The 70,497-nt window shown below is 34.3% G+C and overlaps 6 protein-coding genes, 4 long non-coding RNA genes, 1 other non-coding gene and 5 pseudogenes across 15 annotated transcripts in view; 6 read left to right on the top strand and 10 right to left on the bottom strand.

Annotated features, from left to right (window-relative positions):
* Positions 1-569, top strand: part of LOC104724142 (uncharacterized) — a 783-nt gene extending 214 nt beyond the window's left edge. Inside the window, exons 1-2 of the long non-coding RNA XR_757535.3 lie at positions 1-117; positions 294-569. The exon at positions 1-117 is cut by the window's left edge and continues 214 nt beyond it. This is a non-coding gene — a long non-coding RNA (uncharacterized LOC104724142). The remainder of the gene's footprint in view (positions 118-293) is intronic.
* Positions 570-2,869: 2,300 nt separating this feature from the next.
* LOC104724141 (uncharacterized) lies at positions 2,870-4,640 on the bottom strand. 3 transcript variants are annotated; one of them, XR_757533.3, is made up of 7 exons: positions 4,464-4,597; positions 4,101-4,120; positions 3,919-3,979; positions 3,646-3,811; positions 3,512-3,536; positions 3,317-3,391; positions 2,870-3,143 (listed from the first exon to the last, which is right to left on the bottom strand). It is a non-coding gene; the product is annotated as an uncharacterized LOC104724141 (long non-coding RNA). The 3 variants fall into 3 exon arrangements; XR_757531.3 differs by having other exon boundaries at positions 4,101-4,384; positions 4,464-4,589; XR_757534.3 differs by lacking the exon at positions 4,101-4,120 and having other exon boundaries at positions 4,464-4,640.
* Positions 4,641-5,306: 666 nt separating this feature from the next.
* Positions 5,307-8,508, top strand: LOC104724140 (pto-interacting protein 1). The gene is made up of 6 exons (XM_010442587.2): positions 5,307-6,547; positions 6,754-7,011; positions 7,111-7,289; positions 7,383-7,462; positions 7,557-7,704; positions 7,840-8,508. Exons 1-6 carry the CDS (start codon positions 5,923-5,925, stop codon positions 8,191-8,193), a joined length of 1,644 nt encoding a protein of 547 aa, XP_010440889.1. The 5' UTR covers positions 5,307-5,922; the 3' UTR covers positions 8,194-8,508.
* Positions 8,509-18,864: 10,356 nt separating this feature from the next.
* LOC147934424 (zinc finger BED domain-containing protein RICESLEEPER 4-like) lies at positions 18,865-19,827 on the bottom strand. Its single transcript, XM_087472624.1, has 4 exons — positions 19,570-19,827; positions 19,083-19,355; positions 19,025-19,036; positions 18,865-18,927 (listed from the first exon to the last, which is right to left on the bottom strand). Exons 1-4 carry the CDS (start codon positions 19,825-19,827, stop codon positions 18,865-18,867), a joined length of 606 nt encoding a protein of 201 aa, XP_087328750.1.
* Positions 19,828-27,829: 8,002 nt separating this feature from the next.
* On the bottom strand, positions 27,830-29,433 carry LOC104724139 (uncharacterized). Of its 2 annotated transcripts, none has more exons than XR_757529.3 (5): positions 29,284-29,433; positions 29,127-29,179; positions 28,976-29,044; positions 28,813-28,895; positions 27,830-28,407 (listed from the first exon to the last, which is right to left on the bottom strand). It is a non-coding gene; the product is annotated as an uncharacterized LOC104724139 (long non-coding RNA). The 2 variants fall into 2 exon arrangements; XR_015570416.1 differs by having other exon boundaries at positions 29,127-29,203; positions 29,284-29,395.
* Positions 29,434-31,144: 1,711 nt separating this feature from the next.
* On the top strand, positions 31,145-32,641 carry LOC147934423 (uncharacterized). Its single transcript, XM_087472623.1, has 5 exons — positions 31,145-31,227; positions 31,409-31,537; positions 31,625-31,919; positions 31,998-32,219; positions 32,309-32,641. The coding sequence occupies exons 1-5, from the start codon at positions 31,157-31,159 to the stop codon at positions 32,639-32,641; spliced, it is 1,050 nt and encodes a 349-aa protein (XP_087328749.1). The 5' UTR covers positions 31,145-31,156.
* A 7,476-nt stretch (positions 32,642-40,117) lies between these two features.
* LOC104724138 (calmodulin-1) lies at positions 40,118-41,818 on the top strand. The gene is made up of 2 exons (XM_010442585.3): positions 40,118-40,357; positions 41,265-41,818. Exons 1-2 carry the CDS (start codon positions 40,282-40,284, stop codon positions 41,636-41,638), a joined length of 450 nt encoding a protein of 149 aa, XP_010440887.1. The 5' UTR covers positions 40,118-40,281; the 3' UTR covers positions 41,639-41,818.
* A 4,847-nt stretch (positions 41,819-46,665) lies between these two features.
* LOC147934422 (5S ribosomal RNA) lies at positions 46,666-46,784 on the bottom strand (annotated as a pseudogene).
* A 1,142-nt stretch (positions 46,785-47,926) lies between these two features.
* On the bottom strand, positions 47,927-48,045 carry LOC147934421 (5S ribosomal RNA). Its single transcript, XR_015573263.1, has one exon. It is a non-coding gene; the product is annotated as a 5S ribosomal RNA (ribosomal RNA).
* Positions 48,046-48,434: 389 nt separating this feature from the next.
* LOC147934420 (5S ribosomal RNA) lies at positions 48,435-48,553 on the bottom strand (annotated as a pseudogene).
* A 4,856-nt stretch (positions 48,554-53,409) lies between these two features.
* On the top strand, positions 53,410-54,298 carry LOC104724137 (putative calcium-binding protein CML23 pseudogene; annotated as a pseudogene). Its single transcript, XR_015571216.1, has one exon. The product of XR_015571216.1 is annotated as a putative calcium-binding protein CML23 pseudogene (transcript).
* A 609-nt stretch (positions 54,299-54,907) lies between these two features.
* On the bottom strand, positions 54,908-56,156 carry LOC109127179 (uncharacterized). Its single transcript, XM_087476000.1, has 2 exons — positions 55,745-56,156; positions 54,908-55,613 (listed from the first exon to the last, which is right to left on the bottom strand). The coding sequence occupies exons 1-2, from the start codon at positions 56,136-56,138 to the stop codon at positions 55,036-55,038; spliced, it is 972 nt and encodes a 323-aa protein (XP_087332126.1). The 5' UTR covers positions 56,139-56,156; the 3' UTR covers positions 54,908-55,035.
* A 540-nt stretch (positions 56,157-56,696) lies between these two features.
* LOC104724136 (uncharacterized) lies at positions 56,697-57,841 on the bottom strand (annotated as a pseudogene).
* Positions 57,842-63,362: 5,521 nt separating this feature from the next.
* On the bottom strand, positions 63,363-64,070 carry LOC104728266 (uncharacterized; annotated as a pseudogene).
* Positions 64,071-65,317: 1,247 nt separating this feature from the next.
* Positions 65,318-66,914, top strand: LOC104774249 (uncharacterized). Its single transcript, XR_765281.3, has 2 exons — positions 65,318-66,359; positions 66,508-66,914. It is a non-coding gene; the product is annotated as an uncharacterized LOC104774249 (long non-coding RNA).
* Positions 66,915-67,181: 267 nt separating this feature from the next.
* On the bottom strand, positions 67,182-69,026 carry LOC104732660 (protein C2-DOMAIN ABA-RELATED 1). The gene is made up of 4 exons (XM_087472043.1): positions 68,939-69,026; positions 68,642-68,844; positions 67,734-67,829; positions 67,182-67,646 (listed from the first exon to the last, which is right to left on the bottom strand). The coding sequence occupies exons 1-4, from the start codon at positions 69,015-69,017 to the stop codon at positions 67,347-67,349; spliced, it is 678 nt and encodes a 225-aa protein (XP_087328169.1). The 5' UTR covers positions 69,018-69,026; the 3' UTR covers positions 67,182-67,346.
* Between the last annotated feature and the right edge of the window lie 1,471 nt (positions 69,027-70,497).

Here is a 70,497-nt window from a genome sequence, read left to right as displayed (position 1 = left end):
TTACAAAAAACTCAGATGATACTAAAGTCTTCATGGGCAGAGCCAAACGCTGCCTCTAGCCGATTACCATATAAAGTACGGCAACTGCGTCGGTGAAGATGGTGAAAACAGAAACAAGTTTGTCTCTTTCTCTCCCAATATCCTTTTCAATCTACTTATATGTATGTGTATTTGCTTGAGATTAGAGCTTGTAATGGTTTTGCTATTCAGATCTAGTTTCCCAATACATTTTTACTGAGATACATCTAGGGAATTCCTATGTGTTTTAATTATCTCTTTGGTTTGTATTTTAGATTTCATCGGTAGATCTGAAGAATCAGTATCAAGAACGACGACATAGGTGATACTGGAAATGGAGGACAACCGTTACATCTCAAATTCTCCAGCGTCGCATCACCGACACTCTAGTCGTCGTATCTACGTCTCCGGCCACTACCAGCCACTACCACCGTTTTGTTCTCCATCGCTCCGGTCGTTGATGCTAATATATAGATATAGTCAGATAAATATATGCATTGTATTTTCGGTTTGTAATGATAATTACAAATAAAATTATTTTTGATTTTCTTTTCTTTTATATATAAAAATCATTTTTTTTTGTTTTTTCTTCTGTGGTTCGTCGCAAAAACGTCACTAATATGCAACTTTAAATACCGTCAAAACTTAGTCTCTATTTTGAATCACAAAAAACTCACTACAGATATACGTCACTAATTAGTGATAAACATCACTAATTAGTCTCTAATATATGACTACATTTTAGAGTCTTAACATAGTCGCAAATTTAGGACTCTAAAATGAGGTCACATAGTAGTCGATATTTTGCGACTATTTTGGGACCAAGAAAAGTTACGACCAATTTTTAACGATCATCTCAAATAGTCGCAAAGTAGTCATATATAACATATTTGCAGCTATTCTGGGACGATATTTGGAGTCACAAATGACATGATTTCTTGTAGTGAAACACATCATTATCACATGATAATTTGTAAACACACTCGCCACAAACACAAAGACTTACGTTAAACATATTATGCACAAAATATATCGTTCTCTCAAGATGTACCTTTGGTGTGTCCCTGGAATATCTGATTGTGCTATATAGTATATAACTTACGCTACATGGAATCGTCAGAGATGTGTTGATTCCCGCTCCAAAATCAGAAACGGGAGTGGAATCGTCCGGAATCGCGATTCCTAACAAAAGCTTTTTAGAATCGTTTTGGAATCGTAAGATTCCGAGTGGAAGCGTGCAGAGAGTAGTTAGGAAGCGTTGTTGGACTTAGTAATGAACTAATGATCGGGAAAAAACTTGGAAAAAATGCAGAGAACGGCGCTTAGGGCTAGGGGAGGAAGAAGACTCTTCGATGAAATTACAAATTTACCTCTTGTATTTAAGAAAAAGTTAGTTTCATGTCTTGTAGGATTTGAACCGCGGACCTCACACTACTTCAAATTGTTACTTGCCACTATACTATAATAATCTTTTCTATATTATTCGACTACTATGTTCTATAAAGTCTAAATAGTAGATTTTAATATTTATTTTTTTCATGATTGTAATATAATCTTTTATAGTAATGATGTTATGTTTGGTATTTTATGATATATATATATATATATATATTTGACATGTATATGTTTCCAACTCGTATCTGCTTCCTAAATTTAAAAAAAAAAACTCGCTCCCACACTTCCAAACTCTCCCGCTCCTGCTTCTACATATCCGCTCCCGATTTCATGCAGCTTTGTATATAACATATGCTTCGGTCTCTTAGTCTATTTAATCTCTTTAATCTTTTTTAAAACATAAAATATTGATGTAAAAAAGTTTAAATCTTATTTTTTCAGAATAAATTTTACGTTTTATACAAAAAGAATATATATATATATATATATATATATATATATATATATATATTTGACATATGCTTCAAAACTGCGATAATGATGACTATCTCTTGAACGCTATTTCTTTTATCAAAGAAAAATGGACACAATGTGATAGCGATATGAGATGTGACATTTTCATTGAATACGTTGTGGTGGACCTACGTACGTACCTGCCACTATTCAACATAGTGACAAATTCTAAAATCTTTATAAGTTTCACCTATGAATAAGAATGAAAACATTTTATTGTAATTCACATTTCTTAAAACATTTGAATATCCCAGCCAAGGAATGTTTTGCAAGTACTCTTAGTTATTATTGCATTAGTATATTATATAACACGTCATTAGCACAATATAACTCTTAGTATGTTTTGGTTAACTAAACAACAAAATGGTACGTACATTGGAAAAAAAGAAAAATATCAGTGTGGCTAGATCTCCAATGATGAGTGTTGCAAGATTAAGCTTTGTTATATAATGAACAGTTTATGGTAGAACCAATTGTCACTATGTTACAGATAATTATATAAAATTGTCCATACACTAGAAGAATAGTTGTGTATAGTTACAATTTTATTTGTAGGTATAACCCATTTTTCGGTAGCAAAAAAATATTTGTTACTAATTTACCACAAAATAATTTAGTAATTATTTGGTCTGTAGCATATTTTCTATCTCTCACTAATTGTAGTAATTTGCTACCAATTTGATACAAGATAATTAGTAGCAAATCGCGACTGGTTGTGACAAAAATCTATCGCAATTTGCTACACATTGAGTTAGAAAAATTCGTAACAATTAGCTACAAAAAAATAACAAACAAAGATGTAACAAATAGATATAACATGCATGCTACTAGCTCTCTCTAACAAATTCATGACTATTGTTGAATTGTATTTATATAAATATTTTTATTTTTATTAATTATTTATAAATTATGAATAATGTTTTACTTTTGAAATGAAATGATATTAAAATAAAACTACTATATTTATTATTATGAAACCATCATTTTTAAAAACTGTATTACAAAATAAAATTAAAAACATAATTGAAAAAATAAGAATACTCTTAAAAACTGTAGTGATACTCCTAAAAAAACATAATAATAAAAAAAAGTAGATGAACACGCTATCCTTCCCTGCAGCAGTCTTGAATCTCAGCTAGATTTGTGCTTTTGAAACATAGTTGTGGAAAGCAGACAGGTAAACCTCTCCTGATGGCCTTGGGTGGTTTTAGTTGCGCCTATATGAAACATAGTGAACACAAAACATTAATGGAAGTTGACACTTGTTCATTTTTCTACTCTAAAAGCACAATTTACAAATGATATGATACATGCTGGAAAAAAAAGAAACAGAGTAAGAGGAAAAATGGAGTCATCATCATCAATCTTCAATCATACAAAATGGATTTACCTTGGTGCTCATATAAAGCAACTGCTCTCTCCTTTAATTTCTCCAAGAAACCACTTGTCCTCCATATAGAAGCACCTGAAACCATTTACAGCCCAAAAACATTAAACTTAAATAGAGAGTCCATCAAGCTAAACCGCCATTGTAAGGTAGAGAAGACAAAGAAAATGTTTTAAGTCATTGTACAGGTGAGCATACCTTAGTCGTCAGAAGTGGAAAATTCCTGCGTAAGTTGAATTTCATATGTGGATCCAAAGACATGGAGATTAATTACCCTTAAGAAGCAAACCAGGATAAGACATTTAGATACATATTAAGAGGTAGTAAGTCACCTCAGAGCCGAATTTAGATAATGTGCCAGTCCCTGTCCTATCGTTTTTTAAGACACCAAGGTTGATATGCAGAAGTGTCAACAAGGGGAATAAATGTATCACAATCAACACTTGTATCAATCTCAATTAAGTGGATGGCTTTACAGCGCGGTCTATTCAATGATTCCTACAATACAACAACTGTTAAGACAATCAAAGAAAAAGGAAACCACTAAAAAAATGAAAATCCTGAGTAAAGAACACCGGAGACACTGTGGAGATGCAGCTAATAACCTGAACCAACTGCAGCACCGGAGACACTCATACTGGAGGAGAAGCAATGCCGTGAACGGCACTAGGCAATTAAAAAGAAATAAAATAGCACAATAAGAAGGCAAGGGATTAACATTGTAAGACAGACACATACATCTGATGAACTCTCAAAGCCGAGAAAAAAAGTAGAATGACACACTTACCTCTAAGAGTAATCTCATATCTGGATCCAGAAACAAGAAAAACAACCAATTATCCATTGATATATGAACTAACTACATAGAGAGAAGCACATGGACTTTAACGGCAAAGAAAATAATCTGATTCTTTCATAAAACTTTCCACAAGACATTGATTAGTGAGAAAATTAGCTAGCCATCAAACAACAATCGAAAGTGTAACCATAAAGATTTTCCTATTTCTGATGATTTAAGCTTCATCAAACTGGAATATATACCCAACTCACCGAAACCAACACAAATTCAACCTAATTAGGAAACCAAACAACATTGATAAGTGAGACATTCAAATTGAATCTGAGAATGAGAACGAAGAAGAGAACTTACAGTGATAGTTCGGCGAGAGAGAGGACACTGGAAGGGCGAAGAGAGGAACAGATCCAGTCGGGGATAGTTCCGGGGCGAGTTGGAAATGAATGGTGATGGCTCTATTAAACGATAAGACAGTCCATTACAATTTCAATTTTTTAAAGAATATTAAACTACAATTGTTTATGATTAGTCAAGTGCTACAAAATATTTTGTCTCCTAGTTTGTAGTAAATTAGCTTAAAATCTAAGCTGTATCTGTTTGTAATTATTTTCGGACAGAAACTCACAAATTTACCACAAAATAAATTATCTACTAATTTGTGACTAATTTGTAACTACGTGTAGCCAATATTTGTTATAAATGGCTTTGTATCAATTTCTCGTAACTATATGACAGATTTTTACTAGTGATATAAACGAGCAAAAAACAAAAAAAAAGTTGTAAATCTCACTCTTCTTCACAGCATGAAATATCACTTACCATAACTTTTTTTTTTGTCTTCTTCATTCTCTTTGAATTTCTTACATATCTAGTAAATTCAATTAGCATAGTTTAGTGTTATATATACCAAAAAATGATTTTTTTCCTCACCATGTATAAATTCTTTCTTAATATATATAGTTTCATAGTTGTTGAACAAGAAGGTTCATATTTTATTTTAGTGTATTTAAATGACCCCAAAAAAAAACATAATCATGAACACCATGTAAAAACATATATCCCGGGCCACCGAACACCATGTAAAAGTTTTTACCTACATATGTCTACATTTCGCCACATGTACGAATTAAAACACAAGAGAATAAAAACTAAATGTAGTAACATTTGTGAATTTTTAAAAAATTTTATTTCGATAGTAACACTTGTGAAATTTTTAAATATTCTCTCTTTCTCTCTCACTCCTCCATTATTTCCGAGAACCATAACCTCGTGGGCTCTGTTCTTGTCCCCTTTGAAGATGAGCTAAACAGCCTTTACCCATATGACCCTAAAAAAAACATATTTTAAATCATTTATATTTTTCTACGTAAAAACACTTGTTTGATTGGTTTTGTAACGCTCTCAATTATTTTTACATTTTTTTTGTAACGCTCTCAATTATTTTAAAACTCTCAATTATTACTATTTTAAAAAAATCATTAATCATACCTAATTATTTTCCCCCTCTCTCTCCTGTTTTTTCTTGCTCAAGATCGCAACAACAACTTAACGGTAATACAAAATTAAAATTTGCTTCCACCTTCCACCACTAATCATATATTAATTAACTTAATTAATCTTCTTCTTCTTCATTTTCCCATTTATATACCTAAAAATAAAATATATATTCTCTCTTTCTCTTCCATCAAGCAAAGCTCTTCAAAAAGAATCATTTTTTTCAAAAGAGAGAATCAAAATTTTGCTTTTTTCTTGGTAATTGTGTTTTTTTTTTCTTTCTCTAGATCTGTTCACTGAGAGAGAGAGAGAGATAAAAATGGGTTTTTATGAGGGAGCCTCAGTTCATCCGAAAACCCCAGAAACTACAAGCTCAGTGAACATACCAATTCTCACTTCTTCTTCATCATCATCAGATCTTGATGGAGACAACAATGACAAGAAAGGAATCAAAACCCGTTTGAAAAATATGATCTTTGATCTGGGTTTAGCTTGTTTCCTTCCTCCTGTAACTGGATCAACCTCAACCGAAAACTCCGGCAGCAACAACAAAAATGGAGGCGGAGGAGGAGGAGGAGGAGAGAACAACAAGGCTTGGCTTTTAGCGGAAACAGCCCCGGAGAATATGAATCCTGATCCACACTCAGTTCACTCGTCGTTTAGGTTCAGTCTTTGTTCACAGATTGAGCTAGAGAAGCTGAAAGGTGAAGCGCCGTCTCTGTCTGCTTCGTCTTCTTGTCGGAATCTGTCTGTTTCCGGTGGTTCCACGACGGTTCTGATGGTGAATTTGGAGAATGGTGTTACGGAGACTACTGGTAATGCTACTGATGATTTGAGGTGGACGAGAGCTAGGTCGCTTGAGAAGAGTATCTCTCCGGTCGCTAATACTTTGGTTCGGTTTAGCTACGGTGAAATCGTTGCAGCTACTCGTAATTTCTCTAAAGGTAAAAAAAAAGACCCTAAAATTAGTAATTAAAGGTTAAATTTTCAAACCTCTTTGTTTGGTACATGTAATTTGGGTACAAATTTGAGAAATTTTTGGTAGGTTTTAGCTATTTGTTTGGTAAATACCGGGTTTGGGTCGGATCGGGTCAACCGTCCCAAAATGGAAAATAGTTTAACATTTTTGATTCAATGGTTTGTTTTATAGGGAGAGTGTTGGGAAGAGGAGCTTGTAGCTATGTGTTTAGAGGCAAAATCGGAATTTGGGGAACGGCTTTAGCAATCAAGAGACTTGATAAGGAAGACAAAGAGTCTCCTAAATCTTTTTGCAGAGAGTTGATGATTGCAAGTTCTCTTCATAGCTCCAACATTGTGCCTCTTCTTGGATTCTGTATAGATCCTGAAGAAGGTCTATTCTTGGTTTACAAGTATGTCTCTGGTGGTAGCCTCGAACACTATTTACACGGTAAGAGAAACCTTTTATCTTCCTTTGTGTTTATAGTTCAGAGAATGTTTTAACCTCTTCTTTAAAGACTGACAGATTTTGATGTTCTGTTTCTTATAGATAAGAAAAAGATGAAAGGGATTAAAGCCGCTTTTAGTTTACCTTGGTCAGCAAGGTACAAGGTCGCGTTAGGTATCGCTGATGCCATTGCTTATTTGCATAATGGAACAGAGCAATGTGTTGTTCACAGAGATATCAAACCTTCCAATATTCTTCTTTCCTCAAAGAAGATACCAAAGGTAAAGATAAAAGTTTTTTCCACAAAATGAAATGATATACTTGATGATTGGTGAGCAAACCAATAATGGTTTTGATGTTTTTTGTTTGTTCAGTTGTGTGATTTCGGGTTAGCTACTTGGACAGCTGCACCTTCTGTTCCTTTTCTCTGCAAAACCGTGAAAGGCACATTCGGGTATAGATCGAAACCTTTGCCATGAGTTGTTTTTTTCCTCCTTTAAGGCCTAATTCTTAATGATCTAATCAGCTAACAAAAGTATTTCTTGCAGCTATCTGGCTCCTGAGTATTTCCAGCATGGTAAGATATCTGACAAGACCGATGTTTACGCCTTTGGGGTTGTGTTGCTTGAGCTTATAACTGGTCGGAAACCAATCGAAGCCAGAAGAACATCTGGTCAAGAAAACTTGGTTGTTTGGGTATGTCACATCATTCCCTTGTTAACTACTACTACTACTAGTATTGAATTTGTGATCTTATCGGGTTTGCGTCAAGTAAATTTAGGATTGTTTTGGAAAAAGACTTACTTAGCTCTTTTTTGAAATCCTTTATAGGCAAAACCGTTGTTGCAAAGAGGGATAGAATCCATAGAGGAGCTGCTTGATCCAAGACTAAAATGTACAAGAAAAAACTCGGTTGAGATGGAGCGGATGATCCGTGCTGCAGCGGCTTGTGTGATCAATGAAGAGTCCCGAAGACCTGGTATGGAAGAGATTGTCTCAATCTTGAAAGGTGAAGAAGGATTAGAACCAAAAACACATTCAAGCGGGAAAAATACAAATATTGCGGGTATGATTGACACTTATACACAGCTGCAACAGACCAAATCCGAGATGAAATGTCATCTTGATCTTGCGATGCTCGGAGTAACAGAGCTTGAAGATGATGATCATGTGTACGGCCGATGAAAAGATATCAAAGAGATGGATTAAAAGTGTGTAAATAGGGTATTTATGAAAAGTTTGAAACAGAGTTGTTAGTTTCTGAATCAGTGATTTGTGCTGTGTGTACATTTGGTTTCGTTTTTTTTTGTTTGTTTCCAACTGTGGAGAAAACCGGTTTAGGCTTTTATTTTTCCGGTTTGGTTATAGTGACAAAACCGATTCTCCGGTTTTCGTTTTCCGTTTTCAATATTTTTGAGCTTTTTTTTTTTTGAGAAATCCATAAAAACAAAGATAATTGTTATTTATTTGATAACTGAAGGATAAGTGCGTTGTTTGTTATCGTGTATCTTATAAATTTACTAGTAGTTAATTTAATCCTAATAATTATTGTTTTCAGTTCACTTTAACTTTGTGGATCCTAATTCCTAAACTTAGTACGACGTTAGCGACTATGACTAGTATTTTTATTATAAATAGAAGAAGAAACTAAGCCTTGTATTGTAACATATATTCTGCAAAATCGATCGACCATTAGTGTTTTTCATATATATATACAAAGATGAATCGTTTATCGTTTCTCCTTTTTGTTTTCGCCTTTGACCTTACCATGATGAGTAACATAGCCTTATCATACTCAAATTCCGTGTGGATCAGGAACAAACTTCATGAAAAGAACGATCTCATAGTCCATTGCAAATCCACCAAACAAGATATGGGATACCACAGGGTGCTTCCAACAGGATCCTACAATTTGCGTTACAATATGGATGATGGGTTGTTTTGGTGTCATCTATGGCAAGGACCTAATTTCAAGCATCACCAAGTGTTTACAGTTGACTATAAAAACGTATGGGAAGCTAGAGAAGACGGAATCTACGTATGGGAAGCTAGAGAATATGGAAATCTCGGTCAGCCTGTGTTCTTGTTTGGTTGGGATGTTCCTTTGACCTCATCAAGAGCTTCCTCGTTGGGATCGAGTTGTCTCTCTATAAGCTTATTAATCACCTACTTGTTTTTGTTTTGTTTTATCTAGTTTTAGTTTATAAAATTCATATTCTTTTATGAATGTTTTGAAATTTGATTTTTAGTTCTGCTGGAATTTTTTTACCCTCGATATCTCCCAAGTGAACTTGGATTTTGTTTTCTTAGATTAATTTATTACGATTCAACATGCAAGTTCGGGCTTTGTTAATTTCCGATCGAATTATCCGAACTTAAAATAAAGTTCGTCCAACAATGGATGACACAAGTTTAAAGGTCTCATTTCATCATTAGTTTTAAGCTCGTGGTATGGCTAAAATCAATATTACTCGTTTTATAGCATTTAGTCTTGTTTTCAATTTTTGTTTTTCTTCACATAAAACTCCATTTGGTGTATCGGCTGACTAACAATAATCGTGTATTAATCAATACAATAATACTAGAATCTGTTGCTCTCCTTATCTCACAATTCAGCATTTTAGGCTCTTTTCAACTTGACATCTCAGTAAAATCATTAGCCAATAAAAATATTTTAAATAATACAACTCAACATGTCTCAACCTATAATAAGTCTCTTTTTTTCTATGTCATTTTTTCTCTTAAACTTGATCTTATTTTGTTGGGCTTAGTTTTTAAAATAAATGGGTTTAAAATAATTGGATGAAAGAATTTAATAGAATCTGATTGAATATATTTGAATACATGGCCTTGATTGGTAGTATATATCATAAGTGAGCATATATATTTTATAAGGCCAATCACGTTTTGTTTAGAAAGCATAAAGAAGCATAAAAGGCTTTTAAATGCTCCATAGCTCAATACTCATAAACGAAGCATTTCCCAAGCATAATGGTTTTAAAGTTATTAAAATACAATTTTACCCTCATCAATCACGGAGAGTTTACTATAAATGACATTCATCAATTCTGCAAGCGAGCTGTTTAACAAACGACATTCATCTTTGCATTCAGTGATTGAACGTATTTTTGGTGTGTGGAAGGCAAAGTGGCGAATACTTAAAAATGAGGCGCGATATAGTCTTCAAACACAGTGCAAAATTGTTGTAGCAACCATGGCTCTTCATAATTTTATACGTTCATCAAGCATTATTGATGATGATTTTGAATAGTACGAAAGGATGGAAGAACAAACATTGAATCCTTTTGATTCAGATGACGTACCCGAAAACGAAAACACACGTTATGAACCTACAGGAGATGCATATATGAATAGGATCCGAAACAATATTGTAGAAAGTATTTGGGCTGCTCGACATTAGTTATTAATAGCTTTGAGATTAGGTTTTATATTTTTTTATGCTTACAAACTATTTTTTGTATTATTTTTTCATTTATTTTAATATATATAAGTTATTATTTCATTTGATATTATGCTTATAAGATGTTTTAATTTGTTTTTCAAAATAAATATTTTAAATTATTTCATTAGCAACAATGAAATAATAGCATACAGGTTATGCAACATACTGCTCATGCTGCATAATGTTTATGCTCTACTAACAATTGTTCCAATCAAAGCCATATACGATAGATTTAAAAGCATTCTCAAGACTTTCAAATCTTTTTTGTAAATTCTAACAATTACATTTTGCAACCCTTTAATAGAATAAAAGAGAGTTTTAATAGAATTGAAAATATATCAGTTCCACTAATTTCTCTGTTTCGTTCTTTCACCATGTTAACAAAAAAAAAAGCAAACTGAGCATCACGAGCACACAACAACCTTAGCAGAAATCGCAGGCACCCAAAAAGCAAACACATTGTCATCTCTCGTTCATGAGAGTAAAGAGATCGAGCCAAAGTTTTTTTGTTGTCGTTTACCGTCGTTTTAGTTGAAGCCATCGTCATTGGTGTTTTGTTGACTCCGTCTTATCAAAAGAGAGAAACGGCTAGGAGCCTAGGACACAAAATCTCCTTGACTGGAATAGGAGAAGTGAGGTATCATGTAGGGATGTCATGAGTGAGGCTTTGATCTCGTCAATATAAAAATGAGAGAAAACGAGATGTCAGGTCTGTGATTTCTTCTATGTAGACTGATTCGGTTGAACTCGAATTATTGCAGTAGAATGAGAAAAAAAACCTTATAATATTCATAAAACGTAAATCTTTTCTCACAATTTTTCGAACTGAAGAATATAGTAAAGATATAAATCAAATAGAATCAAATCATCAAGAGAGATATAAAACTTGTAGATTCGTAAACAAAATTATTTTTCGATCATAAGGTGGATTCATCAATGGCAAGGGACAATTCTTCTTATTATGTACCGCATAGAACAGACCCAACCGCCGTAATCAATCGTCTGGTGATTGTTAATTTTAGTTACAAACACATATAAAATTATCCAAAAATAATAAAAATTAAAACAAAATATAAAACAATTTCGGGGTAGCGCGGATACTATCCTAGTCCTAATAATTATTGTTTGTACTTTTGTGTTTTCTCATTGGGATTGAGTTGTATCTCTTTAAGCTTATTAGTCACTTCCCTGTTTTTGTTTTATTTTATCTAGTTTTGTTTACAAAATTTATTTTCTTTTATGAATTTTGGGAATTTGATACTTTTAGTTGTGTTGGAAAATTTTACCAAGTGAACTTGGAGACTTTATTTTCTTAATTTGCGCCCTAAATGATGATTTTTTTTTTCTTTCTTAGATTAGTAATATTTCCAAATTCAACAAATGAAAAATGTGTGTCTATATAGAAATAAAATTTTAAAATTTACGGACGTGTTGTATTAACTAAGGAAAGTATAGGCAGATTTTAGTAGTTGTTTTATGGGTGCGTGATAAGAAAAGGAACACTTCTTCTTTATTATCTGTAAACGTAACAATACAATTGTAACCAGAGAGGTCTCTAGACGCAGCTAGACATTACCATCTCCCTCAAAGTCTCATACAACTCTGTTTTACACAACTAACATAACCGTCTAACAGTAAATTCACAATCTTTTATATGGAAATTGACTAACACGTGCAAACCTCCTTCTTGCACGTGTGCCTCAAGCTTTTTTCTTCCTTCGTATATACACTCTATGTGGCTTATCAGTGCGCAGCGTTTACCTTAGATTGGTGTGTGATATTCTCGATATTACCTTGTCAGCCACAAGTTCTATTGTCTTAATAATGTGGTCACGTATATTGGCCTATTGGGATGGTGTTTCAAACGTCGATCTATCATATTAACAAACGATTCAGCAAAACATACTCGTGGATTGAAAAGATTGTTGCTGGAGAATATTTTCCATACGGTTTTTTTTTCCCCATTGGCATCCTTCACAAATGATGTACGGAAAATTTTCTCTTGAAGCTCAACTGTGGTTGGATCGCCACAAGTGAAATCTGTGAAGCATATTTTGTGAGGAAAAAGAGGTTAGGCAAAAATGGTGTGAGCCGAAGGCGTGAGAGCCTATATTAATCGTAAAAGCCCATTTACATATTACTAAAAGTCTCTTCCCATCTTTTCAATGTGGCATCTTTCTTCACAGTGATCAATGAGGAGCCTAAAGATCAGATATTGAGGAGTTTGACTCAATCTTGAAAGGCAATGAAGGACTAGAGCCAAGAACACACTCAAGCAAGAAAAACACAATATTTTGGGGGGTATGATCGATACTTAGAGCATCTTTATTGGCAATATTCAAGAGAGATGTCTTAAACGTTTTTTAATATTATAGTACCTGTAGGATAATATTAAAATGGATCATTTTAATTCATAGTTTCTGGATTACCGATATGTGTGTACGCTGGTTTCGTTTTTTTTTCTTTTTTGGTTTCCCGTTGACACTATGGAGAAAACCGGTTTATTATTTAATTTTTGGTTTGGTTATAGATAGAAAACCGATTCTCCGATGTAATTTCCGTTTTCAATATTTTTTAGGCTTTTTTTTCTTGAGAAATTTGATAACTTGTTATGGCTGACTGTAATTATCCTCTACCTTTTGAATTTTTGTGACCACGTAATTGAAATATTAATAAGTTCTAAAAAATTGCAATTTCTCAGTCTCATAATTAACCCTAAATGGTTGTCTTTTATATATTACCTTTGAGACTATGACTATAGTACGTACTTATATTATAAATAGACAGAGGTGAACCTTTTATCAAATTAAATCGTTCAACACAAGGAGATGATATCGATGAATCGTCTATCGTTTCTCCTTTTTGTTTTCGCTTTTGGCCTTACAATGATGAGTAACACAGCCTTATCAGACTCAAATTCCGTGTGGATCAGAAACCAACTTCATGAAAAGAACGATCTCATTGTCCATTGCAAATCCACGAACCGAGATATGGGATACCATAGGGTGCATCCTGTATGATGAGAATGTTAATTACTATTGATTGAGTGATTACAGATATATATAGTGAGATACACAGAGACTAACTAGGGATTACTAAATTACATGAATACCCTTAATACTATGTGATACATTCTTTACACACCCTCTCAAGATGGAGGGACCTTGGTGACTCCAATCTTGGAACAAGCATGAAGAAACGACTTTCGCGGTAGTGGTTTGGTTAAGGCATCAGCAAGTTGATCCTTAGTCGAAACATGGGAGACTTTCAGAGCACCAGACTGTACCTGACCACGAACAAAATGATAGTCTAAAGCAATATGCTTCATCCGGGAATGAAAAACTGGGTTGGCACTCAAATAGGTGGCACCAACATTGTCACAATATACAACAGGTGCGGTGGGAATGTGGATGCGCAGTTCACTGAGTAGGTTACAAATCCACCTAATCTCTGTAGAAGCATTGGTAATAGCTCTATATTCGGCTTCAGTGGAGGAACGAGCAACACCATGTTGTTTCTTTGAGGACCAGGAGACTGCTTGATCTCCAAGATAGATGACATACGCATTGGTGGAAACATAATTAATCATCTGTACACCAGCCCAATCTGCGTCAGAGAAGGCACGGAGGACAGGAGCATTGTTGGAGGGTAGGAGAACACCATGGGTTATGGTTCCAGCGAGATAACGGAGGAATCTTTTGGCCGCTTGCCAGTGATCACTGGTTGGGCGGTGCATGAACTGTGATAGTCTGTTAACAGCGTAGGAGATGTCTGGCCTTGTGAAAGCTAGATACTGAAGACTGCCTACTACCATTCGGAATTGAGAAGGATCACTTAAAGGAGTACCAGAATGGAGAAGCAACTTTGGTGAGGCAGCCATCGGTGTAGAGACACTCTTCGATTCCATCATATTGTCTTATGAAGCAAATCGGTAATATACTTTCGTTGCATTAGGTGAAGGCCACATTTAGTGCGAGTGACCTCAATGCCAAGAAAGTAGTTGATGTCACCTTGATCTTTCAAAGAAAAACGAGCAGCGAGGAAGTCAATCATACTTGTAACGGCTGCAGTATTGTTGCCAGTGATAATGATGTCATCAACATAGACCAACATATAAAGAAGAATGGAACCATGGCTGTATACAAATAGTGAAGCATCCGCATAACTTTTTTGAAAACCTGATTGAAGAAGAAAGCTACGAAGTTCCATATACCAAGAGCGAGGGGCTTGTTTGAGGCCATAGATGGCCTTGCGGAGCCTACACACATGATCATGCCTGTCTTTGTCAACAAATCCCGTGGGTTGATCCATATAAACTTCTTCCTCGAGTGTACCTTGCAGAAAAGCTTGATTAACATCAAGTTGTCAAATAGGGCAGTGATTACTCTCTGCGTGACCAAGCACCGTACGAATCGTGACTGCTTTGACAACCGGACTAAACGTTTCTTTATAATCCAGTCCATACTCTTGGTGAAAGCCTTTAGCTACGAGACGTGCCTTGTATTTGTCGAGTTCACCGGACGGTAAAATTTTTGTTTTGTAAACCCACCGACACCCAACAACGTTCTGTGTAGGTAACCGGGGAACTAAATCCCACGTTCGGTTAACCAGTTGACCATCATATTCAGTTGACATTGCATTGCGCCAACGAGCATCACTTATGGCATGGCGATAGTTACGCGGTTCTGGAGCAAACGCTTTGCGGTGAGTAATGGCGAGACTATACTTTGTGTTGGTTTTGTGGATGTGATTCTTGCTTCTTGTCATCATAGGATGCGTAACAGGAGGCAGATTTTGATTTTTTTGTGGATTTTGATTTAAAGGAGGATTTGGAAGGGGGACCGGAATAGGTGGTGATGGGGGGTCAGGTAACGGTGTAGAGCGAGGTGAGGAGGTAGGACTCAGTGGGTGAGGACTACCGGATGCAGAAGACAAAGACGTCGGCGTAACAGAGACCGACGAGGATGATGCAGGAGAGGGCAACAGATGAAGGCAATCACGTAAGTGTGTCGAGCCAATGGGCCTTTGGATGGTGGCTGAAGCTGATGTAGTTTGATGGGCTGAGCCAGTGGGCCTTTCATTGGTAGGTAAAGGGGTCGAGGTTGTGGATTGTAATTGGGCTTCGCCAGTGGGCCTTTGAGTGATAGGGAAAGAAGAGAGTAATGTCGGATTAGGGATAGAACGTAATACCTGAACTGAAGATTCCGGCGGAGCAACGGTGAGACGTGGCTGGTGAAGAACCTCGCTGGGGGCGGGCACAGTTGCAGGAGAAACCGGAATCCAAGTGGCCATTGAAGGGTTAGCTGAGGACACAAGTGACGGCGACGACGGTGAAACCCGATCGTGAAACGGAAACCGAGATTCATTAAATTGAACATGGCGTGAAACAAAGAGCCGGCCAGTGGAGACATGAAGACATAAGTAGGCACTCTGTGTAAGAGAATAACCTACAAAGACACAAGCTTTGGATCGATCTTCAAGCTTATGTTTGTTGTACGGACGCAACCATGGATAACACTCACAACCAAAAATTTGAAGCTTCTGATAATTCGGAGCCACACCAAAGAGTTTATAGTACGGCGTTTGTTGAGCAAGGACTGCAGTCGCAAGAGCATATGGCCAATAAGTCTTGGAAGAGACGCTTGGGAGAGAAGGGACAAGCCAGTTTCCACAATGTGTCGACGCTTTCTCTCGGAAATGCCATTGTGTTCAGGTGTGTGCAGAGGCGACGTAAAATGAGAAATACCACAACTTTGAAGATAGGACCGCAAGGCGAGATATTCACCACCGTTGTCAGAATATAGGGTGATTATCCGAGTGTTAAAGTGGTTTTCAACCAAAGCTTTGAAGGTAATAAAAATTTCTTTGACCTGAGATTTGTGTTTAAGAGGATAAAACCAGGTGTATCTAGTGAAATGATCTACGAATATAAGATAGTATTTGGAATTTTCAACAGCTGTAACAGGGGCAGTGCCGGTCCGGTGAAATCCGAGGCCCAATACGAAAAAAGAAAAAAGTTTAAGGTTTTTTTCTTTTTAAAAAATAATATTAGCTGATATTTGTTTTGCTAACTATATGAGACCTTCACAAATTTTTATTTATTAACTTTTTTGATTTTGAGACTTTTTGCTAATTATGGAAACTTTTTTTTGCTAATTTTGATATTTTTTTCTAATTTTAAAATCTATTTTATTAATTATGTAATATTTTTTAAATTATGTAGCCTTTTAACTAATTTTTGGATTTTTTTGGAGCTTATTATTGGACATTTTAAAAAATGATGAGGCCTTTTTACTAGTTTTGGGGGGGTTTTGAGGCCTTATTATTATTTTTTTTGAAAAAAAATTCCTGTAAAATAGGCTTCGAAATGTTGAGGTCCAATACGAATGTTTCATCAGAATGGGTGAAGGGCCGGGCCTGAACAGGGGAAGTCCACACATCAGAAAACAAATACTGAAGTGGTTTTGTAGAGACAATAGAGGTTTGAGCAAAAGATAGTTTGTGACTCTTATTAATGTGGCAATCAGAACAAAATAAAGATGTCGAAGCAGAAGTAGCAACAGGAAGTTTGAAAGCTGAGATAAGGGAATTTAAAATGGGTGGAGAGGGATGACCAAGTCTTGAATGCCACGAAGCTAACGTTGTCTTAGAACTCGAAGAAGCAATGAGAGCCGTAGGCGGTGGTGACATGACTGGCCATTCATACAATTCATTCCTGGTTTTGCCTTGAAGAAGAAGTGCCCCCGAACGAAGATCCTTCACCTGAAAATGAGCAGGGAAAAATGCAACCGACACTTGATTAGCGTTACAAAGACGGTAAACTGAGATGAGGTTCTTATGAAGATCAGGGACATAAAGAACTTTATGCAATCTTATATCTCGGGAGAGAGAGGGTAATAAAGTGGAACCAGTTTGCTGAATTGTAAGAGGAGAACCATCGCCGATGATCACATCGTCACCACCAGTGTAAGGTTGATGAATAGAGAGATTGCCAAGATCGTGGGTCATGTAGTGTGTCGCCCCACTGTCCATGACCCATGGATCACGACCATACGAACCTCCAATAGCGAGATTGGCGCGAGGCTGCCACGGCGTGAACGGACTGGTAGACGACGACATATAACCATTGTTGCGATGTTGGAGTTGAGGACACCTCCTTGCTGAATGACCTTGAACATTACAGAATTGACACTTGCCAAGGTAGGGACGAAAGTTACGTCTGTGTGTATTGTTGTGATTAGGCTGCCACATCGAAGGAGAAGTGTTATTGTTGCTGACCTTGTTATTGTTTCGTGCAGTGTTGTTGAAGCGAGGAGATTGATTGTCGCGATGAGTAGCAACATTGGCGGTGATTGGAAGGACAAGAGAAGCAGCTTTAGCGAGAAGTTTGGCTTCATGATTGAGGAGACGCTCATGGACATACGCAATGGAGGGCGAGACATCTCGGCTGGTAACCTGATCAACAATGGAACGGTATTCTTCTGGCAAACCATCAAGAATCTGTTCAATCTTGTCATCATGGAGGACATGGGCTTCCAAGCTTGCAAGCGTATCAAACTTGGTGGTAAGGCTGCGAATATATTCATCAATGGTATTGTTACCTTTGGTTGAGACCTTAAGTTGATCCTTCAACTGACGAATGTGACCAGGCTTGGTTTGGCATAGATCTCGGCAAGAGTGGTCCAGATTTCAGCAGCGGTGGTGGTCTGAGAGAGAGTGGTTTGAACGCAAAGAGAGACCAAGCCAAGTAAGACACTGTAGAGTAACTGATCGTGTTGTTGCCACAGTCCAAAGGCTGGATTTGGAGCATCAACACCATTGGTGGTGATCATCAAAGGAGGTTTGGCAGTGGAACCATCAAGATGGCCAATAAGACCATAACCAGCGACAAGAGTTTTGACCTGCAACTTCCACATTAAAAAGTTGGTGTCCGTCAGTTTGGTGACATTAGTCATGTTGACATTGAGGAGATGAGAGCTGGTGATTGGAATCTAGGGTGTCAAAATGGGTAACCCGACCCGACCCGACCCATACCCACGTGGGTATGAGACTTTCGTTGGCGGGTTCAATCTGATCCATTTATTGTAATGGGTTGAATTTATATACCCAAGCCCAATAATAGAAAACCCAATGGCTAAATGGATTATATGGGTTACCCATATATAAATAAAATAAAATTAAATAATTAATATTCAATACATAACATATTATATAAAATAGAATTATAAAACCAACCAAAATTTTCAATCTTAAAATAATAATATCTAGATATTAAAATAGAAAAAACATCATAAAATTCTAAAGCCAAAAATCCATAAAACCAAAATAAAAAAACCATTCTTTAATTTAAATAAAAACCATTCTTAATTAAAAAAAAAACACTTGAATCTTCTTTAGATGATCCAGTCCGATTCTTTAACTTCATAGTCTTCATTCTTCATCTTCCGCTTCATTTTCTACAAATTATTTGGGACAAATAATCAAATATTAGAAACTTGGCTATAATAATAAAATTATAACAATAATTTTTCTCTCTGTATATGAAAAATTTACCTTTTTCATCACCTGTAAAACCAAATAACCAAGATCTAGTGCAAAGTAAGGCTTGAACATGCTTAGGAAGAAGTCGACTCCGGTATTTGTTAAGAACACGAGAACCAATACTGAAAGATGATTCTGAAGCTACTGTAGTAATAGGAATACTGAGCACATCCAATGCCATACGTGATAAAGCACCAAATCGATTACTATTATCTTTCCAGTAATCCAAAACACACATGTCAGGAAAATTCTTCATCTCTAATTTTGGTTCATCCAAGTAAATATCCAAGAGTGACTTTCCCTCATCCGAAACATTAGGAGCATCATCCAAATCAAACAAGTCCTACATTATGCCAACGTCAAACATGTTATCATATGACTAATAAATTATTAATAAAAAAACTATGAATATTAAAACTTATGTCATCAAATTGTTCTCTACCACGTTCAGTGGAATGATGATGAGAAGAAGATGTCGTTGCAGAGTTCGTGGGCATCGGAAACTTGCACATGTATTCGCCAAACAACGTAGTCATTTTATCTCTCAAATAATTTACCTTTGCTTGACAAGTACTTGGATCGAGCTCATCGTAAAGACGGGTCAAGAGCTTAAACTTCATTCTAGGATCAAGAACAGCACCCATTGCAAGTATAACACTGTATTGTTCCCAGTACTTATCGAACTTAATCCGCATTCTACAAGCCATCGCTTTGATAAGCTCATCACCGTTTGTTTCATTCTCTTTCAGCAAAGGCTCAATCTTCCACACATGCCCAAAATAGAGATTAGATGTAGAGTAGCTTGTACCTGACATTAGTGTGGTAATCTTGTAGAATGGCTTCAAAATGTCACATATTTTTGATGCTCTCGCCCATTCTTCATTCGATGGACAACTCTTGTAGCTTTTATCAACCACCCGAAAACTATTAAAAGCTCATTGATATTTTAAAGCTTTCTCGAGCATCAAAAAAGTTGAGTTCCATCTAGTCTGAACATCCAGAGACAAAACTACCCCGTTGCCACCTTCTACGCATTGCTCGAACATAATCCCTCTTGATTTTGAAGCTTTGACATACTTGACACTATCTCTGATCTTGGTTAAAACACTACTAATAATCTTTAGTCCATCTTGCACAATAAGATTTAGAATGTGCGCACAACATCGAACATGGAAGAATTCACCTCCACATAACAAGTTGTCATCCAAATTAAGCCGCTCTTTTAGTATCTCTTGCATTGTGTCATTCGCTGAAGCATTATCTAGAGTAAGAGTGAATATCTTTTCTTCAATTTCCCACTCTTTGAGACAATCATGGATTTTAGTAGCCAAAGCATCGCCGATGTGTGGAGGAGGTATGTCACAAAATGACAAGATCTTGTTATTCAAAGTCCAGTTTTCATCAACGTAATGGGCTGTCAAAGATATATAACCTTCACCAGAAATTGCTGTCCAACAATCTGAAGTTAAACATATCCTACTCTGAATCCTTTCCAACTCTATCTTCAGCTTATTCTTCTCACTCCCCCAAGTTTTAACAACGTCCATCGCTGCTGTGTTTCTAGTGTAGTAGTTGTAATCTGGATTTAGATACTGAAAAAACCCTCTCAGCTCTTCATACTCAACAACAGCAAAAGGAAGATCATGTCGAATTATAACCCTACTGAACTTCTCCCGAACAACACTTTGATCAATCTTCAATTTCCTAGTCTTTCCATCTGCATCAGTTAGTACATCAGCTATATTCCGATATTTTGCCTTCTTAATGCATCTCAGATGATGACGCTTCATAGGAGATGCTCCTGTGGTAGATTCAAACACAAGTTTATCACCACAATAGTTACACTGAACTCGATTCTTGTCATCGGCACCTTTTCCAATATGTGTAAAGTGTTTCCACATTTTTGAAGTTTTTTTCCTTGGTTTACGAGATTTTTCTTGCGGCTCACCTCCAGCTTCATCACCTAATGATGGCTCGTTGGTTAGATCAATATCATCATTCTCATCCATCATCATCTCTTCTTCGTCAGCCACGTTTGACTCCCAATCATCCATATTATCTGTCTAAAAAATATATATATATATATTAGTCAAAGTTATTAGCACGGCATGGGTTTAGTTCAGATAAAAAAACATGCATGGGATTAAATATGAAGTTATAATATAATCTATCGGTTCCAATACAAGGATGAACACAGGAAGCCATTAGCCAGTCTATTTTGTTTTTACATACATCATAACAGATTAACATGCATGTATAGGCACAAATATGATTAATTATAATCTAGTAATATTGCAATTACATACCCTTAAACGAAGACGTTGACATGCTTTCGAATTCGGAATCAGATGACAAGAATGAATAAGAAAGTAAAAAAGCAAGAAGAATGAGATACAAGAAGCAACTTATGAAGGAAAGAGAGAATGACAGCTCCTATTTATAATAGTAATACATGAACCTTTGCCGGAAAAAAAATTAGTAATACATGAACGAAAGAATAAACGCTTAACATTTATTTTTAGATCATTTACATATATATATATATATATTTTTCCATTTTAATTTTCAGCAAAAAAAGAAAAACTTCACATTTACTTTAGATCATTTACATATAAATTATTATTTACTTTTTTTTGTTTTTACCAAAGAAGAAAACTTAACATTTATTTTAGATATTTTACATAAATTACTTGTAAGAAAAAGATATTTCACATATTAATATATACATATATATATTATACATATTATTTTTGTTTTTTCTCGATTAACCCATTGGTTACCCATAATCCTAATGGGTTTACCCCGATAAACCCACGAACCCGTTGGACGAACCCATCAAAACCCATTTATTTATATGGGTATAAAAACTTAACTCATACCCGTTAAAATAATAGACAAACAGGGTAAACCCATAGGTTTTAACCCATTTTGACATCCCTATTGGAATCACGTCGGTCATTTGGGGAGCAGGGGAATTATCGTTAGGAGCAGACATAGCAGCGGAAGAAAAAGAAAAATTTGTTTAGGTCTTAGTATCGATGCTCCGATACCATGTATGATGAGAATGTTAATTACTATTGATTGAGTGATTACACATATATATATATATATAATGAGATACACAAAGACTAACTAGGGATTACTAAATTACATGAATACCCTTAATACTATGTGATACATTCTCTACACATCCAACAGGATCCTACCATATGCTTGTTGATGCTGATGAAGACGAGTTTTTTTGGTGTCATCTATGGCAAGGACCTAAGTTCAAACATCACCAAGTGTTTGCAGTTGACAATAGGAACATGTGGGAAGCTAGGGAAGACGGAATCTACTTATCGCAGATAGAAGATTACGGAAATCTCGGTCAACCTGTGTTCTTGTATGGTTGGGATGTTCCTTTGACCTTGTCAAGAGCTTCCTCGTTCGGATCTAGCACTTGTATCTCTTTATGCTTATTAGTCTCCTTATTATTTTTGTTTTATTTTATCTAGCTAGTTTTGATTCTCTTATGAAGTTTGGAATTTGATTTTAAGTTGTCTTCTCCCACGTGAACTTGGAGAGTTTGCGTTAGTTTTTCCAACATACAAGTATTGGATTTTGTTGGTTTTGGATCGAACTAACCTAACCTAGAATAAAGGTTCGTTTAGATCGGGTGAGTATGAAAAGAAGAAAAAATAGTAAATCTTAATAAAACAAATTTTAGTTTTATAAAAGAAAAAAGCTAAACAAAAACCATATAATGACTTTGTGCTCGTTGCGGATCTTAAATCAAATAGGATTCTAATATATATCCGAGTTAACCAACTCAAATATTTGTATATATATGCATGTAAAAATAAATATAAGGAATTATTTTATCGAGAAGAAAATTACACTAACTGATTTTTGCCTCAACAATTTACTATGGTCGAGAAAAAAATAAACTAACAATAAAATAAATTTGCTATTAAGGCTCAAGGACTAGACTAAAAAAAATTGCAACTCAGTTCTCAGATAAGTCATAACCCTAAAGTTAGTTATTGTTTATTACCTTTGGGACTATGACGACTAGTTTAATATTATAAATAAATAGTGAGAATAAAACTAAACCTTCCAACATTCTATATCACTAGTTAAACAAACAGAGAATCGTCTATCGTTTCTCCTTTTTGTTTTCGCATTTGGCCTTACCACGATGAGTAACACAGCATTATCATACTCATACCCACAATCAACATGGATCAGAAACTTACTTCACAAGAAAAACGATCTCATAGTCCATTGCAAATCCACGGACCAAGATATGTGATACCATAGGGTGCATCCAACAGGATCCTACAATTTGCTGGTTGATTGTGATTATGAGGAGTTCTTCTGGTGTCATCTATGGCAAGGACCTAACTTCAAGCATCACCAAGTGTTTAAAGTTGACAATGGAAATGTATGGGAAGCTAGGGAAGATGGAATCTACTTATCGGAAATAGAAAATTTCCACAACCTCGGTCAGCCGGTGTTCGTGTATGGTTGGGATTTTCCTTTAATAAGTTTATTAATCTATTCCTTGTTTTTTTTATTATTTCTAGTTTATTTGGTTCTCTTCTGAATTTTGGAATGTGATTTTAAGTTGTGGTAGGTTTATTTTTTAGGTTTTTAGACATACAAGTGTAGGATCTTATTGGTTTGGATCGAACTACCCAAACCTAATAAGTTTGTTTAACAATAAATAGGCCTAGCAATGGATCGATAATATTTTTCTAGATTTGTTTTGATTTACTCAAGAAGAAGATAAGATAATGATTAATTTTAATACAATAAGTAATTTAAAAATTAATTACGAATTTCAGTTGTATAAAAAAGGGAGTCAATTTGATGAATAAAATTTAATATTCATACAAAAAACAAGAATTTAAACTTTATAACCAAAATACTATTCTGTTTCATAAAAAGTGTCATTTTGACACAATGCACACAAATTAAAAAAAAAATTGAATTATACATATACCCTTATCTAGTGACTAGTTTATCATTTAAATTTAATAAAAAGAGCTTTAGATTAATGGTAAATTAGAAAATTGATGTAAAAAACCACATTGGAAATATAAATTGACAGTCTTTATGAAACAAAAAAACTCTAGAATGACTCTTTATGTGAAACAGAGGTAGTAAATGATTAATTAGTTAAAATATTTAATTTAATAAAGAATTTGAAGCCCATTATGAGGAATCTTTAAAGTACCACAATTTCAGGTTATTTTCCCAAAAAAAAAACTATTATTAGTTATTTAAAAAAAATTACCATGAAAGTATTATTTTTCTACAAATATCACAAACACAAAACTTGATTTTTTGGGTTTGGGTTGACTATTATGGATTTATGGTATAGTTTTCAGGGTTTGGGTTCAATACGTAGGATTAAGGATTTAGTTTTGAATGTTAAAAGTTAAGTTTCAGTTTTAAGGTATTTTTTGGAAAAATATAATATTATTTTTGAAAAATTAAATTAACAATGGTAATTTTAGAAAAAAACTATTTTAGTGGTAGTTAATTATTTATGAGAATTTCTATTAAATTAAATATCCAGAATAATCCTTTAAATTAAATATTCAGAATCTTTTATCCTATAAAGCACAAGTCACCTGTCCAATATATAATAGTAATATGTAATATATAATTCGAAAAAAAAAACTATATAGTGTTCTAAGTGTTTTGGGGTACCTTATGTTTGAGTTTTCAAGTAGAGAGTTCAACATATAGATTTTGGAATTTATAGTATCATCCTGATTTTATGTTTAATCTACAGATATAAATTTATACAATTTTATAAGTTCGTGTGGAAAAAGTAGACTATTTTCTCTTTAATTTATTTTTGTAAAAAACTCATTATGTTTTCGGTTCCATCTTCTAATGGAATACGATAACTTCCAAAACAAAATACCCACTCCTAGTATGAATACAAGTTTCTTTAAATATCTAACTTATATCTGGTGGTATCAGTAGTGTTCAACCTCAAGTTATACGCTTAATCATATAAAATACCAAGCATTAAACAAACGATTAAAATTTGAAGTACATCCTCATAACCAATCATAAAAATTGATAGTATATCTTTAATTTGGTATAATTTACCACACTAACTATTTCGAAACGCAAAATAATATATCATCCTTTTTCCAACCAAAAATGCAAGAACGGTGTTCATGACCGTATTCATGACCGTGTTCATGACCGTATAGTTATTTTATAATCTAACACAACAAAGCTAAAAAATTATATTTTATGTATGTTCATGACCATCCAGAAACTATGATTTTCAACAAAACTAACATTGAAATTCAAGTTGTGCGTTTAACACAAACAAACAACAACAACAACAACAACAAAAATAAATTGAATGGTAAAAATGGAATAGATGTATACGAAAGGCTACAACTGAATTTTGACATCAATCATAAAGAAAAGTGTGATTAAAACAAAAGGCACATAACAGAATAAAGAAATACACATTGCATTCTAACTAAATACACCATATAATTCGATAGATTTCCAAACGCAAAGACTAAGAGACCAAAAGATAGGCACTTGTGTTGTAAAAAGATTAAGGCAGAGAGTACAACAAGTGGTAAAAACTAACATAATAATCATACAAGTGTATGATGAAAATTTTGAGAATGTCAGTTCACATGTTTGTACCGATCAACAAGGATTGAGAACATAACACGAAACAAATCCATTCATGATTTAACAAAAATACTATCATAATCTGCACGAGTCTCAACTATGTTCATCTATTTCGTAAAACAAGAGAATTTCTGACATTTTCAGTTAGTGTATAGATATAGTAAACACTCAAGCCAAGGGGTATAAATTATAGAATCTAACACAGTATTCATTAGAGTATAATGCAGAATTCCATAATGTGATTTCACATGCTTACAACAATCACCAAGGGTTTAGAGCATAACGCAAAACAAAGACATTCAAGATTAATATTATTACCATAATTCAGTTAGTGTATAGATATAGTAAATGCAGAATTCCAGTTTCACATGCTTAGAACAATCACCAAGGGTTTAGAGCATAACGCAAAACAAAGACATTCGAGATTCAATAATATTATTACCATAATGTGCAGTACTATCACAGACATTTAAAAATAAGTAACTACAGGAGATCCCAAGATGCATCTATTTCATTAAATGAAAAAAGTTATTTATACATACAAACACCAAAACAGAGATATTAAGTATTTTCAACACACAATATAATGTTTTAAAAGCCAAAGTAAAATCAACCTTTACTCAGTGGATGATGAAAAATCCTAGGATGTCATTCACATGTTTAAAACAATCACCAAAGTTTTAGAGCATAAGGCAAAAAAATACTTTCAAGGTTCAAGGAACACAAACACAATCTACATAAGTTAATCTACGAGAGACTCTACATCCACTATATAGAATAAGAGAGCTTATGATACACAAGCACTGAGACATAAAGAATAGTAAAATTAAAATACACAATGTGCTCATCTAGAAACGCAAGCAATTTTTATGATTTTCAAACTGAAAATAATACCTAGTCTCTCGAATTGGAATATGTTCCCAACTGCGTCATCATTAAGAGTTGATAAAAGCACCAGAAACTACCACTTTGGAGTTCAGGATGATGTATGTGTCTTTCACTTGTGATTTTCATATACTAATTACAAACAAGTTTGGAAAGCACTTAAACAAAAATGAAAAGGTTTGAAAGCATATACCTATCAAAAGTCTTGACAATCTGAACACCGTAACTTGAGAAGCACATACCTGAAAGGAAAAGAAAAAAGAATTTGTTAGTCTTCATTTTATTTGAATGTATATACTTACCTCGTAGGGCTAAACTTCTTTAAGTCGTACGTTGGTCCAAGTTCTGGTCATTTTTACCATCGAACAAGTCACAATCTTGTCTTAAGATTTCTTCAGTCCGCTCAATCCAGCATATCGCAACTCATTTCCTTACATGCATGCACTACCCTTCCAATGTCTTTTGACTCCTTTGTCTTATGGTTTTCAGAACTCTTTGGTTCTTTTATGTCTTTGTCTTAGGAATCATTAAGCCGCAAGGTCAGTCATTCATGTCTTATGGTTTTTATCAGCCGAGGGTACCAAACTTTGAGAACTCTTTGGTTCTTTCTTCATGTCTTATGGTTTTTACCAGCCGTGGGTACCAAACTTTGAGAACTCTTTGGTTCTATTATGTCATTCATGTCTTATGGTTTTTACCTGCCGAGGGTACCAAACTTTGAGAACTCTTTGGTTCTTTCTTCATGTCTTATGGTTTTTACCAGCCGAGGGTACCAAACTTTGAGAACTCTTTGGTTCTTTCTTCATGTCTTATGGTTTTTACCAGCCGAGGGTACCAAACTTTGAGAACTCTTTGGTTCTTTATTCATGTCTTATGGTTTTTACCAGCCGAGGGTACCAAACTTTGAGAACTCTTTGGTTCTTTATTCATGTCTTATGGTTTTTACCAGCCGAGGGTACCAAACTTTGAGAACTCTTTGGTTCTTTCTTCATGTCTTATGGTTTTTACCAGCCGAGGGTACCAAACTTTGAGAACTCTTTGGTTCTTTATGTCATTCATGTCTTATGGTTTTTACCAGCCGAGGGTACCAAAATTTGAGAACTCTTTGGTTCTTTATGTCATTCATGTCTTATGGTTTTTACCAGCCGAGGGTACCAAACTTTGAGAACTCTTTGGTTTATGTCTTTTTTCTCAAGACTTATTTAGCCGTTGGATAATCCAACAAAATGCAACCTCTTTTCCAATTCCCAACATGCATGCACTACCAAGCCAACAGTTCACGATTTTGCTCGGGACAATGTCCCCAAAATAGAATCTGACAGAACACTATTAGATTAATGTCTGTCAATGATCTATTTTGGGTTTAAAAAGAAAACAAAAACAAACATCAAAACTTAAAAGCCCCAAAACTAAGAATCCGCAGACCAAGTAACTAAAACCAAAAACGGATATGAGTTTATTAAAGTGAAAAACCAAAGGAGTAACCAAGAACACAAAAACAAAAACCAAGAATCCGCAGACCAAGTAACCAAGAACACAAAAACAAAAAACAAAAATCTTGATTCTAAAATCAGAATGATACAAAAGTCAATTGCTTAAATAAAATAAAAACAATAAATCCGAACAGAAGTGGACTGATCAATTGTACCCCATTTGATTTCAGTCCTCAAAAACTTGAAAACACAAAAAAAATAACAAAAGAAAATAAAAAAAGAAAGGAATTTACCTTGTACACGTGAAACTGGAGTTGAACAGTTTCAAACTCACAAACTAAGAAAAGGAGTAGGAACAACTGGTACCTTAGTGCTCATCTCTCATCTTGACTCCTCCACTTGCGGTCTCAAAACCTGCAAGAACATGATAGATAAATCAAAAATGAAAACGAGACAAATCCTAGTGACTGAAAAATGCCTTTTCTTCAAACAGAGAGCTAAGCTTGTTAGCCCCATTACGTGCTTTACAAATCATTGTATCATAGTTCAAAGAACCTGATTTAGTGTCATCTCTATAATCAGAATTACATGACCATACACAATGGACAAGTTCGTCTCTGTAAAACATTAACTCTCTTAGTGATGATACAACGCAATCAAAGCCATATAATAATCCCTGCTAAAGAATAGAGTTCTCACTAAGTGAATAAAACATTTGAATAAAAAACAGTTCAATAAGCTCCGTAGTAGTACAGAATCAAATCAATTGGCACAAAAACAAATTACACACGAAGCGAGGTTCAGAGGAAGAAATCTAACCATGAGGAGGAAGAAGAAACCAAGCCGCCGATTAAAATAGTTTCGTGCCGAATCAAACCAAACAGAACAAACAAACCCTAGATCTGTACAACATAAGAACAATTAGTCAATTTGAAAACCCTAAAAACACCAAGAGAGGATCAGAGGAATGAACCTTAATTACCAAATAATCACGACGGAGAAGAATCCTAGCCGATTGAAATAGTCTTGTGCTTGAATTAACCGAACAGATCTGTAGAACACAAGAACGATTAGAAAATTCAGAAACCCTAAAAAAACACACACACACAGAGGATCGGAGGAAGAAACCTTACCAAATCACCACGAGGAAGAAGAAGAAGCCCAGTCGATTGTCATGATTTCGTGCCTGAATCATATCAAAATCAAAACCCTAAATCAATATAAGAACAATTACACAAAAATTTATACAAATCCTGAAAACAAATTAGCGATACAGATTGAAATACATACTAATCATAAGATTACTCAACGTGAATCTCCTCAGCAGTCGTCGAATCGAAGCATTCTTCATGCGAAAACCCCAGAAGCGAGAAAAAAAATTGGGAGAAAAGAAAAATTTAAGCGTTTCTTTAACCCCGGTATCGATATGTAAGTATGTATATCGGCATATCGCCGACATAACGCGTTTCTTTAACGGTTACTTTTGTATATGGATCGACCGTTGATTCATCATATATTTTAATCTAACGATTCTGCATTTTTCACGATTAAAAATAATATAGTATTTCTTTTTAATAGCTGGCAATATAAACAGCAAACACAAAAGCAAAAGCATTCATCTGAGATTTGAGGTCTTCCTCAAAGCCGGCGTTTCTCGAGAGCTTCGTCAACCTTCTGGTTTCAGTCCGGCCAAGAAGTGAGGCAACAAGGAAGAGCGATGTGGTCAATCCGAAAATGCACTGTGAGGTGAAGCTATGCTAATATGTGCTCCAATTCTTAGTTTTTGGTGTTTAGCATTCTGGTTGTGTTGGGGTTAGTTCGGAGGAGCCTCTATTCTTGCTAGTTTTGCTTCGCATCTCTTGGTCGGGTCAATCAGACGTTATGTTCGTTTTTGGCTTAGGACCGAAACAATGAAAGCCGGAGAAACCAAGTTCTTCTGATATTGCGCATCTGGGTGTTTATGCTATTGGGACAAGCTCTACTTGCATATCATAGGTTCTAATAGCTTGGATTTTATCTGTTCTTCAGTATAGGATTTGGACTTTTTCTGTGTTGGTAGTTGTTTTCGTATCATAGGGTTTATTTAGGTCACTACAAGAAGACATGGAATTGCCGACTGCAACTTGCGACTAAAAACACATGCACTAAATTTAGCGACTGAATTGCGATTGTTTTGCTACTAAATGGCTACTATAATAAAACAGTCACCTAGTAGACGCTAATTGGAGACTGATGCATAATGTCGCAGTGTCGTCGCCAATCTGCGACTAATTTGGAGACCAGTTTGACAGTCGCTAAAAAATTGCGACTATAGAGCTACTATTTAACGACTGCTTTAATTAATTTGGGCCTTAACAAAATTTGGGCCGTAACAAAACACGAAAACCCATTTCTTATTCCCTTTCTTCCCCGAACAAACCCTAATCCAACATTTCTTTTCTCAATTCTTTCTTCTTCTTCGAGACGAAACGGCGAAACCTCAAAACCCTAGATCTAAATTCCTCTCACTCAACGAAACCGTAAACCCTTGATGGCTGGAGTAAAAAAAAGAGGAGGAGGAAGAAGAAACCCCTCGAATCGAACCTCTGGAACCTCACAAACGGCGAGTCGAAGACCCGCTACTCTTCCCAGCCAATATGCCTTCACGCTGGCGAAAGAGGGAGATCCAGACACTGATTCTCAGGGAATTCCTGTCCCAATCCTCCAGCCTCCAGCGAGACCTACATCTTCTTACTGAGACTATCCACCTCCGACGAATCTGTTCCAGAACTCGAGGAGCTTTCCTGAAACATTTCCTGCCAGCGAAGCTCCAATCAGGCGTCCTTTTCCTCAACCTCTCGCCTCCGCGACGAATCCACCAGAATTCTCGAGTCAACTTCGAGAGTCTCCTCAACCGTCAGTCACGAATCATCATCAATAGTCTCCTCAACCGTCAGTCACAAATCATCATCGACAGTCTCCTCAAGTCTCGAATCTACCTCGACAGTCTCCTCACGTCTCAAATCATCGACCACCCTCTTCTCAACCTGGTCAACCTCGAGCAGCTTCTGCATTGCATCACAGTTCTCAAGCGCAAAACTCACATGAGGAAGAAGCTGATTCTGAGGATGATAGTGTAAGGCAATCAAATCTCCCAGCTGATGTACTCGCTTATTTGCATGACATGCTTGTCCAACCGGGCCGTGAGTTGTATACCACTGTCCTCTCTCCCTCATTAGAGCCTGGAACCACTTGGTAAGATTAGGATTTTTAGTTGATTAGATTAATTAGAATTATACTTGGATTGATTAGAATTTTTAGGTTTGTTTGTGTTTGGAGGTTTATTTTAGATTGATTAGAATTCTTAGGTTTGTTTATGTTTGAAGGTTTCGATTAGAATTTTACTTTTGATTTGTTTGTGTGTTTGTGTTTGAAGGTTTGGTAAAGACAAGTCATCACTTACCCGGAAGATTACAAAATTGTTTACAAACAAGTTTGATGGTCCATTTTACAGTTGGGGTTGTGTTCCTACTGCAAGAAGAGAAAACTACTTCTTGGAATTCGCGGTAAACTTCTACTCCTTTCAATTTGATTTCTGTATTTATAGCTTTATTTTTGGTTTTTTTATCACTAACACTAGTCTTCTTTTGTAAAAAACACACACCTGGGATCCTTCACTAACCGGTGTGGTTCAACAAAGGTTCTATACCATTTGTCAAACCCGTATGAAAGACATGGTTTCCAAGGCAGCAGCTCAGCGAGATCAAGCAAAACCGAGTTGGATTGAGAAAACTATTTGGAAAGAAATGTGTGACTATTGGAACACAGAAGAAGCCATGGCAAAGAGTGCAACCACTTCAGCAGCTCGAATGTTTGACCGTAATGGTCTTGGCCCTCATAAGCATGTATCAGGGCCAAAGTCTTTCTTACAAATCGAACACGAGATGGTGAGTTATCCTTTTCATTGTTTAATAAGTTACATAAGATGGTTCATTATCTAACCTTTTCATTGTCTAACTTTTCAGGAAGTGGAATTGGGAAGACCACCAACTATTCCTGAAGTTTTCATCAGGACTCATACCAAAAAAGATGGGACTTTTGTGGATAAGAAAGTGGAAGCAGTTCATGAGGCATATAAGCAAAAAAGGGAAGCTAAGTTGGCTGCTCTGGACAATGACGACCAAGCTGATGGTACATCACGTCGATCGGAGCTATCTCACGAGGAGGATGATGAGCTCTTTCTTCAGGTAATGTTGCTTCTTTCTAATATGCATCATTACTTAAGTTTTTCATTGGTAAGTAATGATGTTAACTTTTTCTCTGTTTTGTTATGCAGTCTACTTTCATAAACGATAGAGGAACATACTTTGGGGTTGGAAGCCTAGGAAGTTACATCAACAGGAAGTGGAAGTTTTCCGGAAGCTCTTCTGCTATCACAAGCCTGCAACAACAGCTTGAAGAAGCAAACCGCAAAATAGAGCAACAAGCAGCTCTACAAGCAGAGCGTGACGCAGAGGCTTCACGGGTTGCAGCTGAGGCTTTATGGGTTGCATCTGAGCAACAAGCTGAGATCTCACGCTTGGTGAGCTTCCTCAAGACTAACCCAAACTATGTCGCCTTCCTCGAGTCTCAAACCAATGACCTAAACCTTTTTGATGTTCAAAGTTAGGTTCCTTCACTATCTCTCCTTCCTTTATGATTATGAAAACTTTTGTAATATTTGTGACTTGTAATCTTGTTATGTTTGGATGTTTTCTACAACTACGATGTTGGATGTAAAATTAAACTTATGTGTTTGTTTAATTTCATGTTTGTTATGTTTTAGTTATAGTTTTCATAATCAGTTTTGGTATTACAAAATCAAATAATTTGTTTTTACTAGAATTTTTTTAAAAACATGATAATTAAACAGTCGTAAAACAGTCACCGAAACGTACACAAAACAGTTACCAAAACAATCGCAAATGAGTAACCAGATCAGTCGCTAAAGCGTTGCAAATTCAGTCGCAACTTTAGCGACTGTTTGGCGAGGGAAGAACGACCACAATTATCAGTCGCCAATTAGTAGCTCCGTGTCGACTGTTTGAGAACTGATTATTTTAGCGACGCACTGTTTAGTGACTACGTATGTCAGTCGCCAATCAGTCGTAACTAAGTAGTTTGCGACTGTTTAGTGATTGTTTTTGTAGTCGGCAAATCCATGTTTTCTTGTAGTGGGTGGTTTAAGAGATGATTTCACACCGAGTCGTGGTGTGTTATTTATCTCGTTGTGGTTAAAAAATGCAATGATTCTCGGTTAGGTAGTGTTGGATCCGCCTAGTGTTCCAGGGTTGTACTTGATCAATCATTGCATTTGTTTTGGTCCAAGTCTATAGAGGTGAATGTAATGTGCCTTTGATTTGGTTGTATCATTTTGGATAATGAAAAGTTGATGTTGAGCCAAAAAAAAAAAAAAAAAAAACGGGTTTGTGGTTATCTCGATAGGTTAGATATATTATAATTATATAAAGAAGGCCCCATAGGATCCATTAGAGACTTATGGCAGGACATAGACATTACTCCCTCCGTTTCATAATATAGGATGTTTAGAGAATTATTTTTGTTTTATAATATAGGATGTTTCCAACTTTCTATATAACATTTATATTAAATTTATATTTTATATTATGCAGACTTGTTTATGATTAGTTTAAATTTTTAAAAGTAATTATTTCTTAATATGCGTGTTTCACAAAAACATCCTATATTTTGAAACGGAGAGAGTATTAATTATCTTTACATACAGGCACATAGACATTACTAATTAGTACTAAACATAGACATCATTATCTTAAACTTAGGACATAGACATTATTACCATTTGCCTATTTTAGAGACTTTTAGCATAAAAGGTACATAGACATTCATGGGCGGAGCTAGGGTAGAAGCATGTGGGTCAATTGACCCTAGTGAAATTTTAAATTTAGTTGAATTTTTAGGAAAAAAATCAAATTGACCCTGATAAAATAGCAGAATTGACCCCTATAAAAAAATTAATAACACAATTGACCTCTTAAATTATATTTTGACCCTGATGAATTGAATTCCTAGCTCCGCTACTGTAGACGTTACTAATTAGTACTAAACTTAGATTATTAAACAATAACTTTTCAAGTTGAAACTAAATTATGGCTTTATGAAAATAATTTTACAAAACAAAATAGGGCCTCAGTTGTATTTCGCTTTAGGCCTCATTTTAGTCTCTATGTTTCTGATATATATAATAATAGTTTATAAAGAAAAATAATCTTTTGAAGTAGTTGCAGAAAGAAAAAAGAAAAAAAAACTTTATGATGCTTTGTTGCACTTTACAACTTTCATATTGACTACGCAAATGTGTGATCATACTTAAATATAATTCATTGTCTTTGTTTCGAAATTAGGTGACAAAGAAAAATCGTGCAGCAAAAAAAAAAATTGAGGTTTACGTCGGTGGCTTCTCAACCTTCAATGAGCTTCAGATCTTCTAAATCTCAAGGAGAATATCAAGATTAGTCTTTTTGGTGCAAGTGATAAATTGGTGCTGAGGTATTTTAAGAAAAATTCTTTAATTCAATGCTTGATCAACCAATCAAATTACAACAATATGTGATGTCATATCATATTTTAAAAATAAATAAAAATTAAAATAAAAGATAAAAAATTGTATTTTTTCAAAGAGATTAATCTAAAAACAACATAGTTTTGCTAAGGTGTGGAAATATCATGTAACTTAAAAGTTTGATATTATAGTGATACTGTAAATAGTGCTATACAATTTGACTTCAAAAAGAAAGGAAAAAAAAACTGGTTTAATTATAACTTTAAATCAAGAGAACATTTGGTCTAATAACAAAACCAAAGCCATTGCCAAACCGGTGTCAAAACCAGGATTAACAAAAAGATCAAAAACATCTGAACCGAACCGAATTCCTTTGGTTTCTGACCTCTTTCCTTTTGATCTCCACCACTGTCTTGTTCAATGAGATGTGCACAATTTTACATGATTTACATTTGTACGATCCTTTGACGATGTAAGAATTATTCTCATCGAACGATCCTGAAAATACGTACGCTAATACAATATGTCGGATTTATTGCGCAGAATATTCATCTTTAAGTTCTTCCTTATGTACCAGATCGGGCACTTCGGTATTTTTGTTCCATTTGTATCTTTTCCTTCATATATTTCCCAGCTATTTACTAGCGCAATTTTCTGGAAAATACAAAGGCAATTTTAATAACTGATCATGATGACTATAACATTTAAAACGACTCTAAATAGTGTCTATAGTCTGTAAAGTGGCATCGAGTATTGTCTATAAAGTTGCATTGAGTAAAAATGGTTATCTAGATCGACGGTGTAGTCACGTGAGTCAAGAGTCGATTTTGGTGACATTAAAAGTCAAACATATAATACTCGGAGATTCTAGCTAGACGTCGTTATATGCACAATTAGTTATATGCATAATATTAATTAAGTCATCAACAAGGTGCAGTGATCATACCATTAGTTAAGCTATAAACAAGTGCGGCATCATCGATCTAGAAATATTTATCTGGCGGATAATTTTTGGGTTCACTCATAAGGTCTTTTGTTCACTTCTCCTTAGTTTAGTCAATAAGAATCTAACATGTCATAATATATTTAAGAATCTATTTATTCACTTCCTTATAAAATAAGATAACAAAATCTGTATACATTATTATAAAATTAAAAACTTAAACCGCTTATTTATAAACTCAAACCGATATATAATTTCGTTCTAATTGTAAAATCTAAACTTTAACCATCTCATTTGTAAACCCAAACCGATATATAATTTTGTTTTAATTATAAAATCTAAACCCTAACCACTTCATCTGTAAACCCAAACCGACATATAATTTCGTTTTAATTGTAAAATCTAAACCCTAACCACTTCATTTGTAAACCCAAACCGACATATAATTTTGTTTGAATTGTAAAATCTAAACCCTAATCATCTTATTTGTCAATCCAAACCGATACATCATTTCATTCTAATTGTAAAATCTAAACCAACCCAATATTTAACTTTCTTTAAAAAAAATTATACAGAATTTGTTTCCTTAATATGTATTGCTTTTTAATTTAATTTTGATTTTTTCTAAACAAGATAATGTATAGAAGATTCTGATTGGTTGATAATGAAGAAGTGAATTAGAAGGTTCACCCTAGGAGTGAACCTAAGTATTTTTCATATTGACAGATTAGTCTAAATCTGATTATTTATTTCCATACTATATATACTAGATTAAGACCCGTGCTATAGCATGAGTTGAAATTCATTTTATTTATATTGTAATTTTTATACAAAATAAAATTTATGTGATTGTTTTTTAAAAGCTTTTTTGGATAAAATATTATGCAATAAAATGATATGCTAAATATGATGACTTGAAAAAAAATACTTATTTTGTAAGTTTTATATTGTTAATGATTCTAGATAAGTACCTTTATTATATCACTGGTTAAATTTTATTTTATACAAAATTTTGTATATTTTCTATTTTACAATAAAATTTTAATATGTTGTATTAGTTTATGACTTTATGTACATGAAGTTATTTCAACAATGTATATTCTACCTCATGACTTGAATGTCATTATAAGACATAATTTTGTAATTTGGTTTTTAAAAAGCGAGTTATTATATTATGAGTAATTGAATATATTGTGGTTGAGACATTTTATACATTTTTTTATTCATTAGTTGAGCAATATATGTCTGTTTAAAAAAGTTTAAATAACATCATATGCAGAAAAAAATCATAAATTTTATTAACTAAATATATTATATAATAATTTAAATATAAAATCAAATAAAAGTGAAAGAAAAATCACATATGTTTGTTTTAATTAGGTTGAAAGATTTCCTTATCTTTTAAATGTTACCTATAATTGATTTTATATGTTACTATAATTAACCAAATGCAGATTATCCCTAATTACCAAAAATCAAATTAACATGTATATTATGATACACCTAAATCATGAATGTCATAAGTCTATAACCAAAAAATCATATATATATCTATTATATAGTATACAAAAAAGTCAGGTACTTCCGAAATATTAAATAACGGATATATATATATATATATATTTTTGTTAAAGGATATTCAATATTATAAATAAGTGTCCAATGTACTATTTCCGGATTTAGGTCCATTACAATCCCCTTAGGGCCTAAACCACACACATCAAACCATGCAAAAACCATAAATCAAAATTGACCCGATTTTTATTTATTAACGAACCGGAATCAAACCGGTCGCTCTGTAACCCTAATCCCCCAACTGAAGAACTCAGTTGAAACCGCCGTCCATAATATTGCGGATGCTCATCGGAATAGGACCTCTGGTGAGCCTGGAAGACGTAAGTCAAACGGAGATGGTGATCCAAGATCCGTTGTCATCCCGCCACCGTAGAGCAGCTTTGAGGAGGAAGAAGAGATCCGAGCTTGATTGTCGAAGAGATTCAGGCTCATATGTGAGAGAGAAAGGCGGTAGCGAGTAGATCTGAAAACCTTCGATGGTGGCTTAGCTCCTCCTAGCCATAGACGACCTCCCCCATCGAACAACAGCCCTGAGAAGCCTCCAGAATCTCTAGTCTTCGGATCTAACCACCTTCCTCTCTTGATCCTTGCCGTGAATCTCTCTCTTCTACTCCACGTCGCATCACGCCGATAGCTTCTCCCTTTCGGTCGGTGTGTTGAGGAAACTTCTCCCTTCCATTGCTCCCTTGATTTTGATCAGAAAGCTTCGCTTTAAGAGGGCAGTGTTTTACCAATCTTTAAGGGACATAAGAAATGTTAGGAGCGCAAAAAACCAAATTGAGAAAAAATATGAATAGTATTAAAATAACGAAATCAGAAATAAATTACAACGACAAAATATCAAAACGTAATATAAATCACGAAGGCAAGATATGATATTTTTTTCCTTAATTCAATAAATTAGCGGTAAGTGCTTTCGGACAATCACGATTTATGAATTACAGAATACAACCGATCACGAACTATTACTCTAGCACACAGATCTACGTTATACTTTCGAAACTAATAATAACTAAGAACTTACTTTGGACGAAGCAAGAGAGAGAGAGACAGAAAGGCCTTTTTAGAGTGAGTTTTTTGTGTTTTAGAGCTTGAAAAATAATGAGAAGTTTCGGCTTTATATATAGTGGAAGGAGGTAAAATCTCGAGAGAATATTCTTGGAGTACTCTGTAAGTTCCTTGGAGTATTTCCCAAGTTACTTGGAGTTCACGCCAAGTTTTACCAAAAAATAAATGGGCCTAAATGCAGTCTAAAAAATACTCGGCGATGTGAGAATTCCCAAGAGTCCAAAAGCTCACGGCCCACGGCGTGCCTGTGGGAACCTTCTCTCTTCCTTTTATAGACTTCTGAAACTAGAAGAATGTGAAACCATATATAAGTGAGTGAAAAACACTCTCCATTTCCGATGTGGGATACTTTCTCAAAAACCATAAGTAGCTCACTTCACACCCTTATTTTTCATTAAATCAACTATGTTTGGAACGTATGAGTATACCACTTGTAGTACTCGTTACCAGCTTTCCACTATCGACCCGAAAATTCCGTTCAGCCATTTGGCCGTAATTTGGCTGGAAAGTCACTGTCACAAAACCTGCAATTTTCAGAAACTTTATTTCATAAAGTCAGTTCGAACAGGAAAAACTCTTAGTACATGTTGCGGCGTTTCGTAGTACTTAATAATATTGTTTGAGTTTAAAAAAAAAAATTAAACCAATTTTTTTACAAAAAAGTAATACGAAAAGTCAGTTCTTATTTATTTAGATTGTTATTATTATTTTTAAATATTAAAATATTTTTAACGAAAATTTAAGATAATAGACGCAACTGTAAATTCTATATTAAGTTGTATAAAATTTCTCTATTGCTATAATCATTTCTATAATTTTAGTTAGATTATAGAATAACGTTGAATATTATATATTAATATTCAATTATTTATATGCAACATAAAATGAAAAATTTGTTTCAATAAACTTGTTAGTTAGTGATGAAGAGACAAATATAAAGAGAGTTCAAAAAGCATGAATATTTAAATAGACACACCTATTAGAATTAAAATTTGTGATGATAAAATATAAATAAAATATAGTGAATAAACACAACTCTACAATGAACAGTTGCAACTTTACAAAAAAACCGTTACAATGAACAATCGCATTTTGTATCATGGCAAAAAATGAAAACAGTTCAAACAGACAAATATATATAGATTTCAAAATATATGAATATTCGAATAGACACAACTCTACAATGAACAATTGTAACTTAAAAAAAACCGTTATAATGAACAATCGCAACTTTTTGTAAAACACATAATTTCAATTTTCTACAGATTTTTTTGGAAAATTATCCAAAAGGTACGATTGAAAAAAACACAACTTTTGGTGACATTTATTCGGATTGCTATTATATATAGATGAAGATTTCAGATTGTTCGACTTCGTGTATAAAACCCATTTGGGTGAACGTAAAAGTAAGGTGAAATCAATAATATGAGAGTTTTCGGTAAAATTTATTTTAATTCACAACTGCAGCATCCTTGTGTGTCTAAAATTCTGTCACCACTCTTTTTTTAATTTACATGATTGTATTTTGTTTTGCAAATTTATGTACTCATGTTAGTTTCGGTTGGAATTTCTTATGATTCTTTTTCAAAGCTTTGCTTACATGTCTTTGGTCATTTGAGCCAAAGCTCTTTCTCAAACTTGTGATAAAACTCAGGAACCAAATGATTAACAATAATGGTATATACATCAACTTTAACCATTTTCCCGCATTTTATGAAAATCACTAAAAATAAAGATCTTGATTTCATTTTTTTAATACAAGTTTGTTTGATAAATTTTGTCTCGTACGAAGTACGGGCCTACTACTAGTAATTATATATTTTTCCAACTAAGTATAATTGTTTTTTATTTTTATTTTTAAAGGGACCGTAGGCCTAATTTTGAAGGCTCTAATTAGTATTCGAGCTCCAAAATGTTTTTGGCCCATTAGAGACCCAAAAAAGCAATGAAAATCATTAATATTCATCTCTTTCTTTTTTCATTTACCTTTTCTTCTTCTTCGTATTCTTCTTTTGTCGTTTTGTTCAGATATTTTTTTTTTTGTCTTGGTAACAGTTTCCAAAGAGAGACGACTCTGAACATTTCATCAGCCCAAAAAAAAAAAAGAGAAAACGAAGAAGAAAGACGATTTCTCGAAGAAGCTATGGCGGATCAACTCACTGACGAACAGATCTCCGAATTCAAGGAAGCTTTTAGCCTCTTCGACAAAGATGGCGATGGTTAGTCAATCTCTTTCCTTTTTTTTCCCTCAATTTTTCTGATTTTCCTAGATCTCGCCATATTCGCCTTCGATCGATCCTTTAGAACGGTGTATATCTCGTTTCTTGTGTTTTTGATCTTTGACCGAGTAGTGTTGCTTTTTCGTCTACGATTGGATCGTTTCAGTCTTCTCCCTGTTCTCGTCATGCTTTTTTTTGATTTGGTAGCTTGGATCTGAGTTTCTTTTTTTTTTTCTTCTCATACGTTTTGGTGTTTGGTTGTATGTTTCTTCTAGGTTTCTCTTTATTGATCACGAATCTGTCCCTTTTTTTTTTTTTTCATGTGTGATTTCGAATCTTTAGAAGCTTTGATGTTTGATTCTTCTTGATAGGTTTCAAGGTCTTGATGTTCAGAATGTTCTCTGATATCTGAGTTGTTTGTTAGGCTAATTGATCAAGGGTTTGTGCTCTCTAATCTAGGAGATTGAAATCATAAATTGTTTGGAAATGATTCTTTCTCTCATCATTCTTCAAAAGTATACATGAGTTGAGTTGTTTGTTAAGTTCATTTGCTTCTGACTTTGACATAATTGCGTCGCCCTTGGTTCCATTGAGTCTTGATTATTTCTCATGGTTATAGAAGTTTTGATGATTCTTTTTATCCTGTCTCCTGGCCTGTTGTTAGGTTTCAAAGTCTTGATGTTATAGGAGTTTGATGTTAAACGAATTAGTAAATTGTTTGGAAACTAATCTTTAATTGTCTCATGGCTGTATCCTGCACTTTTGAAGTTTAAAGTGCCATTTTGTGTAGATTAGTTATCTCATATATTCTAAGTGGTAGGCAAAAGTGATTCATGTGCTTTTTGTGTCTATCATTGCTTCATCCTTGGTTATTAATTGTAATGTTCTTTCATTTGTGATCACACAGGTTGCATCACAACCAAAGAACTGGGTACAGTTATGCGTTCACTAGGACAGAACCCAACAGAGGCTGAGCTCCAAGACATGATCAACGAGGTTGATGCAGATGGTAACGGCACCATCGACTTTCCCGAGTTTCTGAACCTGATGGCTAAGAAGATGAAAGACACTGACTCAGAGGAAGAACTAAAAGAAGCATTCAGGGTTTTCGACAAGGACCAGAACGGTTTCATCTCCGCTGCTGAGCTACGCCATGTGATGACCAATCTTGGGGAGAAGCTAACTGATGAAGAAGTTGAAGAGATGATCCGTGAGGCTGATGTTGATGGAGATGGTCAGATTAACTATGAGGAGTTCGTCAAGATTATGATGGCTAAGTGATTTGATAAAAGGTGATGATGATGACCTTTTATATGCTTCTAGGAGTTTTAACCGAGAACATTTGCATGATTGGTGATAATATGCTGGAATTTGAGACATTATTTGTTTTTCGTTTTCTTTTATTTTCTGCTTTGTGACATTTTTTGTGTGTAATGAAAATCAAAGTAAGTTGGATTGAAATCGATGGGTTTGGGTTTTACTTTTTGCCACAGTTCGTCGCTCTTGTTTGGTATTTTAGGAGAAAAATAAGGGACAGCTGGAATCGATAAGGAATACCGATGCAATTGTGGTTTCTTTGAAACAAACGAGTAGAATGGTTGGTTTAACTTTTAATTATCTATCCGTGTGTACGTTAGCCACAGAGAAAATGATTCGCGTCCAAATGTGTGTGTATAAACTATTGTTAACACAGCATTTCTTTTTTTGTCACTGAAAATATATTGATAACCTTGTTTTAACCTTGTTTTCATCAAAACAAGTACGATACAAACACCCAAAAGACGAAAATTAAAGTCGTCCGACGATATAATGTCCATGAAGTCAACAGCTGAAAGAAGACGAGATTTCTTCGGAAACTAAGCTCCATACAAGGGAAACGATATAAACCAGAAATACAACTCAGAACTTTTAAACTCAACTCGAAAGAGCACATAACCTTACACCAAAAACAAAAGCAAAGCGACATCTTTTTTACAAGAAACCAATGAATGAGATTTATCAAAGATGTCCCAGGCCAAACAAATGATAACATCTACTTCCTCCTATCATAATGAGAGCCAATCTCTCCAAACCAAGACCTCAAAACCCGACAAGCAAGACCCATAATTGGAGAACAACTACGCTTGACTTTCGGATACGACGACAACGACATCAACGCCAATGAACGCCTAGATAAGAAGCCTTCCAAAAAACTAGTAGACCTAAGCAGGTCTCAAAAGCAGAGACAAGGAGAGAAGTCTAACCCCACGATTCATATCATTCTCAAAAGCGAGAACGACAAAACGAGCCGGTTAACACCCACAACAACCCACCACAACCAACACTAAGAAGAGAGACTACCTGCAACTAAGGAAACTAAACCCAATTTCAGAACAATCAAAGCTTCCTTTTGGAAAGGGAACGAGCCTAAAAGGAACTGATGACTAATTCAAAGGGATAAGGAGAGCGCGGAAATACAAAGGCTGAACTGGCTAGAGCCCAAATCCAACCTCCATCGGCGGATAGAAGCGGCTACAAATACCAGAGCGGGAACCAGATCTAGGTCGGAGAACTAAAATGGTGACATGTCAAGACTTACACCGTAGATCTAACAGATCCAACCTCCATCCTCTACACTAGAACCACCCAAACAAAAATCTGACCACTCGACCGCTTCCACAAAATCTCAGAACCACTACTTAAAGAAGAACTACGGATCCTCAATCGAAAGCCAAAACAACTGCAAACCAAAAGCAAAGCTAAAGAGAGTACCCTCTCATGGCAGCGGCGAGGAGCGCCGGCCACCGGAGAGAGCAAACGCAGATCTGAAGGCTGTTGACGGCTAGGACGAACTCTTTCGTCGGGAGAGAAAAAAGTTTTTTGTTTTTTTTTTCCATGAAATTCCTATTGTCAACACAACATATCTATCTTAACATTTTTAGAGTACATTTTTGTGCCATCCTCTCTTATCTTTGTATCCAAACAAGTCTCAACTAAATTCTCTACAATCCTTATAACCAAACACAATGATTTCCTTATTTGATAATATTAATTTCCTAAAATCTATCTACCTAATTTAAAGCAATATTTTAGATTAAAATATAATTCTCCTTTCATTTTTATTTAATCTTATATTTAATTATTTTAATTACTATTTAATACATAAAGTTAATAAAATTTTAGATTTTTTTAGCATATGATGTGATTTGAATTTTTATAAACGGATATATATTTAAAAAATTGTTTTAGGATTTTTGTAACCAAACAAGTATATTCGGATATAGATTATTTTACATTTGAGTTATTTTAATATATAATGAATATCTATCTTAACCTTTTTGGAGTACATTTTTGTGTCATCCTTTATATGTTATCCGGATTTCCACAAAATACCCTTTGGTTTAGACAATTAATCAAAGCTTATTAAGGTTATTTGTGTGATCCTAAATGTCGGATCGGTTTTAATTCTCAAATCAAAATCCGATTGCACTAATCAGATCTTTTTTAATTATAAAAGAAAAATAAGGTAAACATGGAATTCTACAAATAAAGGAAGAATATAATATCTACAATGATATGAATAACAAAACTGTTTTCATATAATAGAAGATACAATTAATAGATTCCTATAAATAAGGTAAGATGATTTCATTTTCCAGTTATATGATCTTCTCACAAAACATAAAAGCACACTCATTAAAACATAGGATACTAGAAGCATATTCCGAATATAGTTTCCCGAAATTTTCACTTTGAAATCAAATCAAAATCTTCTAAACTTGCTCATCACGATTTTTGCAAATCCTAAATGAAAAACCCTACAATCTTAAGTATACACTATAAATACTCTTCCTTCACTTCACCTTCAAGCACCAAACTCTTCCACTCTTCTCTTAAGTGAAAGCAACTAAACTATGGCTTTCATTCACCTCACCTAAAATCACCAAGCTCGACACCCTTATTCCAAAGCACAAGCAAACAAATTAATTATGACATCTCCAATGGTTCGCTTTCTTATACATCTACTCATATGATATTGTGTTATATGAAATTCTTCTATATGTCGTATTAAATATGTGACTCATTTTCAAAGTGGGTGTTGAAAACGAGAACAAGTCAGATCATATATTACCAAACAAACTTCAATCTTTATTTAAGTTATTTCATCGATAGATACAGAAAACTATATACTTATATGAGTTTGTTTCTAACCGTTGTCTAGATTGATTGCTAATGCCTTAGCTTCTTCCTTTTTTTTGGTTAATAAAGCTTCACCTACGAAGCAAAACATATGTATATATATATATGAAATTGTCAGATCTAAATTCATTAAACAACCCAAATCTTGCCTTTATTTTCTTCCATACATAATACTGTAAGAATTTTTTTGTTGGCAAACTAATTAATTTGTTGAAGTCTTAACAAAACTGAATACATAATCAATAGATTTACTCTTACAACATTGGTTGTCCAAGTAACAACAAAAAATAGACACATAAGTTATCGATTTCAAATCTATAAATTGGTTAATCATTATCAATTTCAAAACATCCAGTTCTTAATAGCTATGTTATTGCTGCAATTCATTATAACATGCAATATGTAAATCGATCCAGTAAGTGATCTTTTGTATTGGTAACTATCAAACAGAAGATACCCAATAAACCAAAACCATCAACTATTCTTATTTGTGCCGATACAAACAAGAAAAAAACTTGATCTATTTATAATATATACTTTAGATAATACAAATTATTAATTACTGTGAGAGCACACACATATATAACAATATAACATTTATATTAAAACTCAAAAAAACTTGATCTATTTATAATATAGTTAAAAGTTTTTTAAAAAAAATTGCCTCCTACTGTATCACATGATCAAACCTAGTTAAATGTTCTTTTTCAAGTTTTGTTTCTTTGGATATAAAAATGAAAATTGATTCTAGGCAACCAGGAAAGTGACACATGTAAACCAACCAGGTTGGTATCTACGCCAATGGCCATCCTAACTTGACGTAAATTAATAAAATTCAATCAAACACTATTTTCCACACGTATTAATACAATTTCTAAAGTTTGATGGTAAATTAATACAATTTCTAAGTCAGAAAGTAATTGTTATTACTTTTAATATCATTTTATTAACTATAAAGTAATAGTTATGTAATGTTTTAGAGCATATTAATTATATTTATATTGATCACAACATCAATCAAGAAAAAATTGTTTTTAAAAGTATATTTATAAATATATGACTATAAGTAATGGATGTCGACCAATTCAGTTATGTTCGGATCAAAATATCGGAGATTTGGTTAACAAAAAATTCCAACGAGTTGGACTAAAATATTATCAGATATAAATTATATATAGCAAAATTCTTTCTATCAAGATGAAAGTTCAAAAATATTGCTTACTCCCCATCTTGCTAATAAACTTTCGGAAAAGAATTGGAAAAGCTAAGGAATATCAATGCTTCAGTATGATATATACTGAAGAATATTAGAAACAAAAAGTTATATCATAAAATGGTTAATGGTAAAAAATTATATTAGAAACAAAAAAACGTTAACCTATACGAAAAAGAAAATTTCATTGTGGAGATAAAAAAAAAAACAAAAAAGAAAAAAAATTACAAACAAAGACGTTGCTCTATTTTCTCTAATAAAAAAAAAACTCATAATTACTAATGAACTCAAACCCTTAATTAATTGTATTGGGATCACAAAAAAACATTTGAAATGTCTTTAAACGTCAAAATTTGCTTCAAAAATGGTCCAATAGTACACAGACCAATTGCTTTTTCAGAAGCTCTCTTGGGGCTTTTCAAAAAGATATTATGGGTCGCATACTAGCACTATTCTCGCCCAAACACACTTCACTGCAGAATTTTGATGGGATCTCGTGCATTAGTGCTAGTATAATCGCATTCGTTAGTATATCACATGCAATCGTATATATCCTTTTTTGAAAATTCAAGGGATCATTCAATGTGAGTGCCACTTGATATGTGGACCGGTTTAGTCATCTTAGACGTGCTTCCAACCTCGAGAAACTAGCGATAACCATGTCCAAACACAATTTTAGACTCGTAACTAATTGTGTTCAGATCACAAAAAAACATTCCAAATGCCTTCAAACGTTAAAATTTGGCCCTGAAAATGGTCCACTTTAACAAAGACCCATTGCCTTGCCAGATGCTCTCTTGGGGTTTTTCAAAAAGGTATTATGGGTCGCGTGGTTTCTCACAGTGTGAAAGTTATAACGTTCTGTATGTACAATAGCCTTTGCGCAACAACCAAAAAAAAAAAAAAAAAAGAGGGAGGGATACAACACGAGGATTTTCCGGGAGGTCACCCATCCTAGTACTACTCTCGTCTAAGCATGCTTAACTGCGGAGTTCTGATAGGATCTGGTGCATAAGTGTTGGTACGATCGCATCCGTTTGTATATCCTATGCAATCGCGTATATCTTTGTTCGAAAACTCAAGGGATCATTCGTTGTGGGTCACACTTGATATGTGGGAGTGGTTTAGTCACCTTGGACGTTCTTCCAACTTTGAAAAACAAGCGATAACCATTTCCAAACGGGAAAAATGTCATAAAAATCCTCAAATTTGCATTTTCGTTGATTTAAAGCATGAACTCTTCATTTGGTGATATAAATACTCATTTTTTTGTTGACTTCGAAATAAATCATAAAGTCTTGTTGACTTTGCCGATTGAGGCATAATGTTAACTAGGTAAACGGAACAATCAGACGGAGTTAACTAATTGTTACTGAAAACAGTTAATGAACAAAATGACGTCGTTTGTGTTAAAAAAAACATTCAAATATGAGATTCGAACCCGTTACGTCTAGGAGAAAAAAATAAAATCTTAGCAAACTGAACTGTGGTGTTTTAAATTTAAGTACCACAAACACAAATAGATATACCATAAACGATCCACTCTCTTCCTTCTTCTTCTTTCTTTTAGGGTTTCGTTGCTTTTCAAGGAGGCACAATTGGAGTTCGACTCTATGATAATAAATCTCGCCGGAGATGGAGAACCAGACATCGACGGTGGAGATTCCAAAGATTCTAAATAAGAGGAGAAGCTCCACTAATCGATAATCAAGAATACGGCTTCAGGGAACGATGTGGAGTTCTGATGGGATCCGGTGCATTAGTGCTGGTATGATCGCATCCGTTAGTATATCCCACGCAATCGCATATATCCTTTTTCGAAAACTCAAGGGATCATTCAATGTGAGTCCCACTTGATATATGAACCGGTTTAGTCACCTTGGACGTGCTTCCAACCTCGAAAACAAGCAATAACCATGTCCAAACATAATTTTGGACCTGTAACTAATTGTGTCGCGATCACCAAAAAACATCTGAAACGCCTTCAAAGGACAAAATTTGGCCTCCGGAATGGTCCAATGGAACGAAGACCCATTACCTTGCCAGAAACTCTTTTGGGGCTTTCTGAAAAGGTATTATGGGTCGTGTGGTTCTTCACGGTGTAAAACTTACGATGTTTTATTTGTACTATATAGTCTTGCGCAAAAAAAAAAAAAAAAAAAAAAAAAAAAGAGGGAGGGATGCAACACGAGGACTTCCCGGGAGGTCACCCATCCTAGTACTACTCTCGCCCAAGTACGCTTGACTGCGGAGTTCTGATGGGATCCGGTGCATTAGTGCTGGTATGATCGCATCCATTAGTGTATCCCATGCAATCGCATATATCCTTTTTCAAAAACTCAAGGGATCATTCAGTGTGGATCCCACTTGATATATGGACCGGTTTAGTCACCTTGGACGTGCTTCCAACCTCGAACACAAGCGATAGCCATGTCCAAACACAATTTTGGACCCGTAACTAATTGCGTCGCGATCACCAAAAAACATCTGAAACACCTTCAAAGGACAAAATTTGGCCTCCAAAATAGTCCAATGGAACGAAGACCCATTGACTTGCCAGAAACTCTTTTCGGGCTTTCCAAAAAGGTATTATGGGTTGAGTGGTTCCTCACGGTGTAAAACTTACGACGTTCTATTTGTACTATATAGTCTTGCGCAAAAAAATAAATAAATAAAATAGAGGGAGGGATGCAACACGAGGACTTCCAAGGAGGTCACCTATTCTAGTACTACTCTCGCCCAAGAACGCTTAACTGCAGAGTTCTGATGGGATCTGGTGCATTAGTACTGGTATGATTGCATCCGTTTGTATATCCCATACAATCGCATATATCCTTTTTCAAAAACTTATGGGATCATTCAGTGTGGGTCCCACAGTTTTGGAACCCTAAAAACTGCTAAACAAAAGATAAGATGTCTCTCTAATAGTTTTTGTGTATTTATAGAGAAAAAGAAGGGAACCGGGTCAACCCAGAACAAACCAGGTTGAGCCTGGGTTGCAAAATGGATTCAAGTGTGGACAAGCGGTTTCGGTTGTGCTTTGGTCGTAGGTGGTGGCCGATGGGAGCTTCGGTCATCGTTTGGTCGAAGGTGTATGGCCTAAGGAGAGTTACGGTTGGGTTTTGCCCGAAGTTGTGTGGCCGAAGGAGATACCCGTTTAGTGCGTCTGAAATTACTCCTCCTTCACTCCTTGCCCTTTTTAGCACCAGAATGACTTACATCCACTAAAACCGCCATTACTCTTGCATCATAGCTCGGATTTGCTTGAAATAACCTCCATTGGAAATCTAACTCAAATGCCTATAACTTTTGTAAAGAGCTATGAAACTAAATCTAAATGCAAGATCTTCATTCAAGTCGATCTTTGAGATGATTTTGACTGGGCCTGAATCTTCCTTTCTCTTATTTCCCTTCATCTTTCTTTGGTCATTCTTCGCACGATTCTTTTATATCTCCATTGCTCCATTCTCTTTATTTTAGCCCCTTTTTGCTCTATTTTACTCCAAAACTCAATGATCCACTCCATGAATCTATAAGGGACAAAAACAATGCAAATATACACTTATATGCACAATGATGAAAAACCAAGAAAATGAAGCTTTAAATACAAAAATACAATATATCAAAACCTATATGTGAGATATAAATAAATAAATCTAAATTTTAAATGGAAATTTATGGAGTTATGTAGCTGCAAGTTATTTTATTAACAGAATTAACAAAATAAAAAAAAGTATTTTTTAAATTATGTTATTCATCACTGATTTTAAATTATTATATATCGTCGATTAAGTCAAATAAAAAACAAAAAATCTACGTTGATAAGACTATGTACAATGGAAATGTTGAATCATTTATTTAATAGTTGAATTCATCCAATAAGAGGAGGATGTTGAAATTAAAACCAATGTACATAGGCTAATATCTTAACTAACTTAAATTCGGTTTGGCAAAAAAAAAACTAATCTCTAAATCGATTGTAAAGCATATACAAGATTTCAAATATGAGAGGAAACTTGTGATCCCTTACCCCGCCTTCAATAGTTGAAGAACTATCAAAAAAAACTAATCTCTAATCCTTGGCTTTTAAGTAACCTCGACAGTGTTTGGATATGATCTTTGATTATAAGTTTGTAACCGTTCTTTTTATCTTTACCATGCTTTAACTTATACAATAACTTTGTATCAGTATCAGTTATCACTTTCGAACTGTGAACTCTCCATGTGTGGACTCCATGACAAAGAAATTTATGAATTCTTTTTATTGTAACCGCAACTTAAGTTTTTTTATTATTAATTTAGGCCCTTAAACTAAGGACCAAAAGGTTTTACTTTTATATAGCCCCCTTCTAATAAAAACAAGTATTTACCTCTCCTCTCAACCAATCATAATCTTTTATCTAATATTTTATTTAAAAAAATTAAAATTAATTGAAAAAACAAAACAAATTAAGTAAACAAATTATGTATACTTTTAATTAAAGAAAGTTAAATATTGGTTTTTGGTTTAGATTTTATAATTAAACAAGGTTATATATCGGTTTAGGTTTATAAATAAAAATTAGGGTTTAGATTTTACAATTAGAATGAAATTATATATCGATTTGGGTTTACAAATGATGTGATTAGGGTTTAGATTTTACAGTTAAAACAAAATTATGTGCCAGTTTGGATTTACAAATAAAGTGGTTAGAGTTTAAATTTTACAAGTAGAACAAAATAATATGTCAATTTGGGTTTACAAATGAGGTGATTATGGTTTAGATTTTACAATGATAACGAAATTATATGTCGGTGTAGGTTTACAAATGAAGTTGTTAGGATTTAGATTTTACAATTAGAACGAAACTATATATCGGTTTGAGTTTACAAATGAGCTGGTTAAGAATTAGACTTTACAATTAAAATAAAATTATATATCGGTTTGGTTTATAAAAGAACGGTTTGAGATTTTTTATTTTACAATAATGTATTCAAATTTTATTTTCTTATAAATAAGTAAGTGAATAAAGAGGTTCGCCTCCTTAGAGTAAACTCAAGTATTGTCCTTTTTTACCCAAAATTTTACCATCGAGACTTAATCATAATTTAATTATTAATATTATAGAATGTTTGGACCAAATAAAATATTTCTCTTTACGTCTTCCTCCATTTAGGTTTTAACATTTGGTTGTTGAAAGAAAAAAAGATTTTAACTTTTTAACTTTTCAGACCTTTAAACAAAATGAGCGGTCGAGGTGATGGGTGGACAAAAAGATGAGTTCGAATATTGATTTCTTTTCCTTTTTTTTGCTACGAATGTAAATATTTCATTAAAATGAAAACAGTTTAGGTTTACAATTAAAGATTATAAATCTATACAAATGGTTCTATGGCAAAAAAAGTAAAAACATGGAAGCATAAAGTGTAGTACACAAATTTCGGTCCATCCACTCGACTAAAGCATTGAAGCTGAAGGAGTTAATTAGATGAAGCGATGACGATTTTGAAGTTCTTCCTAGATAAGTAGCTGAAGTAGAAGGCTGATTGCAACTTGAAAACACCAAATTGCGCTTGAATCTTACCACTAGAAGCCTTTCACTGAAGGTCCGAGGATGGGCCGTCAACGGCAAAAACTCAAAGTCCTTGATCACATACTCCTCCCGCGTCATGTGAGAGCGACTCGTCAATCAAATCCATGAGCTTTCCCAAAATGGAACCTCACGAACCGAATCCTGCGAAAGATGTGAGCTCCCTCTACCAAGTTCATTCCCCGAAGTCGGCTAGCGCAGAGCATGATTTAAGCTATTCATAACCACATAGAACACCATCGGTCTTACTAGCTCCTCTAGAGTACAAATCAAAAAACAACCAAAGGCGAGAATTCATCGCAATACTAACTTCAACTCAAAGCAACCGCACTAGTTAGACACATTCAAAACCAGGCCTTGAAGTATAATCAACAAGCTAATAAATACTTGTGACGTCAACAAATGAGACATAAAATTAGCCACCACCGGAAGCTATACCATCACCAAAATTCAACACCACCGTAGCTACCAAAGTCATAATCTGAGAACCGAGACGATGTCATACACTTGACACTTCAAACATGGTCACTCTCTTACAAAAACTGAAAGTTGTCCTCTAGCAGAAAATGCAAACAGAAAGATCTCATCCCGAAGACAAGCTAAATCGTCAAAGTTTGTGATCAGATTGAAGTCGTGAGGCAGCGGTGCCCTGAAACCTATCTGAAGGAGGGAAGCAAGAGCAATCAAAGAAGAGCACTCGGTGCCATCAGCTCCGACAAACGAGACGACCCACACGGAAGGGACATGGGCAACAAACATCAGGAACAATGCCGTCAACCAGCAAGAAATCCCATTGGAGATAAGCCCAATCACCGGAAATTGCAAGTCGACGTGGCCGATTTCCAAGCAGAGACTTGAAAATTGAGAAACCCAAAGAGACAAAGAAGCCACGCCGCAACAACGTGGAGCAGAGCTTGAATCTGTCGTAGGGTTTGCGAAGGAGGAGGAGTAGATCTGAAACAGATCCTCGCTGGTCGAAGTCGTGAGACGCAAATGAAAACGCTGGATCTCCGTCGAAACTCAAGTCGTCGACTAGCGAAGAGAGTCAAACGGAGGAGATCCGTCAACACCACTAGGTGGCCGTCACACGCAGCGGAACTACTCCCCTTCACCGCGAGCTTCATGGCACTTCAAAGGCTTGTCGATTCACACAAGTGCCAGAACCTAAGCTAAAGAGAAAAACGTGGTGGCCCTCTCACAGCGCCGGTCAAAACCGGACAATGGAGAGGCGAGCAAGATAACAGTGAAAAAAAACTTTAGACTTTAAGTTAGAGAAAAATCGCCGCGCATGGCTTCACGCGCCCGAATTCAAATGTGAAATAAATCTTACGATCGAATATTGATTTCTTATACGGATTAAATTTGTTAGTTTTACTGATTATAATATTTTTTCCCCGGGACCATATTCGAATGTGAATTCGGACACCAACAACAACCATAATTTGTAATATACTTAATTCAAATAATTAGCAAAAAAAGAATTTGTAATATACTTATTTAAGATTCAAGTATTCCATGACCACGATTGACTCGTATAGTGTGGACCAACTTGTCCCTATATTTAATTAATAAAGCCACACGCATTTTCTTCAAAAAAAAAAAAAAAAATCAAAAGCATTTTAAAGCATAAAATATAGTAGAAAATTAGAAATCAAATAAAAACCAGATAAAAATATGGATATTAAATTATAACTACATAAATATGAAAAGTAAATTAATTTTTTCAAAATAATTCAGTATGTCATGATCATGGTTGACTCTTATAATGAACCCAAAAAATATATATAGTAATTAGATAATTAGGATAAAATTGGAATTTTGATTTTATTAAAAAATCCGAAAGATGAAAACAACAACAGTAATTGTTTTGAATTTTAAATAAAATGTTTTTATTATTTAATATATTTTTATTTCAATCTAAAATAATTAATTATTAAATGTCTAAATAAAGATAACTTCAATTTTTTCTTGGCATTTTTCCCTTTTTCTTTATATAATCGAATCGAGGCATTACAAAAATGTAAAAGTAAAAATTTGGAAATAGAAATAGTTTAAATAAAGATGCCTCCAGCTCACTCAATCTTAACGCGTTTTATTAAAAAAAACGCGTTATTACGTCACTCACTCTCTCTTCTTCTTCCCGTTATTTATACCAACTTTGTAACCATCTCCTTCTTCTCCACACATTACTATAACCGTTTTTTTTTAAGTTTCTCTCAAAAATCTCAAATTCGGTAACAATGTCGTCGAAGAACGGAGTTGTTCGTAGCTGTTTAGGTTCAATGGAGGACATCCGAAAAGTCTTCCAACGATTCGACAAAAACGGCGACGGGAAAATCTCAGTCGACGAGCTCAAAGAAGTGATCCGCGCTCTCTCACCAACAGCGTCACCGGAAGAGACGGTGACGATGATGAAACAGTTCGATCTCGACGGTAACGGATTCATAGATCTGGACGAGTTCGTCGCTTTGTTCCAAATCGGGATCGGAGCGGGCGGAGGTGGAGGTAATAATAATCGGAACGATGTTAGCGATTTGAAGGAAGCGTTTGAGTTGTATGATCTTGATGGTAACGGGAGGATCTCGGCGAAAGAGCTTCACTCGGTGATGAAGAATCTGGGAGAGAAGTGTTCTGTTCAGGATTGTAAGAAGATGATTAGTAAAGTTGATACTGATGGTGATGGTTGTGTTAATTTCGATGAGTTTAAGAAGATGATGAGTCATGGTGGAGCTTGATTATTTCGTATTATTAGCGAATTTAATTTTTCTAGGTTTTGTAATTAGGAGATTAAGATCTCTCTGGGTTAGTGACGGCGATTAGGTTTTTTAATTGTGTTTTTGCTATAAAAAAATCCCTAGAAATTAAAAAAGGCAAAATCCTCTAGATGGTTTAGAAGTTTCCATTTTTTTTTCTCTTTGTTTGTGGTGATTGATGATGATGATCTTTGATTATTAACTACAATATAAGGCTGTTTCTATCTTTGCTCTCTTAATTACTAAAGCTTTATTATTGTAGTAGAAGTAGTACTAATTTGTCTTTAATGAGCTGATTTTAAAGTTAAATCGAGTTATAATTTCAAGGTACTAATTTTATTTGGCTGACAATGAAGATAGTAGTTTCAATACAACAAACAAGTTAACGAAGAAACAGAGTATTCTGTGATGGTGATTGACCCCTAACACTACTACTACTAACCATTACAGTACCTTAGTTTTAAATGACTTGTATTTTTGGTACACATATCACGCTCTTCTCCAATTCCAATACAATCTTGAATCCATGGTTCGACACAGTTCTACCAAAAGCCTTACTATTTCTTCAAGGTTCAATCGTTCGATCCTATTTGCTTGCGAGTAATAGCTTCCTGATATGACTTCAAGTTATTTCAGTTTCTAATTATAAGATCATACGCACCTCAAGATACATTAAATATTGGACTGCTGACACACACAATAGGTGAACAAATGCTTATCTTTATCATTCCTATGAGAACTTGGAAACGTGGCACACACAATAGGGGTGATATGTAATGAAAAAAAACAGATTATTTAACTTCATCTAATGAAAAAGATTTAAAAAAAAAAGTTCCTTGAAAAGATGGAAACTTCAACTTCTTAATGTGATTATCTTTTAGTTCTTACTTCTTCTGTCACATATGTCTTTGGCTTCTATAGAATCTTCTCTGCGGTAGCAACTATTTCTTGTGACTCCTTCCACTATAAGACCTGGACCTTACAACAACTCAAGTGGAAACTAACAGATGATGGAGAAAATCTCTTGAAATAAGTACCACCACTTGTGTTTTGGGGGCTTGCCTCTGGACTGATCTCACTTGCAATGAAAGGGTGATCACAATGTGGACAAAGTATGGCCTTATCAAGACAATCATCCCTCATATATTTACCTTGTGCCTTGCATCTATTGCACATTGTCCAAAAGGTACCGTCGTCTCTAGCATTTTGATTCCCATTATAAGATGCTGGCTTGAGTGAACTTAGTCGTTTCTTTATCCAACGAGAAAGCTTATTACCTCGATCCCCATTACTTGGATCCACACCGTCTCTAGCATTTTGGTTCTCATCCGAAGAGGCTGCTTGCCTGAGTAAATTTAGTCGTTCCTTTATCCAACCAGCAATCTTATTACTTAAATCCCCAACACTTTGATCCACAGTACTGTCTCTAGCATTTTCATTACCACTATTTGAAGCAGGGTCACATGGGTTTGGTGGTTTCTGCATCCCACTAGAAGCAGGCCTATGTGGGTATGGTTGTTTATGCATCTCAGTCTTTGCATCTCTGTCTCTAGCATTGTGATTGCCATTATAAGAAGCAGGCTCACATGGGTTTGGTGGTTTTTGCATCCCACTAGAAGCCGGCTGATGTGGGTATGGTTGTTTCTGCATCTCGGTCTTTGCTTCTTCAAACTTCCCCTTTGATCATAAGAAGTTCTCGTAACCTTATCAGATAACATACACCAAGCTTCTGTAACCAGCTTAAAGGCGCCTTCCGCACCATTAAGCTTGTTCTTGTCCGGGTGAAGCAAAAGTGCTAACTTCCTGTACTGTTTCTTCACTGATTCATCATCAGCTAAAGGATCTACACCGAGAATTCCATACCAATCAGCTTCTTCTTCTTCTCCTCTGTTTGATGCAGAGATATAAACATCGACCATCATCAGCCCTTGCTTCAAACCATCAAGGTTTGGATACAAATTATGAGCCTTGTTAATGAACTTCTTCGCACCACTGAAATCATTCTCTGAAAGTTTCCTCTCCGCCATCTCGATCGCTTTTCTAGCTTCTTCCTTATTACATTCCATGCCGTACGTTAAGTATAAGACTCTACAAAAACAAAAATAGGTACAAAAGATTGTATATATAAACAAAACAGTAGTCCAACCAGAAATCACAGAATCTCAAAAGAATCCATATTTCTCACCTGTGAAGGAAAAACTTTTGCAAACTCTCGAGCCAAGTGAAGAGACACACTAAAACCCTAATGTCTTAGGATACAAGCAAGAGCGAGCCAGCGCTTATTATAATTGATTTCCTTTCTAAACCGTTCTGAAATTAATGGATTTGGTAAAATGGAAATTAGTAAAAGAAAATTTATTACTAAGTGTAGTGAATAGGAAATTATAATCTCAGAGAATATTCTTTTGTATTGGAAACAACTTTGAAAAAAAGAAAGGAAGATATTATGTTTTGATTCTTATTGTTAGAAGACATAATGTTTTTAAGCAAGTTAGGAGACTAGAAACACATTGGCAATGAAAGGAGAACTTGCTCTTGTTCCACTCTACATTATCAGTCTAAAGTTGCAAAGAGGTTAAACAACATCCTAAACAAACCATATGAAAGGTATAAAAGCAGGAATCTGTAACTTCTAAAATGTGAATCAATCATGTGATAAGTCTTACTTACTTCTTAGCTCACATCACATGTCCTCGCCTTCTTAGGAATCTTCTCTGCAGCAAACTCCTCAAGTCTTCTTTTCGGTTGTCGATTCGCAAGACATCCACAATTAGACCTTGCCTTCGATGAAATTGATGAACACTTCAAGGTAAAACTAACAGATGGCCAAGAACTTCTCTCAGAAGAATTAGATGCTTTTTCGGTGCTTTGGTCTGGTTCTTTATTTTGGACACTACTCCATTGTTGTTTCTGTTCAGAAGCTTTGTTGGTTCTTTTGTCAGGTGCTTTATTTTGGACACCGCTGCATTTTTGTTGCTGTTGAGAAGCTTTATTGGTTCTTCTTTTGTTTGGAGTTTTCACGGTTTCAATGAAAGGTTGTCTACAATTTGGACAAACTTTTGCCTTGTTAAGATTAGAATCCCTCGGACATTGCCATTCTGTCTTGCATCTTCTGTGCACATTGACCAAAACATAACAGGTTCCCTCTGTTTTGATGCATCCGCGGGAAACGCATACTCAGTACTTCTTGCTTCCTTCCTCGTATGCACACCACCTTGTTGGTTTGTTGATTTCTGCATCTGAATCTTTGCTTTGTTCGACTTCCTTCTTTGATCATAAGAAGCTCTCTTAACCTCATCAGACAACAAAGACCAAGCTTCTAAAACCAGTTTAAAGGCACCTTCCGCTCCATCAAACTTGTTCTTGTCCGGATGCAGCAAAAGAGCTAACTGCCTGTAAGTTTTCTTCACTGCTTCATCATCCGCTAAAGGATCGACACCGAGAATCTTGTACCAATCAGATTCTTCTCCTCCGTTTGACGCAGATTTATAAACACCGATCATCATCGACACTTGCTTCAAACCATCGAGATTTGGATACAAACGCTGAGCCTTGTTAACAAATTTCTTCGCCCCATCGTAATCATTCTCCGAGAGTTTCCTCACAGCAATCTCCGTGGCTCTTCTAGCTTCTTCCATCTTCTCTTCAGATATAAATCCAGAGGATAACACAGAGATCGGAAAAGGAAAAAAACGAATAGAGATTTGGGAGCAACTCAGTGGACGATATAACAAAACTCGTGAACGATCTCTCTCTGATTTTGATTGAGATCCACTAAAACCCTAAAAGACTTATTGTAGAAGCAAGAGCGCTTGGTATAAGTAATTTATAGACGATGCTTTTCCAATTTCCAAAAAGAAAGATTGATTTCCTTTTCCTTTTCCTTTTCTTTAAGGGGATTATTATATTAAAGGGAAAATTACAAATTAATTGAGAAAGAAAAGGAAAATATTATCTCGGTGACTATATGTTGTTGATATTTCTCAGCTTTTTTTTTTTTTTTTTAATAAATTGGAAACAATGATTAAAATTGTTGATTTGTGTAGCATGATATTCGTACCATTATTTTCATACTTTTTAAAAATTATTATAGAACCAACTAATAGCTCATATTTATGATGAGACTATGAGAGTATGAGATCGTGAGTAAAACATGATATTGTTGTGAACTTGTGAATTGTGATCCTCTCCGTTAACACATGTTCCTAAACATGGTTGGTTCTGTTTCAAATGCAATGTGTTTTATTTTTGAAATCTTATATTTATTAATTAGATCATGATTGGCTTTTCTTCTTATATAAAATTTGGTTTCAAAATTACTCATTAATTAGATCATGAAAAGTGTCAATTGCAAGATGTTGACAAAATGTCAATTCTAAACTTAGTAAAATATTTTAAAATGAAAAAGAAATTAAAAATTTTAAACCTATGATAAATAGGAAATCTATATATAAATAACAACAAATCATTATTTATATATTCCAAAAAAAGTCATGTATTAAAATGAATGTGACATGTGTCAAATATGTCGATAAAAAAACATTATAAGAAACATACACACATAAGTATTATTGTATTGAATTCAGTTTATCTAATCTAATGAATTTTGGAAATTTCAAAAAATAAAATAAAAATAAAAGTATTATGAAATCATAGGGATCTTTAATATTTTATATTTTATGAAAAAATTAAATAAATCAATAGCAAACCAAATTTATGGGAATGTTGTTAATTTGTTATTTCTTATAAACAAATCATATGGGGAGATGATTCAATTGTACCAATATATAAGTGAGACCAAAACCTAACTTATATATATTTACTATTCACAACAATATTTTAATAAATTAATATAAACATATACTCCATATAATATATGTTAATTAACTATATATACTGATATATTATACATGATTAGAATAATATTAATAAGTGAATAAAAGTTGAAAATAGTTAAATAAAAATTCATGTGATTTATTTATTTAAAAATGAATACAAATATAAAAGGAAAATAGGATATACGCTACATATAATATGACAAGTAAAATTGAATACATCATGATGTTCATAATATAGAAATAATATATATGAAATACTAATATTCCAAAAAATATTAAGAACAAAGACATTTTAGATGAAAGAAAAATTAAATATTTCATCATTATTTAAAACAAAAATACCATATATATATATATATATGTGTTTGTATCATATCTTACATATATGTGTATATATATATATATCATATACACATATGTTGAACTTCTTATAAACGTAATAACATATGCTGCATATATACTGAATTTACAAATTATGTGAGATTTGAGATGTGTCTTGCTAATTATCAAAAAAAAATTTAATTTAGAGCATATTATAAATTTATCATTTAACTGGATAGTAGCTACTCCACTGATCTTTATATCAATTCATATTTCATTTTCATATGAGTTACATAAACTATATAAAAGTCACAAAAATGCAATAATTAAGTATTAAATTATTTTATTATTTATTATATTTTTCATTGTCATTAATTATTCATTGCAATGTTATAAATAATATGAAAGTGACAAGATGTCAACTGAATAGAAATAAATTATTGCATTTAACTAAAATTTAGTATTTTAAAACATGAATATGATTATAAATATGAAAGTTACAAAATGAATATTTGCTTTCGGGCTGGTATTTGAGGGTTCACAACAATATTAAAGTTTATAATAACCGACATTAACAAATCCCAACATAGACTTGTCGGTCAATACACAATATACACTAATAAGAGGAGTACACAAATCCGACCAAATAGAATAAGCATGTGAACGAAGAAAAGATGATTTCTACTCTCTGATGTCTCGTCTCTTTAGCCGAATAAGGGACATGGTTAGACCTGACCCCATAGCTTTATCTTTTGGCCCATTGAGAGTCTATCTTTAATCGCAAGCCAAGTAATAAACGTATCGCGGGACTGCTCGATGAAACTAAACTAACCGAAACAGGCCAGGAAATCTTTGGGAAAGTAGTACGGTTTAAATTATAAGTGCACTCTAAGGAGAAAGATGGCTGGAAGTCCTTATATGCAATATGAAATTTACTAGATGTTGAAAGAACTAAGTTACGAACTTAAGATCATATGTATGAATCTGCCAACACTTTATACGTGGGTATTATTATACACGAATATATTTAATTGATATATTTTTCAAAAGGGTTAAAAGTTTGCTAGTTTTCTTCCAAATAAAAAATGGGTTGATATTTTAAATATATATATATATATATAATTATACACATATAAAGGGGTACACCAATATTCAATAATGAGCTGATGTCATATGATTTTTTAAAAGAATATAACGTTAGATAGGGACAATTCTTGGTTCACCCCTAGTAGTTAAGAAAACAAATTATTGATTAAGTAAACAAATTCTGTATATCAATTAATTTTAAAATTATTAATTCTAAACATTTTATTATAGTTTTAAATTATAACATGTAAACCCAAATCACTCTTTTTATAAACCCAAATTAAAATACAATTTTCTTTAATTGTAAAATCTAAACCCTAATCACTATTTTATAAACCCAAACCGACATATAATTTTGCTTAATTTTAAAATCTAAACCCTAACCACTCTTTTGTAAACCCAAACCGACATATAATTTTGCTTAATTTTAAAATCTAAACACTAACCACTCTTTTGTAAACCCAAACCGACATATAATTTTGCTTAATTTTAAAATCTAAACTCTAACCACTCTTTTGTAAACCCAAACCAACATATAATTTCGTTTAATTGTAAAATCTAAACCATAAACTCTAACCACTCTTTTGTAAACCCATGCCGACATATAATTTCATTTAATTGTAAAATGTATACCCTAAACTCTAACCACTCTTTTGTAAACCCAAAACGACATATAATTTTGTTTAATTGTAAAAACTAAACCCTAACCATTTTTTGTAAACCCAAACCGACATATGATTTCGTTTAATTGTAAAATCTAAACTCTAATCGTTATTTTATAAACTTAAACCAACATCATTTCCTTAATAAAAAATCTACAGAATTGGTTTCCTTAACTTGTTTTATCTTTTTATTTTAATTTTTATTTATTTTATAAATATGATATGTCATGGCAATTTATTGTATTTTGATTGGTTAATTAAGAGGGGGTGAATAAGAGTGGTTAATAAATATGATATGAACCCAAGAATTTATCTAGATATACTACTATAATTTGAAAGCCACATTATACTTGGGTTCACCCCTAGGGGTGAACCTCTTCATTCACCCCCTTATAAAATAAGGAAATAAAATATGTACACATTTATTATAAAATTAGAAACTTAAACCGCTCTTTTATAAACCCAAACCGATATATAATTTTGTTGTAATTATAAAATATAAACCCTAATCATCTCATTTGTAAACCCAAACCATCTCATTTGTAAACCCAAACCGACATATACTTTCGTTCTAATTGTTAAATCTAAACCCTAACCATCTCATTTGTAAACCCAAACCGACATATAATTTCGTTCTAATTGTAAAATCTAAACCCTAACCATCTCATTTGTAAACCCAAACCAACATATAATTTTGTTCTAATTGTAAATTCTAAACTCTAACCACCTCATTTGTAAACCCAAACCGACATATAATTTCGTTTTAATTATAAAATCTAAACTCTAATTCTCATTTATAAACCCAAACCGATATATAACCTCGTTTAATTGTAAAATCTAAACCAAGACAATATTTAACTTTCTTTAAATAAAAGTATACAGAATTTGTTTCTATAATTAGTTTTGCTTTTTAATTTTATTATGATTTTTTTAATATAAAATATTAGATAGAGCATTCTGATTGGTTGAGAGGGAAGGGGGTGAACCTAAGTATTTTTCTTATGAAATATGACATTGTTTTGTAAGAAGTTACATACCCATGTCACTGGGATCAAGTTTATTTTACTCATCTACGAAAAGGGTAAAAGCAGGAATCTGTAACTTCTAAATGTGAATCAATCATGTGATAAGTCTTACTTACTTGTTAGACTTTCTCCAATGGGAGGTTTTAAGAGAGGTTTTTACTGTTTTGTGGGAAAAAAATAAATCAGTTAAAAGAAAAAAAGATAAGAGAGTCTCTTATATATTATACTCAAATTTGATTTAAAAGACGCTACGTGTCAAGGTTCAATTGGACAAAGAAAATAATAGAAGAGCAAAAAAAAATTAGATGCCCGATCGAGTTCAATCTTTTTTACTCTCTGTCTCTCTCTCTTTTTCTCTCGCGATAGAAGTCCTGAATCGACTTTGGAAGAAGATGGAATCGAATGATATGTAATCAGAGGAGGTTGGGGTCGGAGGTAGCGGAGGAGATTGAATCGGCGGAGGTGATGCGTAGCCGAGAAAATTTCGCGACTAGGTAAACGAATTAGGGTTGTTTGATTTTTGATCCCATATAGGCCATTTTATAGCAATTCCTTTATGACCTTGGAAAAGGTAAACCATTATATTTGTGATTCTCGTTACATCAATTTGACACTGCTCGCCCAATTCTTGTGCCCTGTGAACATTTTGCTGCTCTTGTGCCCTGTGAACATTTTGACACCCTATAAAAGGGTGTCACTTTCTAAGTTTATAATAGTCTTTAAAGCAAAGTTGTGATCTGGTTACATCTCTTGGGTGATATGACGAATATAGGTGGACATGAGCTTAGTCTGGCCACAGGAAACGCAGGCGGTAGATTGGCATGCGGTATGGTTAAACTTCCGATCCCTTTATATTAGGCTTTGATTGTTTCTAACGCCAATAACTGTGGTTTCATTTGAAGAAAACACACTTTAATTATAACATATTAAACGCAAATTTGGTCTCTTTGTATCGGTATCCTCATGAGTTATGCTGGTTCTTTCGCATGTGTAAAATGTATTATGTTTGTAAAATGTATTATGTTTGTTCTATGTTTTGTATGTTTAAAAATTAATTAAATGCAATATTTTCCATTTTTAAAACATCTTAAATGTTTAATCATTTATACTAGTTCTAATCTATTTAAACTTTCAAAAAACTATATTTTCAAAATAAGAAACCCATAATTATATACTACCATTGGAGGATACAATTTTAATTAAGAGATCAAGAGTTCTTAGAACTTAAACAGAACACAATTATTTCATAAAAAAATCAAACAGTACATAATAACCTCAAAATTAAAACCTCCCATTGGCCTTGCTCTTAGCTCACATATGTCCCCGCCTTCTTTGGGTGCTTTTGTCTGGTGCTTTATTTAATTTGGACACCACTGTTGTTGCTGTTGAGTAGTAGCTTTATTGGTTGTTTTGTTTGGTGCTTTTGGAATTTTCTAATTTGTAATGAAAGTTTGACTACAATTTGGACAAGGTCTTGCGTTGTTAAGATCAGAATCCCTCCAGTGTGTCTTGCATCTTCTGCATATTATCCAAAACATACTGCTTGTCCAAAAGTCACTTGTTTGCCTCTGTTTTGATGCATCCGCGGCAGATGCATACTTAGTACTTCTTGCTTCCTTCCTCGTATCTACACCATATTGTTGTTGGTTTGTTGATTTCTGCATCTGAGTCTTTGCTTCTTTCGACTTCCTCCTTTGATCATAAGAAGCTCTCTTAACCTTATCAGACAACAAACACCAAGCTTCTGAAACCAGTTTAAAGGCACCTTCCGCTCCATCAAACTTGTTCTTGTCTGGATGAAGCAAAAGAGCAAACTGCTTGTAAGTTTTCTTCACTGCTTCATCATCAGCTAAAGGATCGACACCGAGAATCTTGTACCAATCAGCTTCTTCTCCTCCTCTGTTTGATGCATAGATATAAACATTGATCATCATCGACAGTTGGTTCAAACCATCAAGCTGTGGATACAAACGCTGAGCCTTGTTAACGAAGTTCTTCGCACCATCGTAATCATTCTCCGAGAGTTTCTTCTCAGCAATCTCCATCGCTCTTCTAGCTTCTTCCATCTTCTCTTCAGATATAAAACAGACCAGTCCAGAGGATATAGCATAGAGATCCGAAAAAAACGAGTAGAGATTTGGAGCAACTAAGTCGATATAACAAAACCCGTTAGAGATGGTTTAGATGGAGATCAACTAAAACCCTAGAAGAGTTACAGTACAAGCAAGAGCGCTTGGTATAAGTAACTTATAGACGATGCTTTTCCAATTTCCAAAAAGGCAAAAAGACAATTGATATCCTTTTCTACGGGGATTATTAAAGGGAAAATTACTATTTAATTGGGTAAAAAAAAGAAAATATTATCTTACAGATATAAGCTCCTATGGATAACCATTAGAAGAACAAAAAGAAAAGAAATAAAAAGAACAATGCATAATGGAATAAACAGTTTTTGAGGAATGAAAGGAAAATCTGGAAGAAACAAAATAGTAAATGGTAACCAAACAATAAAAATATTTTTAAAATATATTAAATATTAAATAAATTAAATTTCAATTATAATATTAATATTATTTTAATGTATATATAATAAATTTTTATATTTGATTTTCAAATAAATTTGTAAATTAAATTTTAGATATATCATATTAAATATTAATAATTCATATTAACATACAATAAAATTTTAAGAGTAATTTAAATTTGTTCTACTATTCATACAGTTTTCAAATATAGCCTTAAGATTAGTTTAGCATAAAATTCCTATCAAATTTTTTTTTTCTGTCAATACATTGTGAAAATATGAAAGTTTTTATATTACAAAATTGAAATTTTATTAATAAACATATTTTTTATTTATTATAAAATAAAAACGAATTTTAATATTTGTTTTTTTAGTTCTATTTGTTCCTCATCAATTTTGGGGAGGAATATTTTTGTTCTATTGTTCCCTATTTTTTGAAGAATGTAGGGGAAAAAATATTAATATCAAATGGTAAAAAAATTGTGGAATAGAGAAGAATGTGATATTCCTTCTCGTTCTTTTCCTAAATTTTGGTCACCAATTGAAACCATAGTCTTATAGATTTTAGTTTTTATTTTTTAATAATTGGAAACAACTAGTATTAAAATTGTTGATTTTTTGTAGCATGATCATATTCGTAAAATTATTTTAATTACTTTAAACACTTATGATAGAATCAACTCATATATGATGAGACGTGAGTAACATGATATTGTTGTGAACTTGTGAATTGTAATCCTCCGTTAACACGTAAGTACTTAACACATGTTCCTAAACATGATTGGTTCTGTTTCAAATGCAATGTGCTTTTTTTTTTTTTTTAATGAAAACGTTAAAATTTAATAACTAGCAAAATAAGAGACGATAAAAACAGGGTCTTTGAGTCAAGTCAGCGCTGCAGAGTGAAACCCAGCGAGAGTAGAGTTTGTCGATTGTTGAGGCTGCGAATGCGATCCGTTAGTGATTTTTAAGTTTTAGTTAGACCCGGGTTAAGCTTATTAAATCTGTATATAAACAATTTTTTTATTTAGATTTTCTCTCTCTTCTTTTTTCTCTCTCTTCTCTCTGCCTTCTCTCTAAAAACCTTAGACATTTTCGCCGCCGTTTGCCTCTCCGGCATGCCCTTCCGGCGCCAGAGAGAACTCCTCCTTGTTTTTTAGTTTTCTCTCTCTAGCATTTCTCTTTCCCTGAGTTTGCGGCTGTCCTCCGTCCGTTTCTGGGCTCAAGGTAGGTGGTTTCCAGAGTAGATCTGGCGCGTGGCAACGACGAGAAGCTTATGGTGGTCGTCGGAGTTTCCTCGAGACTCGTGGGTGTGAGGACAGCTCCGATCTGGGTGTTCTCTTCGGCGGATCTGGGTTGAGCGTCTCGTCAAGCGTCGTTTACTCCGGTGGGTTTTGGGCTTTGATGAGTGTCGGGGTCTGAGATCTCCTCCTTGGAGGTGTCTCAGAGATCGGTTTCAGGTGGTCTTGGTCATCAGTTTCGCAGATCTCCCCTTCTCTAGTCGGTTCGGTTGCTTGCTTCTTCGTGTTTGGTTTCGTCAGGTGAGTATGTTTCTGGGCTGTGCTTAAGTGTAGGTCTTGGCATACAACTAGAAGGCAGGGGTAAGCAGGGTTCTTTCTCCGGCGGCGGTGGTGTGGGATTCCCCCATTTGATGCGGCTGTGCCGGTGTGGATTCTTTTGGATGGTGAGGGAACCCTGGGTGGTTTACTCTTGGTAGAAGATGCCAGAGGTTTCCCGAAGGTGTTTTCTCGCAGCTCAACATTCAATTGACCGCTACGGTTCGCGACGGAAGTCAGTGGGGGTATGGAAGGTTTCACTGCTCGTCTTGGAGGTCAGTTCTAGATCCCTTGGATCTTAGTAGGCGGTTGCGGGTTCCGATATTTATTATCTGGATTGAGCAACCAGTATTTTAGAGATTTCCGCGTTTTTTACTTCCTTACTCTGGACCGGTTGTTGGGTTCCTTGCTTGGAGATAACAGAGATCACCATATATGGAGATGGGGGTTAGCTCTGAGTGTGTTCGGTTGCTAGGCATGGGACCATCGCCGTAGAGCCTGCTGTCGGCGGTTAGAACAGGCCGAGAGATCTGTTCCGGATCAGGTGAGGCGTTGAATGTTGAACCGGAGTCGGATTTCGAATGCTTCCGATAAGGGTTCACTTCATTGTCTCTGCCGCAAAGGAATGGGTCTCGCATTCGCCGGGATTACTGTTCCGATCACTGTTGGAGGTCACGTTTAATTCAGCAGGAGAAGATCTTGTTTCTGTTTTAATGGGCCGATCTCATGTTATTTCCATTTTGTACCTGTCCAATATTGTATGTTTCAAGGCATTGCCCAATTAAAATTGGGAAGGCCCATTAGTAAATATAAAATATTTTATTTAAAAATATATATATATATATATATATATATATATATATATATATATAAACAATTTTTTATTGTTTTTGATCACCAAATTTGTATATTAACATTGTAGATGAAGTTTGTTACATGATATAATGAAAACATAAATCATTTCACCAATTCATCTTCTTCTTCTTCGTCCAGCTTTTCTCCTCTGTTTTCTATCTATCATTGGTACTACGCTAACAAGATGGGATATTTATGGAGATATCCAAATGTTACACTTGCTCCTCATGGACTTCAATCACTTTTTAAAAATCAAATAAGAAATTAAATAACAAATAAAAAGAGTTTTATTACACAAGCCAGTTTGAGATTTCTTTCATTGACCAGTTTTAAACTGCAACGTAGTTCTAGTTTCTAACCATATATGCACAGGGGACTAAGGATTGAATCGATGATACGATTTTGACCTATACACCCCTTGCACCGGTGACATTGACCCACTCAAGCTGTATCTCCACCTCTCCGCACTCCACGTGCTGGAGTCTAAGGAACATATTCTGAACAATCCTGCCTTGGTTCCACACAATGTGGCTCTCTTCAGACAAACAGTTTTTTCTGCTCGGCTCTATCTTCCTTATTATGGTACCACTGGGAAGTCCTGGTCCGAGCTGATGGCAGAATTTAATAGCTTCAATATATGGACCAATGTGAAACTCGGCTTCTCCCATCTTGTCATCCGCGGAGAACACGTCATAGTCGTAAACCGTCTGTATCATAATAAGTACAACCACTTAAACATTTTGTTTCAACAATCACAATGCTAAAATAAATGTAAGGATCGATCAGTCACTTACGAGTTTAACCGGGAGATTCGGATCAGTCACGGAAAGTGTCAATAAGTCGTTCCACTCGGGGTTTACACTGTGTTTCACCACACGTGTTTTCAGCTTCTGTGCACATCACCAAACAAAAGATTGAGACAATTGCACCCAAAAAAAAAAAAAAAGATTTGAGACAAAATCATAAAGTAAAGAATCAATAACTGTCAAACAGGCGTAAAAACGCAGATGAGAAAACAAAACTAGCAAATGGTTTTGGTTGATCTTAAGGTAAGTCAAAAGGCAACAACTCGAATTATCATTTCAACCATGTCGTTGTCGAACCAGAGGGGATTGATGTTGATAGAAGTAGAAAAAATGATGGCTTAGAATTAAAATTCACATGTATGAGGACCACAGACCACTAATATGAAAAAAAACAAGAGGCAAAAGTCTTCTTTTCAACTTTTATGTATGCAAAATTTTCAATTATATAACTCAACTCTAGAAGAGAAGATATCAACTGGTTATTAATTTGGACTAAGTTTAAGACACAAAAACTAGTACAGAGTACAGACATATACCAACTCAGAAGTGACTTCACATTAGCTATGTGGTGTGAAGTAATATATATTAGGTTAGTTATAACTAAACTATGAGATGTCAACCCTCCAAATTAAACCTGCCTACAACCAAAATCCTAATTATTTCAAAACCTAAAATCTCAGTTCTTGATGGTTTTTCATTAGATCTAACAAAAAAAATAATTAATCATCCACTCTCAAATCACAAAAGACCTGATTGAGTTTCACTACACAGATCACTATCCCTTTTACATAGAACACCAACAATTCAAGAAACGCATCAGATGCAATTACTTTGAAAACAGATTTGGCCAAAGTGGAAGAGAATAAATTTTGGGATTTGAGGATGTTTTAGTTTACCTGTTTACCAAAGTGGACAACGACGTAAGGATCACTGCTAGAGAGATCTCTAATGGCGAGATTCACACCTCTCTTCACATGAATTCTCAGAAGACCCATTAGATTCTCCATTCTTTTTTTCTCTTTTTTTTTTTTGTTTTGGTTTGAGTTGTTATGAAACTGTGACTTTGAAGGAATTTGGAAAGCTATGATGTGGCTTTGGTCTTATTTTATACACAGAATAAAAGACGGATTAATCTTTTTCTTTTTCTTTTTTTCGACGAAAAACATATTATTATATATATATATTCTACGTACCTCGAGCCACCTCTTCTCTTGTCTTCTTTTGTGGACTAGTTAAGTCATGGTAAGAAGCTACGTCGTAAAGTGATTCCATTCACAACCACTTGCACAAAATTCTTTTTAATACAAGTTTTGGACACATTTATTTCTTCACATGTGTTTTTCGTTTTTTTTTATTGTAAATACCTATACAGTGATAACAATTACAAATTGTGTGGCTATTTGACTTCGATCACCATTTCTATATGATATAAGCTCGTTTGACTTTACCATTTTATAAGTTCTGAAATAAATATTGTATTTGTATTTTACAAAAAATCATCGTTCTTTTCAAACAAAACAAAATAAACTAATTCTTCATTCAAACAAGGATTAAAATAAATGCATAACTTGGTGATTTATTCTTTTGAAAATTCTTATACACAAATAACAGTTACATTTTTAGGTCTCTTAGGATTGTTTATTAATAGATTTTGTGTTTTGAGTAGATTACGAATTTTGACCAAAAAAAAAAAAAAAGAGTAGATTACGAACTTTGTGATTGTTAATTAAAAGTTTTCCCCCAAGTTCTTATTTTGAGTTTCTTAATTTTTTTTTTTTGAAAAATAGAAATTTAAATTAGAATATGAAATTAATGCATTTGAGATTTATGTTTATAAAATTATTGCATTTCATAAAATTTTAAACATAGTAAACATTAAAACATAATAAAAGAGAAATAAAATTCATAAAAAGAGAAAATGCTTAATGGTATTCTCCAAATTTTGCCCAAATATTCTCAACCAAATCATCTTGTAACTGTTTATGTTTATCTCGATCACGAACACGCAAACGAATGTTCATCATAGTGGAGACACATGAAGGCCTGGTTGTTGGTACGCCGAAGTCCACTTCTGAAGTTCGGTTGGACTCCATGTGTGTGAATTCGGATTGATCAAACAGAGTGTATCCATCTCGTTCGTCTTCTACGATCATATTGTGCAGTATGATACACGCTATCATTATATTTCCAATTTTATTCTTATCCCAAAGAAGAGCCGGATTTTTGACTATGGCAAATCGAGCCTGCAAAACTCCAAAAGCACGCTCGACATCTTTACGTGCAGCTTCTTGATGTGTAGCAAAGAAACAGTCTTTTGGAGTTTGCGGTAGTGAAATAGATTGGATAAAAGTAGACCATTTTGGATAAATACCATCTGTGAGATAGTAAGCCATCTTGTATTGGTTTCCGTTGACACTGTATTTAAATTTTGGAGCTCGACCGTTTAAAATATCATCAAAAACGGGAGAACGATCAAGAATATTTATATCGTTTAATGTACCTGGAGGTCCGAAAAAAGCATGCCAGATCCAGAGATCTTGTGATGCTACAGCTTCTAAAATGATTGTCGGCTTGCCAGAACCACGTGTATATTGACCTTTCTATGCGGTTGGACAATTCTTCCACTCCCAATGCATACAATCAATGCTTCCTATCATCCCCGGAAATCCGCGGAACTCTCCAATATCGAGTAGACGTTGAAGATCTTCTGGTGTTGGTCTTCGTAACTACTCATCTCCAAAACAATTTATGA

Source organism: Camelina sativa, chromosome 11 (assembly GCF_030686135.1).
Source record: "Camelina sativa cultivar CO46 ecotype springtype chromosome 11, ASM3068613v1".
NCBI lineage: Eukaryota > Viridiplantae > Streptophyta > Magnoliopsida > Brassicales > Brassicaceae > Camelina > Camelina sativa.
The sequence above is the reverse complement of the archived record's forward strand: the minus strand, read 5'-3'. Positions and strand labels throughout refer to the sequence as shown.

Excerpts from the sequence above, each read along its gene's own strand:
- LOC104724140 (XM_010442587.2), top strand. The coding sequence starts at position 5,923 with ATGGGTTTTTATGAGGGAGCCTCAGTTCATCCGAAAACCCCAGAAACT. Across the intron at positions 7,012-7,110 it reads CCTCGAACACTATTTACACG|ATAAGAAAAAGATGAAAGGG; the intron begins GTAAGAGAAACC and ends TGTTTCTTATAG. Across the intron at positions 7,463-7,556 it reads ACCGTGAAAGGCACATTCGG|CTATCTGGCTCCTGAGTATT; the intron begins GTATAGATCGAA and ends TATTTCTTGCAG.
- LOC147934424 (XM_087472624.1), bottom strand. The coding sequence starts at position 19,827 with ATGTCAGGTACAAGCTACTCTACATCTAATCTCTATTTTGGGCATGTG. Across the intron at positions 19,356-19,569 it reads CAAGTACTTGTCAAGCAAAG|GACTTGTTTGATTTGGATGA; the intron begins GTAAATTATTTG and ends GGCATAATGTAG.
- LOC147934423 (XM_087472623.1), top strand. The coding sequence starts at position 31,157 with ATGCTTGTCCAACCGGGCCGTGAGTTGTATACCACTGTCCTCTCTCCC. Across the intron at positions 31,228-31,408 it reads TTAGAGCCTGGAACCACTTG|GTTTGGTAAAGACAAGTCAT; the intron begins GTAAGATTAGGA and ends TTGTGTTTGAAG. Across the intron at positions 31,920-31,997 it reads TACAAATCGAACACGAGATG|GAAGTGGAATTGGGAAGACC; the intron begins GTGAGTTATCCT and ends CTAACTTTTCAG.
- LOC104724138 (XM_010442585.3), top strand. The coding sequence starts at position 40,282 with ATGGCGGATCAACTCACTGACGAACAGATCTCCGAATTCAAGGAAGCT. Across the intron at positions 40,358-41,264 it reads CTTCGACAAAGATGGCGATG|GTTGCATCACAACCAAAGAA; the intron begins GTTAGTCAATCT and ends GTGATCACACAG.
- LOC109127179 (XM_087476000.1), bottom strand. The coding sequence starts at position 56,138 with ATGGAATGTAATAAGGAAGAAGCTAGAAAAGCGATCGAGATGGCGGAG. Across the intron at positions 55,614-55,744 it reads TTCTTATGATCAAAGGGGAA|ATGCAAAGACTGAGATGCAT; the intron begins GTTTGAAGAAGC and ends CTAGAGACAGAG.
- LOC104732660 (XM_087472043.1), bottom strand. The coding sequence starts at position 69,017 with ATGGAATCACTTTACGACGTAGCTTCTTACCATGACTTAACTAGTCCA. Across the intron at positions 68,845-68,938 it reads AAGAGAAGAGGTGGCTCGAG|ACCAAAGCCACATCATAGCT; the intron begins GTACGTAGAATA and ends GTATAAAATAAG. Across the intron at positions 67,647-67,733 it reads CGAATCTCCCGGTTAAACTC|ACGGTTTACGACTATGACGT; the intron begins GTAAGTGACTGA and ends ATTATGATACAG.